The sequence below is a fragment of the Henckelia pumila genome, chromosome 3, assembly GCF_033568475.1.
Source record: "Henckelia pumila isolate YLH828 chromosome 3, ASM3356847v2, whole genome shotgun sequence".
Classification (NCBI taxonomy): domain Eukaryota; kingdom Viridiplantae; phylum Streptophyta; class Magnoliopsida; order Lamiales; family Gesneriaceae; genus Henckelia; species Henckelia pumila.
This window is the reverse complement of record NC_133122.1, coordinates 2,234,774-2,306,862: the sequence shown is the minus strand read 5'-3', so window position 1 is coordinate 2,306,862 and position 72,089 is coordinate 2,234,774. Positions and strand designations below refer to the sequence as shown.

The following is a 72,089-nucleotide window of genomic DNA, read 5'->3' as shown; positions in this document are numbered from 1 at the left end:
GCTCATCTAGCTAATGAGGGTAGCTCGTCTGGATTTCATTATCAGTCAGATGGCTTTCTGTGTTTGTCTGGTAGGCTTGTGATTCCGCAGGATAAAGAGTTGCGAGAGGAGATTTTGTCTCAGGCGCATCGCACGAAGCTGAGTATTCATCCTGGGAGCAACAAGATGTACAAGGATCTCCGTACTCGTTTCTGGTGGAAGGGAATGAAACGCTGTGTTTATCAGTTTGTTTCGAGATGTTTTGTGTGTCAATAGGTCAAGGAAGAGCACCGACGACCTGGAGGATTGCTTCACAGTCTGCCTATTCCTGAATGGAAATGGGAGTTTATCATTATGGACTTTGTGACCCATTTGCCGGTATCCCCGAGGAACTGTGATGCTATCTGGTTTGTGGTGGACCGACTCACCAAGTCAGCGCATTTCATTGCCTATAGCCGAGAGTACTCTGTGGATCGCATGGCACGGTTGTACATTCAGGAGATCGTCCGACTTCATGGAGTGCCTGTGAGCATTGTCAGCGATCGGGACCCCAGGTTTACTTCTAGATTCTGGGGGAGTGTTCAGCGTGCGATGGGTACTACTCTCAGTTTGAGTACAGCCTATCATCCGGAGACTGATGGTCAGTCAGAGCGCACTATCCGTATGTTAGAGGATATGTTTAGAGCGTGTGTCATGGATTTTGGTTCAGCTTGGCAGGATCATTTGTCGTTGATCGAGTTCTCTTACAACAACAGCTATCACACTAGTACTGGGATGGCCCCTTTTGAGGCGTTGTATGGGCGACGTTGTCGTACTCCACTCTTCTGGGAAGAAGTGGGGGAGAGACAGGCTGAGGGACCGGAGTTTATCCAGCAGGCGATAAACATTGTTGATCAAATCAAGAAATGGATTAAGACTAAACAAGGTCATCAGGCCAGCTATGCTAATATCAAGCGTAGGCCTTTGCAGTTCGAGGTCGGGGAGAAAGTGTTTCTGAGAGTGTCACCTTTCCGCAAGATTCTCAGATTTGGCCTTAAGGGCAAGTTGTCTCCCAGATTTATCGGTCCGTTTGAGATCTTGGAGAGCATTGGCGATTTGGCTTATCGGCTAGCTTTGCCACCGCATCTATCCAGTATTCACGACGTGTTCCATGTATCTCTGTTGCGACGGTATGTGGCGGATGAATCTCATATTCTGCAACGATCTGAGATTCAGGTAGACAAGGATTTGACTTATGTTGAGAAACCTCTTCGTATCCTGGATTATAAGGATAAAGTTTTACGGAAAAAATTCATTCCTTTGGTTTTAGTTCAGTGGCAACGCCGAGGTACCGAGGAAGCTACTTGGGAGCTTGAGGACAGGATGCGTAAAGACCATCTTGAGTTGTTTTGATTTCATTCTTTGAGTTGTATTCAGTTGCAAACTTTGTAACGTTTGATTTGAATAAAGAATGTTTCTGATTTCTGTATTTGCATTCGGTACTTAAGATCTGATTTCGAGGACGAAATATCTTAAGTGGGGGAGAATGTAGTAGCCCGTACCCTAATTGAGTAATTAAAGGATTAATACTAATTAATTGAATTGGGTATCGGACGGATCGGAAGCTTCGAAGGCATGATCGGAAGCTCCGAACAGGATCGGAAGCTCCGATGAGCGATCGGAGGCACCGATGTTATTACGTCAGGCATGACGTGTGGTTGGATCGGAAGCTCCGATCAGGATCGAAAGCTCCGATCACCCCTATCCGGAGTCAACTAGTGATATTTTGACACGTGGCAGATCAGGATCTTCGGAAGCTCCGATGGCAGGATCGGACGTTCCGATCGAGGTTCGGACGTTCCGATCAAGAATCGGAAGTTCCGATCGATGTCTATAAATAGAAGGCCGAGGATTCACTTTCATTTGCCAATTCCGAGTTCTCCTTTCCATTCTAGTCCTTTTGGAGCTGTTCTAGTCTTCTTAGGCTTGGTTCGGAGGTCGGCGAGGCATTCGGTAGTCGTAGCGGAGTTGTGCCCAAGTTCTGGAGGTATCGACATCAAAGGGCTAACGACGGATGAAGGTATAGCTTTTGCTTCCTATAAATATTTGGGAGTATGCAATAGCTTAGTTAAGGCTTTTAGAGCACCTTAATGATAATAGTATCATTTGGCAGTGTAGAGCAGACTATAGGCGTGGACCTAGAGTTGGTAGAGCTTGCACCGTTTTGAGGTACGAAAGTACTGTTCGAGATATCCTGACTGAGTATGCATGTATTATGTGACTGCATGATTTATATGCCATGATATTATGCTGCATTCATTTGCATCTTGCTGTATCTCTTTCGAGATGTCTGTTAGTAGGGTTGTACCCTATCCTGTTAGTGGATGGACTTCCATCGATTTGGATCCGGCGTATCCACGGTTATCTCGGTATGGGAGCCACCTCCTGAAGTGACGGCACAGCGTGCTACATACCAGGGCCCGGTCTGTCTCTGTTATCTGATCCTTGACCTCGAGTCTATAGGGAGTTCACTTTGCATGCATGTATACTCATACTCTCGCACTGAGCGTTTTATGCTCACGTCTCGTACTCTGTATTTTTTGGACACCCTATTCCATGGGGCAGGTTTGCGATTGGACGAGGAGGGTGGATCTAGGAGGGGCTAGTCAGTGGTTGGCCAGCTGGAGCTTCGTCTAGGTTTTATTACTGTTGTTTGGGTTTATACAACTATTCGATTTGTTTGTATATTATTGGATTAATTACAGATTCCTTTACTTGGGATTGTATAATGTTTATGGTTTCCGCAGTTTTATTCTGATATCTGTTTAGTAGGTGATCCAGGTAAGGGTCACTACAGCATCTCTGGTACAGACGTCGGTCTAGGCCAACTAATCACTGCTTCAACCTTACTCGGATCAACAGAAATACCGTCTCCGAATATAATATAAACGAGAAATATACTACCTTTTGCAACCAAAACTCACATTCAGATAGCTTGGCATACAGTATTTCGGCTCTTAAAGTCTTCAGAACTGTTCTCAAATGGCCAGCATGATCACATTGGTTCTTGGAATAGATAAAAATATCGTCAATAAATATGATAACGAAATCATCAAGATAAAAACTCGATGCATAAGACACATAAAGACCGATGGAGCATTCGTTAAACCAAACGGCATTACAATGAATTCAAAATGATCATACCTCGTTCGAAATGCAGTTTTCGATACATCTTCATCTCTTACTCTCAATTGATGTTAGCCGGATCTCAAATCAATTTTAGAATATACCGACGAACACTGCAACTGATCAAACAAATCATCAATTCGAGGTAAAGGATAACGATTCTTTACCGTTGCTTTGTTCAGTTGTCGGTAGTCAATACACAATCTCATTGTTCCGTCCTTCTTTTGTACAAAAAGTACCGGTGCACCCCAAGGAGAAACACTCGTTCTAATGTACCCTTTGGCTAATAGATCTTCCAACTGTTCTTTCAACTCTTTCAATTCAACTGGTGCCATTTGGTAAGGTGCTTTTGAAATAGGTTGTGTACCTAGAATCAGTTCAATGCTGAAATCTATATCTTGAAATGGAGGCAATCCTGGAATCTCATCAGGAAAGACATCAGCAAATTCACTAACCACTGGAAAATCAGCCAATTTTGGGCTAGTTCGTCACATCTACTATACAAGAAATACCTCTTCTCCTTTCTGCAATAAACGTGCCATGGATAGAACAGATATCAAAGGAATACAAGAATTTGAACCTTTACCATAAAATCTCCATTCATCATCCATCTCAGGTCTAAAACGTACAACCTTCTAAACTCAATCAACCGTATCCCTGTACTTGGTTAACATGTCTATGCCAACAATACAATCAAAGTCGGGCAAGCCAAGAACAATACATTCAATTTCAGTCTCATTACCGTCATACTGCAATGTACAATGTCTAACTGATTTCATAGACACAATACCTTTTCCTAAAGGTGATGAAATGGTTACAATAGCAGATAATGGTTCAACAGGTAATGAATGCAATAACGCAAATTGCTCAAAAATAAATGTATGAGAAGCTCCTGTATCAACTAGCACATAAGCAGGATAACCGCAAAGAGAACAAGTACCTGTTATCACATCATCAGGTGATGCCTGTGCCTGCTCCTCAGTCAAAGCAAACACTCGAGCTTGATGCCTTAGAGGTTGACTCACAGTCTGACTTCCTCCTTGTCTACCTTGTTGCTAAGTCTGTGGTTGGACCGAATGAACAGAGATGCTTGTCTCTCAGATTGAGCCATTGATCTCGATGATCCTGCACCTTGTGAACTTCCAACACCACGCTGTGGGCATACTCTCGCAAAATGTCTTGTTTGATTGCAAATATGACAGCTACCAAACATTGTGAAACACTGGTTGTTGGCATGACGACCTCCACACTTGGTACAGTACATCTCAGAACCACTATACTTCTGTCTAGCTCTAAACTGTTTGGATCCACTTGAGCTTGAAGAACTACCTCCAGACCGCTTTAAAGAAATTCTTCTTACCACTACTACTACCTCCTCCTTCAAATCAAGGTGGTGGTGGAATCTGTGGCTGTTCTTGGGGTTGTCTCACTGGTGATGGCACAAACGGTTCTCCTCGTTGTCTCAATAATCCAGATTCAGCCCCCTATGCACGATTAAGAGCATCGGCAAAGTTGTTTGGTCGTCCCGAATTCACTAGAGTAAAAATATCTGGATTCAACCCATTAATGAACTGGTCAGCTTGAGCTTCATCAATGTCTACTACATGGGGATCAAATTTCAGCAGACTCGTAAATTTGGCACCATACTGTTCAATGTTAAATTGACCTTGCTGCACGCTAGAAAATTCTGCTCCTTTTTCCTTTCTATAAGACACTGGGAAGAATCGTTGATAGAAAATAGTTTTTAAAAAAGACCATGTAATGACCGTACCTCGATGCTCCAGTGCTCTTCGTGTTGCTATCCACCAACCTTTTGCAACTTCATGTAGTTGGTGTATCACAAGTTTGACTCGAAGAACGTCGGCATAGTCAAGGGATTCAAATAACTCTTCAATATCCTCGAGCCAACTCTCAAATTCCACATAATTTTCAGTTCCTTTCAGTGTTGGCGGTTTAAACGACTTAAAACATTTCAACAGAGTTTCCATCGGAGTAGCAGTCATATCCCCCGTATCTCTTGAAGTACTACCTTGTTCAGTTCTAGGAATTTCGGTTTCCTATGGCACTGTTGGTTCTACTCTCTGTGCTTCTGTTGCTTGTGGCATTGTCAGTGCTATCACTTCCTGTTCTGGCAACGGAACTGTGCCAGTCTGTCTAGTCTATGGTCTTCGAGACATATCTGATTATCAAAAAGATTAGTACACAATTCAATATCAGATCTAACAAATCTGTTTCAGTCCTCCTCTGATTAGCACTATAATGCCTTCTCAAGAGATCGAGTTCTGATTCAGTCTCTGTCAAGACATGCTTAAAATCAAATCAGATAAGCAGGTAGCATGCAATTCTCAAAGCTTTAATAAATCAGTTCAGATAGTAAACATGCTTCAAGAATACATAAACAACCAAATAGACTCGATCTACCCTGCTCATTCTAGTTCAGTCCAAGAACTAACCTCGCTCTGATACCACCTGTTGTGGGGCCTCGGGTTGCTAATCTCATTCTTAGTGCAATTAGTAATTAAACATCATTAATTAAACAACAATCTAATAGTTTGGAATCCAACAAAAGCATGAAACTACACAAGTGTTCATCAACTTCTCAAGATAAATATTCATAAGTGTTTTCTAACATGCTTGCTAGGACTATACACATCGATTCAGCTATAAACAACCCGAGTCCACGTCTAATCTTCTCTCATGAGCAACCCTCGTCGACTTTGGCCAGCTCCTGCCCCATCTGTCGTCATGCACACATACAAAATAATACAACAGCCGGATAAACTCCGGTGAGAATACAATTCTCAGTATAATCAACATATACATGCGTTAAATAAATTTACATCGACTCTAAACATTTCGAATCAAGAATAAAGTAAACGCATATATATAAAGAATTGATTCCTATCACACTCTTTTCCATCAAGATTCGTATATGATCTTGACATGGATATCATGAAAGAGTGGGTGCCCAGTGAGCCAACTTGTGGCTATGGGCTTTGATGACTCTTTGTACAAACGATCTTTTGTTTAATATAATTTACACTTTTATTAATGGCAATGACTTTATCTTTCTTCATATTGTTATATTGTGATATACTATTGTTGTTTTGATAAAGACCTTGAATATACTATAGTGTATGTAAGATGTGGTAGAACATGGGGATGTCTATCATGAAATACATCTTATAGTCACTGTATATTCTAAACTGTTCCTAGTCGATTGAGCCGTCCGATAATAAGGATAAGGATCGCTCGAGTTTGAGACTAGCATTTGCGATGCGGAGTACCACGTTTCATTGGTAGGGAACATGGAGATGTTCGAAGCATGCAAATGGATATTCATAGGATGAATAATCGAACTACCCTATCCGGACTTTCCAAGTGGTTATCACTTATCGAGTGGATAAAGTCCGCGGTTTTGGTTGTACACCATTAGTCCTTACTACTTGAAACATCATGGAGACTCTATATGCTAGTACTGTGCTTTGACTCGTTTACCGACTCTATGGGGGTCATCAGGTATCGGGATTGGGTACAGTTACAACACATATAGGAGTCGATGCATTGTTGTCAAGGATTCACCACATACTTGCGAATGTGGATATCCTATGCGATCTGAGGAGATATTAGTGTGACGAATCTCTGGCCAGAGTACTTGATGTGATTTAAGAAATGGTTTCTTAGTAGCACATGCGATGTCACTAATTTGATCTTCAAGATGTATTGCATAGTTATCGAATCTTGAGCGACTCTCGATATACCAATGGTTGTTGATTCGATCGGGATATATGGATGAAGGGACCGTACTGTACACTAACCAAAATCTACTGGTTCTTGTAGGCACTATCAGTGATACCTAGGGAATCATGGGGCGATGTTGCTAGGCGCTTTACCATGATTCGTTGGGCAAGTCGGAAAGTGTTGTTCTGAGTCACAAGGAGTTGTGAGCCCACGGCTAGCTGTATCCCTGAACCATTGAGGGTCACACAGTGTAATGGAGTTTTAATCCCCGTTGAGATAGTTAAATTTAAAGAGTTAAATTTAATGAATAAAGAAGTTGGACTTCTTAAATAAGAGTAAGGGAGTAGGATTTCCTAAAATGACATAGGGATGTACATTTTTGGAAACCACTGAATTCGGATTCAGGAAAATTTATCTTGACTTTAAAATGTGCAGAAATGGTTTCTGTGCACATTGGTAAAATCGGTTTATCAATCGGAGTCACGATGAATTTTATATTAATTTCTGAACATGCGGGCTTTGCTTGTCGGGCCTCAACTTATGACTAATGGGCCCTAAGGTGTTAGTGGCCTGCATTATAAATAAGTTATTGCAGTACAGAAATTACACACAATTGGTCATAATTTGAGAGACAGAAAATCGAAAACCCTAGCTCTCTCTCAAAAGAAATTCGGCCGCCCCCCTCCCTTCTCTGCGTGAGAAATTCCGGTCTGTGATTTTGAATTGCAGTCTGGAATAGCGAATCAAATTCGTTTATTCTCTTCGTAGAAAACTTCTGATAGATTTTCTAGTGCAATCTATCAGAGGGATTAAACCTCCATTCGTGGACCTGATTGAAGGACAGAATATTCATCAGTTCCAGGGAGAGACAACAAGAGCAGATTAAATCCGTTGGTGTCCAATAATCTCGCTTCGAGATTAAAGGTAAAATTTAATAATTGTTATTTAATTTTACACACACTTATAATTTAATCGTTAAACGGTTGATACCCACACTATGGAATTGTTCCATAATAAAATTTTTAAACTTCCGCTGCACCGGGTATCAATCGTGATTGATCTGAACGCGAGTTTTCCAACAGTGGTATCAGAGCCAGGTTGCTCAGATCAAACGATTAAATTAATCGATTGTACAAAAATTTTTGAGTCTTGGTTTTTTAAAACAAAATAAATATTTTAAATAAAAAAATTTTTTTTTCGGGCAAAACCCGGGCAGCGATTGGATCGCTGCCCGGTGGGGCAGCGACGGTCGCTGCCCCGGGCGGCGCACGGCGCCGCCCAAAGGGGGCGCACAGCGCCGCCCACGGCGGCACACGTCGCCGCCCAGGGGCGGCGCTCAACGCCGCCAGGGTAGCGCAGCGCAGCGCAGAGCGCTGCGCAGGGCAGCGCTCGGCGCTGCCCAGGGCGGTGCACGGCGCCGCCCAGGGCAGCACTCGGCGCTGCCCTAAAGGGGCAGCCGGGCTGCCCCGGCCCACGCCCACGGGTGCGGGCCGGCCCGGGAGTGTCCCGGGCGGCCCGCGGGAAAAAAATTATTTTTTTTAATTTAAATTAATTTTAATGTGTTAAAATTTTATTTTTGGTCCGGTCAAAAATTGTTTTTGATTGGTTCACGAGGCATCGGATCGAATTGTTCGAGTCCGAAAATTTTAAAATTGATTTTTGGATAAATTTGAATTTTTGGAAAATTTTAATATTTTATCCTTAAATTGAATTTTGAAATCAATTATTTTTGGTACAATTGATGATAAGATTTGATCTTATGTATATATTAAGTAAAATATGATTTTATCTATAAAATTAGATTCTGTAGATAAAATATGATTTTATTTAATAAAAGGTAAAATATGATTTTATATGTAAAATATGATTTTATATATAAAATATGATTTTATCCTGTTTAAATTTAAATTGCCATATGCATGATATCCAATAAATTAATTTTGAATTAAATGTTATTGGATAAGGATGATCGATTGCCATGACCAATTTTGTAGGTGTATGTTAGGAATTTACATTTGTTTTATTGTTGTTGGTTTTATTAATGGGCCTGGTTTATGGCCCAATATGAATGTCATATGTAATAAAAGTGGGCTTGGTTTATGGCCCGTTCCCACCCTAAAATGTATCCCCTACTTGTCATTGCTATTTATTGTAAATACATTAGATTTAGTGGGAGATCAAGATTTGAAGATGGTGGGCCCAGCAGACAATAAAGACGAAGAAATGTAAATTGGAAGCTAATGTAATAGAATTGCATTGCATACTGCATATTACCTAGGATTGGACTAAGACTCGTGATTGGCAACCACGAGTCAATTAGAAATGGAATCGATCATCCTATATATAATATATGATATTATGATTGTATGCATGTTTTAGACATAATTGTATGAATCCGGCAAGCATACAATAAATTGAAAAATGATGAGACAAATTTTCATAATTAAAAATCCCTCATTTTAAATATGATTTAAAATTGATATCAAGATAAATAAAGGAAATTTAAATTTGTTTAAATGTTCCTACCTTCCATCAACGGTCAATGTATGTGATGCTACCCGCGGATACGGTCCGGCTCATATTATTGGGGGGGCCCGTCCGTCGTAAAGCTGTATATTGGATCGACACATGTTGTAAGTTGGGTGGAACTCCCATGGGATCGGCTCATATTATTGGGGGATCCACATGGCGATCGTCCATCACAACTTAATATTGATGGGTCATCTTGACATGTCACTATAAACGGCGTCATATTATTGGGCCCTTATTGGACATGAGGTAAATACATGGGGGTTGCTTTGGAAGCAATTGGGCTCTACCTTTTGAGAATTATGGTTGGCTGATATTATTCGGGACCATAAGTTTGTCAATTGGACTCCATGTTCTCACTAAGGAAAAAGTTTCCCGTTTTCACTATAGGGTAGTGAAATCGTTAAAATAGTGGGAGTGAGATTCATAAAATTAAATTCGCCTATTTTATGTCTTAGTAAATTGCTTAAACAATCATCGATAATTGTCTGTTTCATCTCAGTAATCCACATGTTTCTATTCTCCAACAAAACAAACTTATTGGCGCAAACAATACAGAATGATTCCATAAGTTAAGATTGTCCTAAGTTCGGAAAAGATTTTCTAAAGTGTTAGAAAAGGCTTCTCCGAAAACAGCCCCGGCTGATGTAACTGCCGAAAGGTTGGCCGAACTAGAGAAATGGTTGGACCATGATCTCAAGGCCAAATGTTACATGCAAAATTGGACAAGTCTAAACAAGTTTGCCATCACTGCAAGAAACCCGGTCATTGGAAACGTAACTGCAAGGAATACCTCAAGCAGTTGCGAACTGCAAAGGGTATGTTTTACATTAAAATGTTTTTCTTAATACTACTTCTTGGGTATTGGATACCAGATGTAGATCTCATATTTGCAATGATTTGCAGGTGATGACAAGAAGTCGCAGGCTTAGAATGGGTGAGACCCAGCTGAGGCTCAGAAATGGTTCCAGAGTTGAAGCTACAGCCATTGGAGATGTTTGTTTAATTTTGCAGAACGGTTTTAAGTTATTTTTAAGAGATGTTTTATTTGTTCCGGATTTAATTAAAAACATTATTTCTGTTTCTATGCTAGATAGATATGGTTATTCTTGCAATTTTGTGAATGGGATTTGCAATATTTACAAGAATGAATGTTTAATTGGAAATGGACAACTTGAAAACGATCTATACAACTTAAAACTAAAAGACGTTCCAATAAATTATGTTGATAAACCGGCGACAACAAACAAAAGGAAAATCGATAGTCAAAACCCGGCAAACCTTTGGCACGCTAGACTAGGTCATATTTCCTCAAGGAGGATGAACAAGCTAGTGGGAGAGGGCATGTTTGATATGTCTGATATTAACTCTCTACCTACTTGTGAATCCTGCCTAAAAGGGAAAATGACTAAATCTCCTTTTAAGGGGAAACCTGAGCGTAGTCAAAATCTATTGGATTTGATCCATACAGATGTTTGTGGTCCATTTAGAGTTGGAACTCAACATGGCCACACCTACTTCATTACCTTTACTGATGATTATTCAAGGTATGGGTATTTATATTTAATGAAATATAAGTATGAAGCATTTGAAAAGTTCAAAGAATTCAAGGCTGAAGTAGAAAATAAGCTAGGTAAAAGTATTAAAGCACTTCGATCGGATCGAGGTGGAGAATACTTAAGTACCGATTTTTTGGACTATCTAAAAGAGAATGGGATTCTCTCTCAGTGGACTCCTCCTATGACACCACAGCTTAATGGTGTATCGGAGCGTCGTAATCGAACTTTGTTGGACATGGTTCGATCCATGATGAGCTTCACTGAGCTTCCACCTTCGTTTTGGGGCTATGCGCTTGAAACGGCGGTATTGTTGTTGAACAACGTCCATACTAAAGCAGTGGACAAAACACCATACGAGTTATGGAATGGCAAAGCTCCTAAGTATTCGTACTTAAGGATTTGGGGATGTCCTGCTTACGTGAAGCAGACAGTGGGAGATAAGTTGGATAGTCGATCCAGCTTATGTTATTTTGTAGGGTATCCGAAGAATTCAATCGGATATTATTTCTATTATCCTGCTGAAACAAAGGTGTTTGTTTCTAGGAATGCCACCTTCTTGGAGAAGGAGTTCTTATTGGATAAGAAAGGCGAGATGATGGAACTCGAAGAAGTTCGAGAAGAACCCGAAATACAAAATAACGATCCTACGCCTCAGGAACCATTACTGGACACGCCTGAACCTAGAAGATCCGAGAGGACTTCTAGACCTCCTGTTCGATATGGTCTTCTTCTTGAAGGGGATCAAGATGAACCCGACATTGGATGTGATCCAAGAAACTTCAAGGAAGCAATTTCTGATGCGGATTCAAATTTATGGCTTGTGAAGCTATGCAGTCTGAATTGGATTCAATGCATACAAACCAAGTTTGGTCTTTAGTAGATCCTCCTGATGGAATTGTTCCAATAGGGTGTAAATGGATCTACAAGAGAAAGCTTGGGCCTGATGGTAAGGTATTGACCTACAAGGCGCGATTGGTGGCGAAAGGTTACAATCAAAGACAAGGAGTTGACTATGATGAAACCTTTTCACCAGTTGCAATGTTCAAGTCCATAAGAATCCTTATTGCCATAGCTGCATGGTATGACTATGAGATATGGCAAATGGATGTGAAGACTGCTTTTCTTAATGGAGACATTAAGGAAGAAATCTATATGAAGCAGCCAGAGGGGTTCACATCCATGGGAAGCGAGCATAAGGTATGCAAGCTTCAGAGATCAATTTATGGTCTAAAACAAGCATCAAGAAGTTGGAACCAGAAATTTGATGAAACAATAAAAGATTTTGGTTTCATCAAGAACCCGGAGGAACCATGCGTGTACAAGAAAGTAGTTAAGGATGCTGTGACATTCTTAGTACTTTATGTTGATGACATCCTACTCATTGGGAATGATGTAGGGATGTTGCAGTCAACAAAGATATGATTATCAGGTAGATTCTCGATGAAGGATTTGGGTGAGGCATCCTACATTCTTGGGATACAGATCTATAGAGATAGATCTAAGAGAATGATAGGACTCACTCAATCAACCTACATCGACACCATATTGAAACGGTTTTCAATGGATGGGTCCAAGAGAGGACATCTACCCATGTGTCATGGAGTTTCTTTATCCAAGTCTATGTGTCCCAAGACTGATGCAGATATAGAGAATATGACACATGTACCATATGCGTCAGCTATAGGTAGTATCATGTATGGGATGATATCTACCAGACCGGATGTAGCATTTGCTCTGAGTGTCACGAGCAGATATCAGGCTAATCCTGGTCAAATGCATTGGAAAGCCGTGAACGACATTCTTAAGTACTTACGAAGGACTAAGAATATGTTCATGGTATATGGAGGACGAGATCTGAAATTGGAAGGCTATACCGACTCTAGCTTCCAAAGTGACGTGGATGACTCGAAGTCAACCTCTGGATTTGTGTTCATGCTCAATGGCGGTGCTGTCTCTTGGAAGAGTTCCAAGCAGGACACCACAGCGGATTCCACCACTGAGGCTGAATACATTGCAGCATCAGCTGCTGCTAAAGAGGCCGTTTGGATGAGGAAGTTCGTCCAAGAGTTGGGCGTCATTCCTGAATTTGTTGGTCCAGTCCCGGTGTACTGTGACAACACGGGTGCCGTTGCTCAAGCAAAGGAACCAAGGTCTCATCAAAGATCCAAACACGTACTGAGGAAATACCACATCATCCGGGAGATTGTGGAAAGAGGAGACATCACTGTCGAACGAGTGGCCTCTGCAGACAATATCGCTGATCCGCTTACTAAACCCTTGTCAGGACCATTGTTTGACAAACATCGCGAAGCAATGGGTCTACGTAGTATGACTAGTTGGCTATAGGGCAAGTGGGAGATTGAAAGAGTGGGTGCCCAGTGAGCCAACTTGTGGCTATGGGCTTTGATGACTCTTTGTACAAACGATCTTTTGTTTAATATAATTTACACTTTTATTAATGGCAATGACTTTATCTTTCTTCATATTGTTATATTGTGATATACTATTGTTGTTTTGATAAAGACCTTGAATATACTATAGTGTATGTAAGATGTGGTAGAACATGGGGATGTCTATCATGAAATACATCTTATAGTCACTGTATATTCTAAACTGTTCCTAGTCGATTGAGCCGTCCGATAATAAGGATAAGGATCGCTCGAGTATGAGACTAGCATTTGCGATGCGGAGTACCACGTTTCATTGGTAGGGAACATGGAGATGTTCGAAGCATGCAAATGGATATTCATAGGATGAATAATCGAACTACCCTATCCGGACTTTCCAAGTGGTTATCACTTATCGAGTGGATAAAGTCCGCGGTTTTGGTTGTACACCATTAGTCCTTACTACTTGAAACATCATGGAGACTCTATATGCTAGTACTGTGCTTTGACTCGTTTACCGACTCTATGGGGGTCATCAGGTGTCGGGATTGGGTACAGTTACAACACATATAGGAGTCGATGCATTGTTGTCAAGGATTCACCACATACTTGCGAGTGTGGATATCCTATGCGATCTGAGGAGATATTAGTGTGACGAATCTCTGGCCAGAGTACTTGATGTGATTTAAGAAATGGTTTCTTAGTAGCACATGCGATGTCACTAATTTGATCTTCAAGATGTATTGCATAGTTATCGAATCTTGAGCGACTCTCGATATACCAATGGTTGTTGATTCGATCGGGATATATGGATGAAGGGACCGTACTGTACACTAACCAAAATCTACTGGTTCTTGTAGGCACTATCAGTGATACCTAGGGAATCATGGGGCGATGTTGCTAGGCGCTTTACCATGATTCGTTGGGCAAGTCGGAAAGTGTTGTTCTGAGTCACAAGGAGTTGTGAGCCCACGGCTAGCTGTATCCCTGAACCATTGAGGGTCACACAGTGTAATGGAGTTTTAATCCCCGTTGAGATAGTTAAATTTAAAGAGTTAAATTTAATGAATAAAGAAGTTGGACTTCTTAAATAAGAGTAAGGGAGTAGGATTTCCTAAAATGACATAGGGATGTACATTTTTGGAAACCACTGAATTCGGATTCAGGAAAATTTATCTTGACTTTAAAATGTGCAGAAATGGTTTCTGTGCACATTGGTAAAATCGGTTTATCAATCGGAGTCACGATGAATTTTATATTAATTTCTAAACATGCGGGCTTTGCTTGTCGGGCCTCAACTTATGACTAATGGGCCCTAAGGTGTTAGTGGCCTGCATTATAAATAAGTTATTGCAGTACAGAAATTACACACAATTGGTCATAATTTGAGAGACAGAAAATCGAAAACCCTAGCTCTCTCTCAAAAGAAATTCGGCCGCCCCCCTCCCTTCTCTGCGTGAGAAATTCCGGTCTGTTATTTTGAATTGCAGTCTGGAATAGCGAATCAAATTCGTTTATTCTCTTCGTAGAAAACTTCTGATAGATTTTCTAGTGCAATCTATCATAGGGATTAAACCTCCATTCGTGGACCTGATTGAAGGACAGAATATTCATCTGTTCCAGGGAGAGACAACAAGAGCAGATTAAATTTGTTGGTGTCCAATAATCTCGCTTTGAGATTAAAGGTAAAATTTAATAATTGTTATTTAATTTTACACACACTTATAATTTAATCGTTAAACGGTTGATACCCACACTATGGAATTGTTCCATAATAAAATTTTTAAACTTCCGCTGCGCCGGGTATCAATCGTGATTGATCTGAACGCCAGTTTTCCAACATATCAATCTATCGTCATCTCATCAGACTCAAAAATAAGGTCCATCTGACCTTGGCATAAGAATCAATTCATATCTCATATCATATCATATCATATCATATCAAATAAAGATCCACTACCTGAAATGGATCGACAACATCAATAATATAAACACAAATGATAAATAATCATGTGGTTTTTGCGGAATAACTCAAGAAGCGTCATTCTTGAGTATTGAATTCCTGACTCTCGATGTTGTCTTATACCTTCTTGTTTCGTCTCGGTTCTTGAGGCTTTAAATCTGAAACATAACAACAAGAACACATATATCAACTCTATTCAAACATCATCATTCAATCTTCAAAGAACACTTCAAACCTTGCTCAACTTCTTCTTCGGTTCGAAATAAAACTTCTCAAGTTCGTAAATCTCTTAGCAAGATGAAACAAGGTGATCATAAGCTCAATATATCACAAAGAACTCATATCATATTCAGTTCAATCATAAAGATATCAAAACGGCTTTAAGTTCTATCAGAATTTTTACTTTCGAACCGAATCCAAGTTGATTGAGAAGATTAAGAATGTACAGAGATTTGATTTGATTTATCAGTATTCAATGAAGAAAATTCAAAACTAAACCAGTTTGAGATTCAGGTTGGTGTTGATTCATTAATTGTGATTAAGAATATTGTTGCGCTAGATGATTCTGATGGAAACCACATATCTTGAGATTGGCACATTGCAGTCTATTCAGTATTCTTTCAGATGATTAAAAGGTATACGATGATTGAAGAGTCAGTTCTGGTAGAAGAAGATGAAGAACGATGTTGAGGTATGTATCCCGATATTTTGAATTGTCAATAGTTGAAAGAAGAGAGAGAACGATCCGATGGTATGTCGTACAGATTATTCTGGTTCAGAATAAATAGAGATCATGTTTCGATGGATTCATCATGAAACTTCTTTGATCAGTCTGAGATTGAGATAATATTTAATTATGATTGACCGATTGATGAGATCTGCTACTGTTTTCCATACAAAATGATTCTCAATATTGATCAGATGATAGATATTCTGTAAAAAAATATTTTTTCAGATTGTTTGATTGTCTAATTTGGTCATTTCAGACGGAGATCTTTGATATACCCTTTCTTTTGGGCATATATTTTGAAGAGGCTTTCGTTATTGAATACTTCTGAGTACAGTTTATTATCCTCAGAACGACGGACAGCCAGAACATACGATTGGGATTTAGAGGCTTTGCCGACCTATGGTGCTGGGCCGGCCCAATATCTGAATAACCTGATTGGGCTAGGTGAGGGTGAGCGGTCCATGCCTTTTCATAAACTCAATTGGTACCAGATTTGGTAAATCATGGTACTTATCCTGGAAGTCCATGGTTCAAGTTAGAAGATGCTATGAAACTCCCCGATCCAGGAAGGATAAGATCATGAGTGTGGTTCTTGATTATTGCACTAACTGAAGAGTTTTGTTAACTATTATGAATTTCTTGTACAACAATTGTAAGGCCCGGGATTATTTGATTTATTCCGAGATTATTTAATTTTAATCTGGGAATATTTAATTTGAGAATTTTTAGAGTTTTGATTTAAATTCTAATATTCTTAAATTATTTAGGATTGAAATTGAATTAAAATAAGGGCTGAGGAACGAATTGCAAATATTGAAGAGTTGAGGGACTAAATTGCAATATGGCTTGATTAGTCAGCTTATGAAACGTGTATTATGGATATTGCATTCATAATTTCAGAACAAAAACAAGACTTCATCTTTTTCATTTGATTTTGACTTTCAAATCTTGATATCTTTTGATACAGCCAACCGAATTTAATTCCGAGAATAGTTCCGGAATCCTTGCGATGAGGGATTCAATTTGATGCAAGTATTTTGATGTTTCAAGTATGTTTGAAAGTTCAGATATGAAGGGAATTAGAATTTGATTTTATCTTCATGTTCTTGAGCTTCATATCTTGTATGTGCAAAACCGAATCGTAGAACGGATATCGGTTGTATTTGATATGATTTCCAACATGTGTTTCGAAATATATAGCCTCTGATATGGGTTTATGCAGATTTTTATGTTGATATGTTGGTTATAAGTGATACATGAAGTTAGTTATGAGTTCGATATCGTTTCGGTTACCAATTTTCAGTCGTTACGCCGTCAGTTGATGACCCCTATCTGTTTCGCATTCTAATTCAGAAATTCAGCAATCATCGATCAAAGAAAAATACCGATAGTAGATAAAATAAGAAAATTTCTTTCGGCTCAAAACATCAGCTGTTGCATTCAAATTTTCATAAAGAATAGATTCCCAATCAGAAATTCCTCAGTATATCTAATCATCTTCTCTTTTTCATATTCAGTTTGGACGGCGAAACAATTTCTCCAACTTCCAAGATCAGGAAATATTACGGAAATCTCCTCATAAGAAAATAGATACATGATATTCTAATCAATAAGATCGCTGCGAGCTCAAATCCAGAATCAAACATTGAGTCTCGAGCGTCTTCAGCTGCCTCGGTGCTCAAAAAATAAGTGATTCTTCTAAACATGAGTATACCTCAAATCTCAATAAAAAATGCAATGCACTAAACATCATTGGTACATAAGGAATAAAGAATACTAAAGCGATGTACAATCTCTTCTTCAATCAATAACACTGATCTCATAAGATTCGGTTAAGACGGAAGACGTTTTCTTCAAAGTTAGCTGACTAATCGGCTTCACAAAAGATAAGAATTCCTCGATGAATCAACTATAGAAACTTGATAGACTCATAAATCTTCAAGATCTCGGTTATAGATATATGTCTAGATCAATTAATATAAGCTTTGGTCTTGCAATGATCAACAAAAATCTCATTTCCAGAGATAAAATAATCACCATGATACCTCTATCCCATCAAGATTTGTACTTCAATAGAATATCATATAACTGCTCGGCAAAATCTCATTTTGAATTTGGTCTCTGGACATATATCTTCTCAATTTCTCAGCTGATGGTATCCTGACCTCTAATCGGAGCTGAATTCAAAGGCATTCCAAGAATATTATCTGGAACAACATCAGCAAACTTCACAATCTGTGGTATATCAACCAATTCGGGCAGAATTTTCAGAACTTCAATTTCCATTATCGATAATTCATCCGCAATTTCTATAAAAAACTGTCATCAACAAAACAAATATCAAAGGAAACTTTGAATCGAGAATCCTTACTGAAAGATTTCCATTCGTCTATCAGTTCGAATCGAAATTTGACTACTATCTGAAATCAATTCCTCGGTTGCCATGTACTCAGTTAAAGTAGCTAAAAGATAATATAATCAAAATCTGATAACCGTAGTACAATACTACTCAGTTCAATAAATTTCTCATCAAATCAAAGTTCAGAATTTTGAACTAATCTCTCTGCAAACTATTCATCTTCTCAAAACGAAGAATAGAAACAACAGTAATCAAAAGCTCAACAGGCAGAGAATGCATCAATATCTATCAGTACACTAGTAGAAAAGTCGCAAAAGACTTCGGTTATTAACCAAAGTCGTAGGTAGATAATTACCGAATTAGTTTCACGTGAAGTAATATGATACTATTTTACTTAGAGTTATAACCGAAGTCGTAGCCCTAAAATTACCGAAGTCTTTGGTCGGTTCATGGAGCCAAAACTGGTTCAGGATTGGGCCGTTGCCGAAGTAAAAGCATACCTTTTACTTCGGCAATTTTACTAATTAACGAAGTAAAAGAAAGTCGTTTACTTCATTAATTTCATAAATTTCCGAAGTAAAAGATATGATTGTACTTCGTCGATTAGTGAAATTGCCGAAGTAATAGAACATATGACTTCAACATTTACATTGACTGATGAAGTAAATACTTCGAACGACTTCGTTGCTACGGATTTATGGTGAAGTAAATTATTTATTTAACTTCACCATTTAATATTAGTGAAGTAAAAACATATGTTTCACTACATTAAAATTTAATGCCACAATATAAATATATTTTTGAAACTTAAAATAGAATAATAAGATTTATAAATTATTCATCCCAAAACGACAAACATCCATTGAGTATAGCAGACGAAAATAAAGTATTAGTAGAAGCTTATATCTTGTGAGAGTTCACATCATTGAGTAGGAAAAAAGACAAGCCAGAAAAAAAAAATCACTACAAACTTATTGATTTCTTAAATCCAACATGTAATAGAGTGAAAATTAATATACAATCAAGAACTTATTAAAACTGTAGAACATATAATGGAATTAAATTCATTTTCATTTCCTTTACACACTTCATTCAATAGGTGTGCTTTATTATATAAAGTCCGCATCAATCATCCCAAATCATCAGCCATTCTGAAACCTCACAACCCCTTTTAACTCCAAAAATAAAAACCAGCTCCATGACCCTAAAAATGATTTTAAAAAAATGAAATAAACAAGCAAAAAAACTATAGAAACATTATGTTCTTAATTTAAAGATCTTAAATAATATATTTTAAAATAAACAAACCAAACAAGATCATTCTAAATTGATTTGGAATTGTTTTGAACGAATAATATGTGAAGAAAGCTGTGTCCTAGGAGTCAGGTCCCCCCACTTGGTATCTCGTTGGGAAAATTTAAGCTTGAAGAATTTATTAGGCCTGAAACTTGTTATTGAATATTACATAGAAAATGAACACAAAATATATATGGAGAGATGAGGCTGCAGAAGTTTATATTGTTTCAATCAAAGTTTCCAAAAACACAGCCTAAATAATTCAATTATGACCCTTCTTGATACAGGAAATTATATATATGATTCCAATCCGACGATCAATTGTCCCACATAACATAGAATTCACTTAAATTTTGATACCAAATGTAAATATAAGCATTTACAGCTCTTTATTTTCTTGTTTATAGATTATAGATATAGATTAATTTCAGTTTTTATATGTTTCATCTTTGGCTTATAATAAATTTCAAACTAGGTGATTACGAAGAGGACATGAAACAGGTTTGCTTCTGATGGTTACTGATGATTTTTAAGCTCCAATCAATGGATCTTATTTGGTTAACTCTTTTGAAAATGAAAGACTTTACAAAAGAATAGTTTGTTCACATTCTTCGCCGCCGAAGCAATGGGTTCTGTCGAGGGAGCTCAAAGTACAGAGGTGTAAAGAATCTAAACAAAAACAGAAAAAAAAACAAAACAATATAAGATTCATCAGCTACGCGGCATAGAATAAAGAATCTAAACAAAAACAGAAAACGTTCACGAGCAATACTCATTAACATCAGAAAAATTAGGCAAATAAGGAAAAAACATGAAATTCACACATTGTACGCCCTAGATCCGTCAACATTCAATCTACAAACGTGATAACGAATCACAAAGCAAAAACACAATTCAGACACCAAGATAACACGGATCTAAACAAGAGAGAGAGAGAGAGAGAGAGAGAGAGAGAGAGCAATTAAACCAGAGAAATACCAATACCCGATGAAGCTAATCTACGATTGCATAAACTAAATCGTGAATAGAAATACCAATACCCAAGATTTCATGAACACGTTGATAGAATCTAAATCCCCGGAGTCGATAGGCACTGAATCGTCGACTGGTGCACTAATCGCGCGGGGGAAAAGCAATGATTCAACAAAATCGGACATCAGCGGCCAGCCGCCCATTAACACTGGACTATCTAGCGTCGTCAGCTAAAAATTGGAAGCATCGAGAAAATAGAATCGAGATTGACAGAAAGCCAAGGAGATGGAGAGAAAGAAGGGAGACGAAGTTCATCAGTTAATAGAGAAAATAGACCTATTACTTTAGGACATATAAATAAAAAAATTTATTTTTACCTTTCTACTTCACCAAATTTAATTTGATGAAGTCTAAAGTACGTTTTACTTCGTTAATTTTATAATCTCAGTAAATTACTATGTATTACTTCAAAAATAGTTATTGCCGAAGTAAAAAATAGCGAAGTAATATGCAGAAATTCTACTAGTGTTCAAGAGATTGGAAAACCAAAATTCGACGGTTACCTGATATGTCATCATCAAGTGCAGCCTGAGTCTGTTCTTCGGTAAGGGCAAAGACTAACGCTTGTTGCCTCGGAGGTTGATTCAAATTTTTATTACCTTCAAATTGATTCTGCTAGAGAATTTAAGATTTAAAAAGACTCCAAGAAATGATCGTACCTTCATTTTCTAAGGATTTCTTCTTAAAAAATCCACAAACTTTTCTCATACCTTGGAGTTGAAATTCAACTAATCAAATTCGACGGTCATCGTATAGCCTAGAGAATCAAATAAATGTTCGATTTCTTCTAACAAGGTTTCACACCCATTGAAATTCTCAGTAATCCTCAGATTCGGCGGTTTAAAAATTTGAAACCTCATCAGTAAAGATTCCATCGGTGTTGAAGTAACGTCCATCTAATCAGTATCATCACTACTCTATTCAATCGGGGTTCGCTTGCAGGACGATTCCTGTTCAAAATTCATCAGGGAACTGTATCTCCTACTCAAGAGGATTAGGACTCAATTATCTCAATCTCAATCATTCGGTGTCCAAAAACCTCTGATCTGATTACTCATGTAATTTGATGGAATACGGATTAAAATAGGAATAAATACAATTTGTATCTCAAGTAAGTCATTCTTTACAATTTAATCACATAATCGTGTAATTCAAGTAATTATTCAATTAATAAATCATGCTTGCATGGAATTCAATTAATCAAATCAATAAGTCAATCACATGCAAGAATTCAATTCATGCGGACTCGATCTACCCCGCTCACTCTAATTCAATCCAAGATTTTATCGATTTGATACCACTTAATGTGAGGATCTCGTTTCTAATCATATAATCTCATAGGGCAATAAAAATAATAATATTAATCCAGCACATTTGGCGACACATGATCTTACATTTGACGACGCAAAATTACGTCGCCAAAAGAATTTAAATTTTTTTTAAAAGGCATGCACGGACCTCGTGCACCTTCCGTACCCGGGTCCATGCACTAATCAACACAAAACCCAACTTTTTGAATAAAATGCATGAACTCCGTGCACCCTCCGTGCCTGGGTCCATGCCCAAAGTTACTGTCTTTGAACAAAACCACACTGACCCATGCACGAACCAAGGAACGGGGTCCGTGCATGAACAAATCCGGAACATTTCAAAATACAAAGGTACAAGGACCCTCACCCGGACCTAGGCACGGGATCCGTGTCCTGTGATTTTTTCAAAAAAAAATAAGAACAGACAGCAGTTCATGCATTCCAAATCCAACCTCAAATCTTAAATCTCAACATACAACATGCATAAATCCAAGACATGATAGTTCTAAGGTTGTACAAAAACCGATCAAGAAGAACATGCATCAATTCTAAGTTCTACAATTCAAAATACAACCAAAGGAGTTCGAATACAAAGTTCGACTTCTAAACCAAGCCTTCACTTCTATCGTCACAATCCCAGTCTAGTCATGATGCACCTGACTCGAACCTGCCCAACCTGTTGCCAAGTACACATGCTGTAAGGCCCGAGATTATTTAATTTTAATCCAAGAATATTTAATTTGAGAATTTTTGGAGTTTATATTTAAATTATAATATTCTTAAATTATTTAGGATTAAAATTTAATTAAAAAAGGGCCGAGGACTGAATTGCAATTTATGAAGAAATCAGGGAATAAAATGAAAATTCTTTAATTGAGTGGAAGACACTTGCCATACTTTTACATTTAAACGTGTATCATCACCTTATTATCAAAATTTCAACAAGGAAAATCGGGAGATAAGAATTCCAAAGCCAAACTTCATCTTCAAATCTTGATATCTTTTGATCTGTTCAACCGAATTTAATTCCGAACATAGCGCTGCTATCCACTTGCGACGAGCTTCAATTTGGTGTAAGTTTTCTTATGTTACAACATGTTTTGAAAAGATTAATATTGGGAGAAATCATAATCGAGCATGAATAATTGTTCGTGAGTTTCTATGAGTTACCGTATAGAAGTCGGATTAAAGAACGGAAATTTGTTTGATTGTTATGCATTTTCCAGCCTATTGTTTGAACTTCATGCTTTAGTTTCTGCTATTTTATGATGTACTCTTGCTGATATATGATGGTTTTGAAGTGTATGTAATGGTTAACTTTGATAGAAAGGAAGTTCGGTTACCGGTTTTGTTGTTGTTATGTCGTCGGTTCAAAAATGGCTAGAATAGTGATGTTTTGATTGAGACAGACATTTATTTAGTTCTTTGCTAATGTTATTGGAATATTTATGTGCTATTTCAGATTTGTATCAAGGGACATAGACTTCGTAAATCCAGATTTAATCGAAAAGAAATTGAATAAGATTGGAGCTTAAAGATGCAAGAAGAAATTGAAGGTATAAACGACATCGATAGAAAGGGATATGATACTCGAGACAGAAGATTCTTGAGTTGTACCGATACAACCACATACTTTTTATGTATATGTTCTTGTGTTCGAATTTTAATTGTTGATCCATCACATGTAGTTGATCTTTAAATTATAACTGAAGTTATATTGTTGTCGTATTGGATATGAAGTATCGAATATTGATCCATCCAAGGTTCAGATGTGAATCTTGAGGCCTGGAGATGCTTTAAATCTCTATCCAAGATTTTATCCGAATCTTGAGGCCTGGAGTGGCTTTAAATCTCAAAACCAAGATTGTATACGAATCTTGAGGCCTGAAGCGGCTTTAAATCTCAAGACGAAGTCTGTTTACGAATTATGCAATTTATTTCCAGCAATTGTCTTGTTTGTATGTTTGCATGACAATAGGAGGGGTTGGAACGGGACAAAGACAACCTTAAGAGAAGATGATCGAGAGATTTAGCACGTGGTGACTCGGGTTTGTAGCTGAAATGATGTACTTTGATCTTTTCAAGCATGTTAGAAAACACATGAGTTATTGTAGTTGAAGAACAAGTTGAACACCTTGTATTAGTTCAATTTTTGTTGGATTTAAGATACTAGTTTGATGTAACTAATGCTTGTAAATTATGTTTGGAACTTGAGTTGTATGTCAATTCATGCTTTTGACTTAATATATATGATTTGGAAGAGGTTTTACAGATCAGAGTTGAGCTTCCAATACAGGGCAGTTTTCTTCCCATGATAGGCCCGAGCTGCAGAAAATGCAGCCCGAACGCTGCCCTAAACACCCCAACCCGAGGGTTGGGTTAGTGGGAGCGCTCGAGCGGCCAAAAAGGGCGCCCGAGCGCAACCCTTCTTGAATTAAAAAAAAAATTGTTTGATCTTTCACCTCACTTGATTAATTAATGATGTTTAAATACTAATTGCACCAAGAATGAGATTAGCAACCCGAGGTCCCACAACAGGTGTTATCAGAGTGAAGTTAGTTCTTGGACTAAGTTAGATGAGCGGGGTAGATCGAGTCTGATTTATTTATTTTCTCGCATGAAATTGATGTCTTTATTTGATTATATTATTATCTTTTATGCGAGTATGTTTATTTAGAAAATATATCAGACTTGACTCTTGATCAGAACTCGATCACCTGAGACAACAAGTGTATGCGAATCAGTGGGGGGAACTAAAACAAAATGGTTGAATCTGATATATTGTTGTATTGAGCACTAATCTGTTTGAATATCAAATATGCCTCAACGACCGATTACGAGACAGACAGGCATAGTTCCTTAGCCAAAACAGGAGAATGTGGCACCGAAAGTGCCACCAGCAACAGAAGTTCCTAGAATTGAATAGAGTAGTACGTATAGAGATATGATGGATGTCACAGCTACCTATAGAAACTTTATTGAAATGATTTCAGTATTTTAAACAGCCAACATTGATGGGAACTGAGAATTATATGGAGTGTGAGAGTTGTCTGGAAGATATAGAGCAGTTGTTTTAATCCATCGATTATTCATACGATCGTCGGATCCAACTTGTTGTTCATCAACTACATGACATTGCAAAAGGTTGGTGGATAGCAGGAAAGAAAGCAATGGAAAATCGAGGTACAATCATTACCAAGTCTGTATTTAAAACTGATTTTTATCAACGATTCTTCCCAGTTTCCTACAAAAAAGAGAAAGGAGCAGAGTTTGCTAGCTTGCAAAAAGGGCAGTTGAATATCAAAGAATATGTTGCCAAGTTTACAAGTCTGCTGAAATTCGCTTCCCATATAGCAGACAATGATGAAGCTCAAGCTGATCAATTCATCAATGGTTTGAATCCGGATATCTTTACTTTGGTGAATGTTGGACGACCAAATAACTTTGCCGATGCTCTTAATCGTGCAAAGGGAGCAGAAGCCGGTATACTGAAACAGAGAGGAGCACATTTTGTCCCACCGCCAGCTAGACCACCACAAGATCAGCCACATATATCACCACCACCACCTAGATTTGAGGGAGGAATTGGCAGTAGCAGAAGAGATTTCTTCAAAGCTAAAGAGAAGCAGATTAAGAAATCAGGTAGTAGTTCTTCTAGCTCTAGTGGAAAAAGAAAGTTTAAGTATGGACAGAGTTCAGGTTCCTCTGGAGTATATTGTAACAAATGTGGAGGTCGTCATGCCAGTGACCAATGCAGAGGTGTATTTGGAAGTTGCCACATTTGTAATCAGATGGGTCATTTTGCTAGAGTTTTCCCACAACGTGGTTCTGGAAGTTCACAGGTGCTGGATAATCTATATCAGTGACATAGCCAGAGAGGCAATCATCCTTTGTTCACTCATTCCAACCTCAGCCACCATCGCAGAGTCGAGCAGGAGGAAGCCAGACAGTGAGTCAACCTCCTAGGCAACAAGCTCGATTTTTTTCTTTGGCAGAGGAGCAAGCACAAGCAGCACCTGATGATGTTATTGCAGGTAACTGCTATCTTTTTGGTTATCCTAATTATGTGATAGTAGATACAGGTGCATCACACACATTTATTTCTGATCAATTTGTTGTATCACATGATTTGCCTGTTGGGCCATTAGCTATTGTAGTCTATATCTCTTCACCTTTGGGAAAAGGTACAGTATCTGTAAAATCTGTCAGGAATTTTATTCTACAGTATGAAGGCAATGTGATTGAGATAGATTTTATTGTACTCGGTTTGTCATACTTTGATTGTATTATTGTCATAGACATGTTAACCAAGTACAGGGCTGCAGTTGATTGTTTTCAGAAGGTTGTGAGATTCAGACCAGAGATCGATGACGAATTGAAGTTTTATGGTAAAGGTTCACGAGCTAGAATTCCTTTGATATTTATATTGTCTATGACTCAATTATTGCAGAAATGAGCAGAGGGATTCCTGATTTATGCTGTAGATGTGATGAAAACTAGCCCGAAGTTGGCAGATTTGTCGGTGGTTAGTGAATTCGTTGATGTCTTTCCGGATGAGATTTCAGGATTGCCTCCAGCTCGAGAGGTATACTTCAGTATTGAACTGATGTCAGGTACACAACTGATATCAAAAGCACCTTATAGAATGGCACCAGATGAATTGAAAGAATTGAAAGAACAACTAGAATATATTTTGGCTAAAGGGTACATTCGACCGAGTGTTTCACCTTTGGGCGCTCCGATTCTGTTTGTACGAAAGAAGGACGGGTCGATGAGGCTTTGTATCGATTATCGGCAACTGAATAAAGCAACGGTAAAGAATCGATATCCTTTGCCTAGAATAGATGATTTGTTTGATCAGTTGCAGGGTTCTTCAGTGTATTCCAAGATCGATCTGAGGTCTGGTTATCATCAGTTGCGAGTGCGAGATGAATATATACCCAAGACTGATTTCAGAACGACGTATGGTCATTAAGAGTTCATTGTTATGTCATTTGGTTTAACGAATACCCCGGCAGTTTTTATAGGATTGATGAATAGAATATTTTAGAGACATCTTGATGAATTTGTTATTATTTTCATTGACGATATTCTGATTTATTCAAAGAATTTATGTGAGACCTCGGTTCTAAACGACAATTAAAGGAGTAATTCAATAAGTAAGCAATTAAAAGCCAAGAGTATTTTGAGGCGCGGGCGCGCATGGCGTCCTACCCAAGCCCTCGCGTGGGCGCGCCACCCGATGCGCGGGCGCGCCTGAAGCTCTGCCCAAAACTTCCGAAACGAAGTGTGGGACGCGCGGGCGCGCATGGCCTGCTGAATTGGTTCAAAAAAAGCCTCCAAAAGTGCAGTAACATAACCAAAAGAACTCTAACATGATCCAACAAATATATATCCAACAACGTAGAATTTAAATACATAAAAGTGAAGAACACACATCGATGCTAGCTATTACAAGCCGAATACAGAATACAAGAGTTCTAACCACAAGCAAGACCACTTCCAATCCAAGTCCAAGTTCTTAACATGCTTCAAAACATAAGCTAGATTGTCATGCTAACAAGACTTCTAAACCGAGTCTCACTTCTACATCATTCCCTCAAAGCTAACCATGCCTCTTCTGACTTGATCCTGCCCCACCTGTTGCCAAGTACACATACAAAAACAAAGCAACAGCCGGATAACCGGTGAGAATGATAATCCCAGTAAAAGCAACATACAAGTAATACAACAACAAACATGCTTTCAAAACAACAACGAAATCAATAACAACGTAATGAAATGCATGTCTTTAAACCGGGATATCAAATCTGATAAACGAGGGATTGCTGCCGTGCTTTTGGGATCCCGAGGGTGAGATTACGTAACGACTCACCGACTCACCCAATCGAGGTGGTGCCACGTATCCCACTCCTCTAGACTTTGAGCAAATATAATGAGTATGCTTGCACTAGGCGAAACGACTACGACCTAGGCCACTCAATCATAGTTCCCAAACGTCTAAACAAAAAGGGCGGTTCTGCCCGCTGAAAACAAGATTGGCTCAAGATGAATGCATAACAGAAACATAAAACATGGCCATATAACAAAAGCTCAATCAAAACAACGGAACACAAGTTCCTCATGCTAGAACGAGTGTAGATGCAAGTATGTGCTTTTAAGGGAAACTCGAGAACCAACTGTCCCGAGTATGCTATCCCGCTATCGATGACTGCTTTTACCTTTCAATGTCGTAGATCCAACTCCGGACAAGCTACAACAAAAGATTGTATCAACAACTATACAACCTAAACAACAAACAACGGTTCAAGGAAATCTCTTTACCGATCTTCGTCCAACTCTTGACGAACAATGCTGCTAACATGGGCTTGACAAACTCCAAACGAATCTGTTCAGATACAAATCAAAGATCAATTACCATGTTCGACTTACAAGCCAAGTTCAACAACTCAATCACGGTTCGAAATCCTCAAAACTCAAACCGACGGCGTAACGGCTATAAACTGAACAAACCGACAACGCAGACAGCAGTTCAATAGCGATATCAACTCAATTCAATGCTAATACAACAACAACAAGACAAACCCAACAAATCTCAAAATCATGATTTTCGAAAATAGCTTCCAAAAATCATAACAATTCCGAACGTCGCTCTAATTCAAAACCGACAGATAATAAACGATCAGAACTCCGCCAAGAACAACATACTAGAATCTAGATCGATTCTAAAAACCTCCGAAAAACAAAACATATCTGATCGGAGAAATACTTATGGTATAACGGAGCTCTCACTACAGTGATCACTAATCTGCCTTCAGAAATAATTTTTAACGGCCGGATCGAGCTCGGGAGGAAATCTGGAAGCTTGGAAAAGCTTGAAGGCGTCTTCAATGGAGGAGCTCGATTTAGGGAAGAGGGTGAAATGATTTCCAAGTCAAACAAATATGTAGATAATATATAAAAATCAATATTTGCGTTTTAGTCCCTGAAATTTCCAAAATTTGCAAAAAGGACCCTGATCAAAATCAAACCGGCTCGAGAACTCTGAAATCTCTGATTAACTCAAATAATGTAGCACCAAGAACTTCTAAAATTTGAAAATCATGCCTAAAAATTATTTTCAGTATTTATATTTTAATTTTTTGAAGTTAATTGTTTAAGTTTCAGTTAAATTTAGCCTTGCTTGACTTATTTGAATTAAATGCCTTGAACTGTTTAGTTAGTAATTTTTATCCAGGCAGGCGACGACGGTGGGCTTCGGTGGTTTATTTTCAAGATTTTTAATTTTAAGATTTTAAGTTAGAGGTAAAAGAGAGGTTTTGGCCAAAAATGCAAATTTTGAATTTTTAGGGGTCAAAAAGCAATTTTATCATTTTCTTGGGTTATTTCCTAAATTTTCCATAAAATAGGATTTTATTAAATCCGGGTTAGTGGAATTTCAATTAAAATGTTGAGAGTTAAAATTTTAAATTTAGAAATTTGAAAATAGCAAAACGTTTGAGGTAAAAAGTTTTAATAGTACAAGTAGTACTTTTGCTAGTACAAGTGAAATTTTAAAACATTACACACAATACACTACACTTTTAATTTACACTATCATTAAAACATTTCAATTAAAATCAAGACACAAACCCTAACTCCCAAACCCTAGCCCTAGCCGCCCACTTCTCCCCTCTCCCTTGAAGAAGCCGTCCAACCCCTCCAGCCGCCGCCCAGCCGCCGTCCGCCGCCGCCTGCCGCCATCCCAGCCACCGAAGAAGCTCCCCTAGGTGCTTAGCTTGGTGTTTGGTTGAAGTTCCACTCTCATCTCCTCTTCTTGTTCGAAATTTGTTGGTAGATTGGTGAAGGCAAGTGTAACTATTTCTTTGGGCTAACATTCAAGCAATATCTACCCCCACCCTTAAAACTTCTTGCAATAATTTCGAAAATGCATGATGTTGTGATGTTAGGGTTTCGAATTTGGGCATTTAAGGGGCTGATTTTGCTAAATGTGTTATGGGGTTGAGTTTATGTGATTTAATGTTGAGTATATGTGCAATGACATGGATTTATATGGATGTTCTTGCCAAAATTCGAATTTTCAGAATGTATAATGTTGGAAAAACTGGCGGTCAGATCAATCACGATTGATACCCGGTGCAGCGGAAGTTTAAAATTTTTGTTATGGAACAATTCCATAGTGTGGGTATCAACCGTTCAACGATTAAATTATTGTGTGTGTAAAATTTAAATAACAGTTATTAAATTTTACCTCCAATCTCGCAACGAGATTAATGGACACCAACAGATTTGATCTGCTCTTGTTGTCTCTCCCTGGAACCGATGAACTCCTTCAATCAGGTCCACGAACAGAGGTTTAAATCCCTCTGATAGATTGCACTAGAAAATCTATCAGAAGTTTTCTGCGAAGAGATTAAACGAATCTGATTCGTTGTTCCTGACTGCAATTAAAAATCACAGACCGGAATTTCTCGGGCAGAGCAGGAAGGGGACGGCCGAAAATTCTTTGAGAGAGAAGGGTTTCGATTTTTGCTCTGTCTCAAAAATTATGACCTGTTGTGTGTAATTTCTGTACTGAAATAACTTATTTATAATGCAGGCCACTAACACCTTAGGGCCCATTAATCATAAGCTGGGGCCCGACAAGCAAAGCCCGCTCGTTCAGAAATTAATATAAAATTCATCGTGACTCCGATTGATGAACTGATTTCACCAATGTGCACAGAAACCATTTCTGCACATTTTAAAGTCAAAATAAATTTTCCTGAATCCGAATTCAGTGGTTTCCAAAAATGTCCATCCCTATGTCATTTTAGGAAATCCTACTCCCTTACTCTTATTTAAGAAGTCCAACTCCTTAGTTCATTAAATTTAACTCTTTAAATTTAACTATCTCAACGGGGATTAAAACTCCATTACACTGTGTGACCCTCAATGGTTCAGGGATACAGCTAGCCGTGGGCTCACAACTCCTTGTGACTCGAAACAACACTTTCCGACTTGCCCAACGAATCATGGTAAAGCGCCTAGCAACATCGCCCCATGATTCCCTAGGTATCACTGATAGTGCCTACAAGAACCAGTAGATTTTGGTTAGCGTACAGTACGGTCCCTTCATCCATATATCCCGATCGAATCAACAACCATTGGTATATCGAGAGTCGCTCAAGATTCGATGACTATGCAATGCATCTTGAAGATCAAATTAGTGACATCGCATGTGCTACTAAGAAACCATTTCTTAAATCACATCAAGTACTCTGGCCAGAGATTTGTCACACTAATATCTCCTCAGATCGCATAGGATATCCACACTCGCAAGTATGTGGTGAATCCTTGACAACAATGCATTGACTCCTATATGTGTCGTAACTGTACCCAATCTCGACACCTGATGACCCCCTCAGAGTCGGTAAACGAGTCAAAGCACAGTACTAGCATATAGAGTCTCCATGATGTTTCAAGTCGTAAGGACTAATGGTGTACAACCAAAACCGCGGACTTTATCCACTCGATAAGTGATAACCACTTGGAAAGTCCGGATAGGGTAGTTCGACTATTCATCCTATGAATATCCATTTGCATGCTTCGAACATCTCCATGTTCCCTACCAATGAAACGTGGTACTCCGCATCGCAAATGCTAGTCTCAAACTCGAGCGATCCTTATCCTTATTATCGGACGGCTCAATCGACTAGGAACGGTTTTAGAACATACAGTGACTATAAGATGTATTTCATGATAGACATCTCCATGTTCTACCACATCTTACATACACTATAGTATATTCAAGGTCTTTATCAAAACAACAATAGTATATCACAATATAACAATATGAAGTAATATAAAGTCATTGCCATAAAAGTGTAAATAATATTAAACAAAAGATTGTTTATACAAAGAGTCAACAAAGCCCATAGCCACACAGTTGGCTCACTGGGCACCCACTCTTACAATCTCCCACTTGCCCTATAGCCAACTAGTCATACTACGTAGACCCATTGCTTCGCGATGTTTGTCAAACAATGGTCCTGGCAAAGGCTTAGTAAGTGGATCAGCGATATTGTCTGCAGAGGCCACTCGTTCGACACTGATGTCTCCTCTTTCCACAATCTCCCGGATTATGTGGTATTTCCTCAGTACGTGTTTGGATCTTTGATGAGACCTTGGTTCCTTTGCTTGAGCAACGGCACCCGTGTTGTCGCAGTACACCGGGACTGGACCAACAAATTCAGGAATGACGCCCAACTCTTGGACTAAATTCCTCATCCAAACGGCCTCTTTAGCAGCAGCTGATGCTGCAATGTATTCAGCCTCAGTGGTGGAATCCGCTGTGGTGTCCTGCTTGGAACTCTTCCAAGAGACAGCACCGCCATTGAGCATGAACACAAATCCAGAGGTTGACTTCGAGTCATCCACATCACTTTGGAAGCTAGAGTCGGTATAGCCTTCTAGTTTGAGTTCTCGTCCTCCATAAACCATGAACATATTCTTAGTCCTTCGCAAGTACTTAAGAATGTCCTTCACGGCTTTCCAATGCATCTGACCAGGATTAGACTGATATCTGCTCGTGACACTCAGAGCAAATGCTACATCCGGTCTGGTAGATATCATCCCATACATGATACTACCTATAGCTGACGCATATGGTACATGTGTCATATTCTCTATCTCTGCATCAGTCTTGGGACACATAGACTTGGATAGAGAAACTCCATGACACATGGGTAGATGTCCTCTCTTGGACCCATCCATTGAAAACCGTTTCAATATGGTATCGATGTAGGTTGATTTAGTGAGTCCTATCATTCTCTTAGATCTATCCCTATAGATTTGTATCCCAAGAATGTAGGATGCCTCACCCAAATCCTTCATCGAAAATCTACCTGATAACCATATCTTTGTTGACTGCAACATCCCTACATCATTCCCAATGAGTAGGATGTCATCAACATAAAGTACTAAGAATGTCACCGCATCCTTAACTACTTTCTTGTACACGCACGGTTCCTCCGGGTTCTTGATGAAACCAAAATCTTTTATTGTTTCATCAAATTTCTGGTTCCAACTTCTTGATGCTTGTTTTAGACCATAAATTGATCTCTGAAGCTTGCATACCTTATGCTCGCTTCCCATGGATGTGAACCCCTCAGGCTGCTTCATATAGATTTCTTCCTTAATGTCTCCATTAAGAAAAGCAGTCTTCACATCCATTTGCCATATCTCATAGTCATACCATGCAGCTATGGCAATCAGGATTCTTATGGACTTGAACATTGCAACTGGTGAAAAGGTTTCATCATAGTCAAACTCCTTGCCTTTGAGTATAACCTTTAGCCACCAATCGCGCCTTGTAGGTCAATACCTTACCATCAGGCCCAAGCTTTCTTTTGTAGATCCATTTACACCCTATCGGAACAATTCCATCGGGAGGATCTACTAAAGACCAAACTTGGTTTGTATGCATCGAATCCAATTCTGACTGCATAGCTTCAAGCCATAAATTCGAATCCGCATCAGAAATTGCTTCCTTGAAGTTTCTTGGATCACATCCAATGTCGGGTTCATCTTGATCCCCTTCAAGAAGAAGACCATATCGAACTGGAGGTCTAGTAGTCCTTTCGGATCTTCTAGGTGCAGGCGTGTCCAGCAATGGTTCCTGAGGTGTAGGATCGTTATTTTGTATTTCGGGTTCTTCTCGAACTTCTTCGAGTTCCATCATCTCGCCTTTCTTATCCAATAAGAATTCCTTCTCCAAGAAGGTGGCATTCCTAGAAACAAACACCTTTGTTTCAGCAGGATAATAGAAATAATATCCGATAGAATTTTTCGGATACCCTACAAAATAACATAAGCTGGATCGACTATCCAACTTATCTCCCACTGTCCGCTTCACGTAAGCAGGACATCCCCAAATCCTCAAGTACGAATACTTAGGAGCTTTGCCATTCCATAACTCGTATGGTGTTTTGTCCACTGCTTTAGTGTGGACGTTGTTCAACAACAATACCGCCGTTTCAAGCGCATAGCCCCAAAACGAAGGTGGAAGCTCAGTGAAGCTCATCATAGATCGAACCATGTCCAACAAAGTTCGATTACGACGCTCCGATACACCATTAAGCTGTGGTGTCATAGGAGGAGTCCACTGAGAGAGAATCCCATTCTCTTTCAGATAGTCCAAAAACTCGGTACTCAAGTATTCTCCACCTCGATCCGATCGAAGTGCTTTAATACTTTTACCTAGCTTGTTTTCTACTTCAGCCCTGAATTCTTTGAACTTTTCAAATGCTTCAGACTTATATTTCATTAAATATAAATACCCATACCTTGAATAATCATCAGTAAAGGTAATGAAGTAGGTGTGGCCATGTTGAGTCCCTACTCTAAATGGACCACAAACATCTGTATGGATCAAATCCAACAGATTTTGACTACGCTCAGGTTTCCCCTTAAAAGGAGATTTAGTCATTTTTCCTTTTAGGCAGGATTCACAAGTAGGTAGAGAGTTAATATCAGACATATCAAACATGCCCTCTCCCACTAGCTTGTTCATCCTCCTTGAGGAAATATGACCTAGTCTAGCGTGCCAAAGGTTTGCCGGGTTTTGACTATCGATTTTCCTTTTGTTTGTTGTCGCCGGTTTGTCAATACAATTCACTGGAACGTCTTTTAGTTTTAAATTGTATAGATCGTTTTCAAGTTGTCCATTTCCAATTAAACATTCATTCTTGTAAATATTGCAAATCCCATTCACAAAATTACAAGAATAACCATCTCTATCAAGCATAGAAATAGAAATAATGTTTTTAATTAAATCTGGCACAAATAAAACATCTCTCAACAATAATTTAAAACCATTCTGCAAAATCAAACAAACATCTCCAATGGCCGTAGCTTCAACTCTGGAACCATTCCCGAGCCTCAGCTGGGTCTCACCCATTCTAAGCCTGCGACTTCTTGTCATCACCTGCAAATCATTGCAAATGTGAGATCCACATCCGGTATCCAATACCCAAGAAGTTGTATTAAGTGACATGTTTATTTCGATATAGAACATACCCTTTGCAGTTCCTAACTGCTCAAGATACTCCTTGCAGTTGCGCTTCCAATGACCCGGCTTCTTGCAGTAATGGCAAACATCCTTGGATTTTCCATTGTTTGAAGCCTTTGTCTTTTGCTTCTTCTCGGGTTCCACTTTCTTGGGTGGGGCAGAACGTTTCTTGCCCTTCATACTTGGCCCCTTCTTAGCAGAAGATGAGGAGCCCACCAAGAAAGCTGGCTTATCCTTCTTAAGTGTGGATTCATATGTAACGAGCATATTGACCATCTCTTCAAGGGTGGCCTCTATCTTGTTCATATTAAAATTTATCACGAATCCATCAAATGAAGAAGGAAGAGATAGAAGCAGCAAGTCCACATTGAGTTCATGCTCCAACACCAAATCAAGGGTCGCTAACTGTAAGAGTGGGTGCCCAGTGAGCCAACTGTGTGGCTATGGGCTTTGTTGACTCTTTGTATAAACAGTCTTTTGTTTAATATTATTTACACTTTTATGGCAATGACTTTATATTACTTCATATTGTTATATTGTGATATACTATTGTTGTTTTGATAAAGACCTTGAATATACTATAGTGTATGTAAGATGTGGTAGAACATGGAGATGTCTATCATGAAATACATCTTATAGTCACTGTATATTCTAAAACCGTTCCTAGTCGATTGAGCCGTCCGATAATAAGGATAAGGATCGCTCGAGTTTGAGACTAGCATTTGCGATGCGGAGTACCACGTTTCATTGGTAGGGAACATGGAGATGTTCGAAGCATGCAAATGGATATTCATAGGATGAATAGTCGAACTACCCTATCCGGACTTTCCAAGTGGTTATCACTTATCGAGTGGATAAAGTCCGCGGTTTTGGTTGTACACCATTAGTCCTTACGACTTGAAACATCATGGAGACTCTATATGCTAGTACTGTGCTTTGACTCGTTTACCGACTCTGAGGGGGTCATCAGGTGTCGAGATTGGGTACAGTTACGACACATATAGGAGTCAATGCATTGTTGTCAAGGATTCACCACATACTTGCGAGTGTGGATATCCTATGCGATCTGAGGAGATATTAGTGTGACAAATCTCTGGCCAGAGTACTTGATGTGATTTAAGAAATGGTTTCTTAGTAGCACATGCGATGTCACTAATTTGATCTTCAAGATGTATTGCATAGTTATCGAATCTTGAGCGACTCTCGATATACCAATGGTTGTTGATTCGATCGGGATATGGATGAAGGGACCGTACTGTACGTTAACCAAAATCTACTGGTTCTTGTAGGCACTATCAGTGATACCTAGGGAATCATGGGGCGATGTTGCTAGGCGCTTTACCATGATTCGTTGGGCAAGTTGGAAAGTGTTGTTCCGAGTCACAAGGAGTTGTGAGCCCACGGCTAGCTGTATCCCTGAACCATTGAGGGTCACACAGTGGAATGGAGTTTTAATCCCCGTTGAGATAGTTAAATTTAAAGAGTTAAATTTAATGAACTAAGGAGTTGGACTTCTTAAATAAGAGTAAGGGAGTAGGATTTCCTAAAATGACATAGGGATGGACATTTTTGGAAACCACTGAATTCGGATTCAGGAAAATTTATTTTGACTTTAAAACGTGCAGAAATGGTTTCTGTGCACGTTGGTGAAATCGTTTCATCAATAGGAGTCACGATGAATTTTATATTAATTTCTGAACGAGCGGGCTTTGCTTGTCGGGCCCCAGCTTATGACTAATGGGCCCTAAGGTGTTAGTGGCCTGCATTATAAATAAGTTATTTCAGTACAGAAATTAAACACAACAGGTCATTATTTTGAGAGACAAAAATTCGAAAAACCCTAGCCCCTATTCTCTCACAATTCGGCCGAACCCTCCCCATACTCTGCCCGAGAAATTCCGGTCTGTGATTTAGAATTGCAGTCAGGAATAACGAATCAAATTCGTGTATTCTCTTCGCAGAAAACTTCTGATAGATTTTCTAGTGCAATCTATCAGAGGGATTAAACCTCTGTTCGTGGACCTGATTGAAGGCGTTCATCGGTTCCAGGGAGAGACAACAAGAGCAGAATTGTTCTGTTGGTGTCCATTAATCTCGTTGCGAGATTTGAGGTAAAATTTATTTAATTGTTATTTAAATTTTACACACACGTAATTCAATCGATGAACGGTTGATACCCATACCATGGAAACGTTCCATGAAAATTTTTAAACTTCCGCTGCACCGGGTATCAATCGTAATTGGTCTGGGAACTCGCCAGTTTTTCCAACAGTGGTATCAGAGCCAGGTTGCTCAGATCAATCGATTGAATAATCAATTGTACAAAATTTTTGAGTCTCGGTTTTTGAAACAAAATAAATATTTTTAATAAAAAAATTTTTTTTTCCGGGGGGCGAAACCCGGGCAGCGATTGGATCGCTGCCCGGAGGGGGCAGCGATGGTCGCTGCCCCCAGGGGCGGCGCACGGCGCCGCCCAAAGGGGGCGCACGGCGCCGCCCAGGGCGGCGACCGTCGCCGCCCAGGGCGGCGCACGGCGCTGCCCAGCGCAGCGCTGTGCGCTGCCCAGCGCAGCGCTGGGCGCTGCGCAGGGCAGCGCTCGGCGCTGCCCAGGGCGGCGCACAGCGCCGCCCAGGGCGACGCACGGCGCCGCCCAGCGGCGGCGCCAGGCGCCGCCAGGGCAGCAAACGTTGCTGCCCTAAGGGGGCAGCCGGGCTGCCCCGGCCCGCCGCGCCCGGGTGCGGGCCGGCCCGGGAGTGTCCCGGGCGGCCCGCGGGAAAAAAAATTATATTTTAATTTTAATATTTAAAATTTTATTTTTGGTCCGGTCAAAAATTGTTTTTGATTGGTTCACGAGATTTCGGATCGAATTGTTCGAGTCCGTAAATTTTAAAATTGATTTTGGATAAATTTGAATTTTTGGAAAATTTTAATATTTTATCCGTAAATTGAATTTTGAAATCAATTATTTTGGTACAATTGATGATAAGATATGATCTTATGATATATTAGATAAAATATGATTTTATTTGTAAAATTGGATTTTATAGATAAAATATGATTTTATTTGATATGGAGATAAAATATGATTTTATATGTGAAATGTGATTTTATATATAAAATATGATTTTATCTTGTTTAAATTTGAATTGCCACAGCATGTTATCCAATAAATTAATTTTGAATTAAATGTTATTGGATAAGGATGATCGATTGCCATGACCAATTTTGTAGGTGTATGTTAGGAATTTACATTTTGTCTTTATTGTTGTTGGTTTTATTAATGGGCCTGGTTTATGGCCCGATATGAATGTCATATGTAATAAAAGTGGGCTTGGTTTATAGCCCGTTCCCACCCCCTAAAAATGTATCCCCTACTTGTCATTGTTATTTAATTGTAAATACATTAGATTTAGTGGGAGATCAAGATTTGAAGATGGTGGGCCAGCAGACAATGAAGACTGAAGAAATGTAAATTGGAAGCATATGTAATAGGATTGCATTTGCATACTGCATATTACCTAGGATTGGACTAAGACCCGTGATTGGCAACCACGGGTCAATTAGAAATGGAATCGATCATCCTATATAATATGTGATATTATGATTGTATGCATGTTTAGACATAAATTGCGTGAATCCGGCAATGCATGCAATAAATTAAATATGATGAGACAAATATTTTTATAAATAAAATCCCTCATTTTAAATATGATTTAAAATTTATATCAAGATAAATAAAGGAAATTTAAATATTGTTTAAATGTTCCTACCTTCCATCAACGGTCAATGTATGTGATGCTACCCGCGGATACGGTCCGGCTCATATTATTGGGGGGGCCCGTCCGTCGGAAAGCTGTACATTGGATCGACAAATGTTGTAAGTTGGGTGGAACTCCCATGGGATCGGCTCATATTATTGGGGGATCCACATGGCGGACCGTCCATCACAACTTAATATTGATGGGTCATCTTGACATGTCACTTTAAACGGCGTCATATTATTGGGCCCTTATTGGACATGAGGTAAACACATGGGGGTTGCTTTGGAAGCAATTGGGCTCTACCTTTTGAGAATTATGGTTGGCTGATATTATTCGGGACCATAAGTTTGTCAATTGGACTCCATGTTCTCACTAAGGAAAAAGTTTCCCGTTTTCACTAGAGGGTGGTGAAATCGTTAAAATAGTGGGAGTGAGATTCATAAAATTAAATTCGCCTATTTTATGTCTTAGTAAATTGTTAAACAATCATTGATATATGTCTGTTTTTCCTTTTCAGTATTTCATACAATGAATTCGCGAAATCCTTTATTCTCGATCCTCGAACAAAACAAGCTGACTGGCGCCAACTATACGGAATGGTTCCGGAAGTTGAAGATTGTCTTAACTTCGGAGAAAATGCTCTACGTGTTAGAGAAAGCACCTCCGAAGGAAGCACCAGCTGACATAAGTCCGGAGGAATTGGCCAAACTTGATGCATGGTGTGACCATGACATCAAGACCAAATGCTATATGCAAGCCTCGATGTCTGATGAACTCCAGAGGCGATTTGAGGACACGGTGAATGCTGCTGACATTCACACGCAACTCAAGGAACTTTTTGGGGCTCAGTCGAGGGCTGAAAGGTTCTCTACTGTTAAGGAGTTGATGACGTGCCGCATGCGTGAAGGGACTTCGGTCCGTGATCATGGGGTACGAGTGATTTGGCTCATACAGAAGTTAGCGACCCTAGATTTGGTGTTGGAGCATGAACTCAATGTGGACTTGCTGCTTCTATCTCTTCCTTCTTCATTTGATGGATTCGTGATAAATTTTAATATGAACAAGATAGAGGCCACCCTTGAAGAGATGGTCAATATGCTCGTTACATATGAATCCACACTTAAGAAGGATAAGCCAGCTTTCTTGGTGGGCTCCTCATCTTCTGCAAAGAAGGGGCCAAGTATGAAGGGCAAGAAACGTTCTGCCCCACCCAAGAAAGTGGAACCCGAGAAGAAGCAAAAGACAAAGGCTTCAAACGATGGAAAATCCAAGGATGTTTGCCATTACTGCAAGAAGCCGGGTCATTGGAAGCGCAACTGCAAGGAGTATCTTGAGCAGTTGGGAACTGCAAAGGGTATGTTCTATATCGAAATAAACATGTCACTTAATACAACTTCTTGGGTATTGGATACCGGATGTGGATCTCACATTTGCAATGATTTGCAGGTGATGACAAGAAGTCGCAGGCTTAGAATGGGTGAGACCCAGCTGAGGCTCGGGAATGGTTCCAGAGTTGAAGCTACGGCCATTGGAGATGTTTGTTTGATTTTGCAGAACGGTTTTAAATTATTGTTGAGAGATGTTTTATTTGTGCCAGATTTAATTAAAAACATTATTTCTATTTCTATGCTTGATAGAGATGGTTATTCTTGTAATTTTGTGAATGGGATTTGCAGTATTTACAAGAATGAATGTTTAATTGGAAATGGACAACTTGAAAACGATCTATACAATTTAAAACTAAAAGACGTTCCAGTAAATTGTATTGACAAACCGGCGACAACAAACAAAAGGAAAATCGATAGTCAAAACCCGGCAAACCTATGGCACGCTAGGCTAGGTCATATTTCCTCAAGGAGGATGAACAAGCTAGTGGGAGAGGGCATGTTTGATATGTCTGATATTAACTCTCTACCTACTTGTGAATCCTGCCTAAAAGGGAAAATGACTAAATCTCCTTTTAAGGGGAAACCTGAGCGTAGTCAGAATCTGTTGGATTTGATCCATACAGATGTTTGTGGTCCATTTAGAGTAGGGACTCAACATGGCCACACCTACTTCATTACCTTTACTGATGATTATTCAAGGTATGGGTATTTATATTTAATGAAATATAAGTCTGAAGCATTTGAAAAGTTCAAAGAATTCAAGGCTGAAGTAGAAAACAAGCTAGGTAAAAGTATTAAAGCACTTCGATCGGATCGAGGTGGAGAATACTTGAGTACCGAGTTTTTGGACTATCTGAAAGAGAATGGGATTCTCTCTCAGTGGACTCCTCCTATGACACCACAGCTTAATGGTGTATCGGAGCGTCGTAATCGAACTTTGTTGGACATGGTTCGATCCATGATGAGCTTCACTGAGCTTCCACCTTCGTTTTGGGGCTATGCGCTTGAAACGGCGGTATTGTTGTTGAATAACGTCCACACTAAAGCAGTGGACAAAACACCATACGAGTTATGGAATGGCAAAGCTCCTAAGTATTCATACTTGAGGATTTGGGGATGTCCTGCTTACGTAAAGCGGACAGTGGGAGATAAGTTGGATAGTCGATCCAGCTTGTGTTATTTTGTGGGGTATCCGAAGAATTCAATCGGATATTATTTCTATTATCCTGCTGAAACAAAGGTGTTTGTTTCTAGGAATGCCACCTTCTTGGAGAAGGAATTCTTATTGGATAAGAAAGGCGAGATGATGGAACTCGAAGAAGTTCGAGAAGAACCCGAAATACAAAATAACGATCCCACACCTCAGGAACCATTGCTGGACACGCCTGCACCTAGAAGATCCGAGAGGACTTCTAGACCTCCAGTTCGATATGGTCTTCTTCTTGAAGAGGGTCAAGATGAACCCCACATTGGATGTGATCCAAGAAGCTTCAAGGAAGCAATTTCTGATGCGGATTCGAATTTATGGCTTGAAGCTATGCAGTCAGAATTGGATTCGATGCATACTAACCAAGTCTGGTCTTTAGTGGATCCTCCCGATGGAATTGTTCCAATAGGGTGTAAATGGATCTACAAAAGAAATCTTGGGCCTGATGGTAAGGTATTGACCTACAAGGCGCGATTGGTGGCGAAAGGTTACACTCAAAGGCAAGGAGTTGACTATGATGAAACCTTTTCACCAGTCGCAATGTTCAAGTCCATAAGAATCCTAATTGCCATAGCTGCATGGTATGACTATGAGATATGGCAGATGGATGTGAAGACTGCTTTTCTTAATGGAGACATTAAGGAAGAAATCTATATGAAGCAGCCTGAGGGGTACACATCCATGGGAAGCGAGCATAAGGTATGCAAGCTTCAGAGATCAATTTATGGTCTAAAACAAGCATCAAGAAGTTGGAACCAGAAATTTGATGAAACAATTAAAGACTTTGGTTTCATCAAGAACCCGGAGGAACCTTGCGTGTACAAGAAAGTAGTTAAGGATGCGGTGACATTCTTAGTACTTTATGTTGATGACATCCTACTCATTGGGAATGATGTAGGGATGTTGCAGTCAACAAAGATATGGTTATCAGGTAGATTTTCGATGAAGGATTTGGGTGAGGCATCCTACATTCTTGGGATACAGATCTATAGGGATAGATCTAAGAGAATGATAGGACTCACTCAATCAACCTACATCGATACCATATTGAAACGGTTTTCAATGGATGGGTCCAAGAGAGGACATCTACCCATGTGTCATGGAGTTTCTCTATCCAAGTCTATGTGTCCCAAGACTGATGCAGAGATAGAGAATATGACACATGTACCATATGCGTCAGCTATAGGTAGTATCATGTATGGGATGATATCTACCAGACCGGATGTAGCATTTGCTCTGAGTGTCACGAGCAGATATCAGTCTAATCCTGGTCAGATGCATTGGAAAGCCGTGAAGGACATTCTTAAGTACTTGCGAAGGACTAAGAATATGTTCATGGTTTATGGAGGACGAGAACTCAAACTGGAAGGCTATACCGACTCTAGCTTCCAAAGTGATGTGGATGACTCGAAGTCAACCTCTGGATTTGTGTTCATGCTCAATGGTGGTGCTGTCTCTTGGAAGAGTTCCAAGCAGGACACCACAGCGGATTCCACCACTGAGGCTGAATACATTGCAGCATCAGCTGCTGCTAAAGAGGCCGTTTGGATGAGGAATTTCGTCCAAGAGTTGGGCGTCATTCCTGAATTTGTTGGTCCAGTCCCGGTGTACTGCGACAACACGGGTGCCGTTGCTCAAGCAAAGGAACCAAGGTCTCATCAAAGATCCAAACACGTACTGAGGAAATACCACATAATCCGGGAGATTGTGGAAAGAGGAGACATCAGTGTCGAACGAGTGGCCTCTGCAGACAATATCGCTGATCCACTTACTAAGCCTTTGCCAGGACCATTGTTTGACAAACATCGCGAAGCAATGGGTCTACGTAGTATGACTAGTTGGCTATAGGGCAAGTGGGAGATTGTAAGAGTGGGTGCCCAGTGAGCCAACTGTGTGGCTATGGGCTTTGTTGACTCTTTGTATAAACAGTCTTTTGTTTAATATTATTTACACTTTTATGGCAATGACTTTATATTACTTCATATTGTTATATTGTGATATACTATTGTTGTTTTGATAAAGACCTTGAATATACTATAGTGTATGTAAGATGTGGTAGAACATGGAGATGTCTATCATGAAATACATCTTATAGTCACTGTATATTCTAAAACCGTTCCTAGTCGATTGAGCCGTCCGATAATAAGGATAAGGATCGCTCGAGTTTGAGACTAGCATTTGCGATGCGGAGTACCACGTTTCATTGGTAGGGAACATGGAGATGTTCGAAGCATGCAAATGGATATTCATAGGATGAATAGTCGAACTACCCTATCCGGACTTTCCAAGTGGTTATCACTTATCGAGTGGATAAAGTCCGCGGTTTTGGTTGTACACCATTAGTCCTTACGACTTGAAACATCATGGAGACTCTATATGCTAGTACTGTGCTTTGACTCGTTTACCGACTCTGAGGGGGTCATCAGGTGTCGAGATTGGGTACAGTTACGACACATATAGGAGTCAATGCATTGTTGTCAAGGATTCACCACATACTTGCGAGTGTGGATATCCTATGCGATCTGAGGAGATATTAGTGTGACAAATCTCTGGCCAGAGTACTTGATGTGATTTAAGAAATGGTTTCTTAGTAGCACATGCGATGTCACTAATTTGATCTTCAAGATGTATTGCATAGTTATCGAATCTTGAGCGACTCTCGATATACCAATGGTTGTTGATTCGATCGGGATATATGGATGAAGGGACCGTACTGTACGTTAACCAAAATCTACTGGTTCTTGTAGGCACTATCAGTGATACCTAGGGAATCATGGGGCGATGTTGCTAGGCGCTTTACCATGATTCGTTGGGCAAGTTGGAAAGTGTTGTTCCGAGTCACAAGGAGTTGTGAGCCCACGGCTAGCTGTATCCCTGAACCATTGAGGGTCACACAGTGTAATGGAGTTTTAATCCCCGTTGAGATAGTTAAATTTAAAGAGTTAAATTTAATGAACTAAGGAGTTGGACTTCTTAAATAAGAGTAAGGGAGTAGGATTTCCTAAAATGACATAGGGATGGACATTTTTGGAAACCACTGAATTCGGATTCAGGAAAATTTATTTTGACTTTAAAACGTGCAGAAATGGTTTCTGTGCACGTTGGTGAAATCGTTTCATCAATAGGAGTCACGATGAATTTTATATTAATTTCTGAACGAGCGGGCTTTGCTTGTCGGGCCCCAGCTTATGACTAATGGGCCCTAAGGTGTTAGTGGCCTGCATTATAAATAAGTTATTTCAGTACAGAAATTAAACACAACAGGTCATTATTTTGAGAGACAAAAATTCGAAAAACCCTAGCCCCTATTCTCTCACAATTCGGCCGAACCCTCCCCATACTCTGCCCGAGAAATTCCGGTCTGTGATTTAGAATTGCAGTCAGGAATAACGAATCAAATTCGTGTATTCTCTTCGCAGAAAACTTCTGATAGATTTTCTAGTGCAATCTATCAGAGGGATTAAACCTCTGTTCGTGGACCTGATTGAAGGCGTTCATCGGTTCCAGGGAGAGACAACAAGAGCAGAATTGTTCTGTTGGTGTCCATTAATCTCGTTGCGAGATTTGAGGTAAAATTTATTTAATTGTTATTTAAATTTTACACACACGTAATTCAATCGATGAACGGTTGATACCCATACCATGGAAACGTTCCATGAAAATTTTTAAACTTCCGCTGCACCGGGTATCAATCGTAATTGGTCTGGGAACTCGCCAGTTTTCCAACACTAACTTCTGTATGAGCCAAATCACTCGTACCCCATGATCACGGACCGAAGTCCCTTCACGCATGCGGCACGTCATCAACTCCTTAACAGTAGAGAACCTTTCAGCCCTCGACTGAGCCCCAAAAAGTTCCTTGAGTTGCGCGTGAATGTCAGCAGCATTCACCGTGTCCTCAAATCGCCTCTGGAGTTCATCAGACATCGAGGCTTGCATATAGCATTTGGTCTTGATGTCATGGTCACACCATGCATCAAGTTTGGCCAATTCCTCCGGACTTATGTCAGCTGGTGCTTCCTTCGGAGGTGCTTTCTCTAACACGTAGAGCATTTTCTCCGAAGTTAAGACAATCTTCAACTTCCGGAACCATTCCGTATAGTTGGCGCCAGTCAGCTTGTTTTGTTCGAGGATCGAGAATAAAGGATTTCGCGAATTCATTGTATGAAATACTGAAAAGGAAAACAGACATATATCAATGATTGTTTAACAATTTACTAAGACATAAAATAGGCGAATTTAATTTTATGAATCTCACTCCCACTATTTTAACGATTTCACCACCCTCTAGTGAAAACGGGAAACTTTTTCCTTAGTGAGAACATGGAGTCCAATTGACAAACTTATGGTCCCGAATAATATCAGCCAACCATAATTCTCAAAAGGTAGAGCCCAATTGCTTCCAAAGCAACCCCCATGTGTTTACCTCATGTCTAATAAGGGCCCAATAATATGACGCCGTTTAAAGTGACATGTCAAGATGACCCATCAATATTAAGTTGTGATGGACGGTCGCCATGTGGATCCCCCAATAATATGAGCCGATCCCATGGGAGTTCCACCCAACTTACAACATTTGTCGATCCAATGTACAGCTTTCCGACGGACGGGCCCCCCCAATAATATGAGCCGGACCGTATCCGCGGGTAGCATCACATACATTGACCGTTGATGGAAGGTAGGAACATTTAAACAATATTTAAATTTCCTTTATTTATCTTGATATAAATTTTAAATCATATTTAAAATGAGGGATTTTTAATTATAAAAATATTTGTCTCATCATATTTAATTTATTGCATGCATTGCCGGATTCACGCAATTTATGTCTAAACATGCATACAATTATAATATCACATATTATATAGGATGATCGATTCCATTTCTAATTGACCCGTGGTTGCCAATCACGGGTCTTAGTCCAATCCTAGGTAATATGCAGTATGCAAATGCAATCCTATTACATATGCTTCCAATTTACATTTCTTCAGTCTTCATTGTCTGCTGGGCCCACCATCTTCAAATCTTGATCTCCCACTAAATCTAATGTATTTACAATAAATAACAATGACAAGTAGGGGATACATTTTTAGGGGGTGGGAACGGGCTATAAACCAAGCCCACTTTTATTACATATGACATTCATATCGGGCCATAAACCAGGCCCATTAATAAAACCAACAATAATAAAGACAAAATGTAAATTCCTAACATACACCTACAAAATTGGTCATGGCAATCGATCATCCTTATCCAATAACATTTAATTCAAAATTAATTTATTGGATAACATGCTGTGGCAATTCAAATTTAAACAAGATAAAATCATATTTTATATATAAAATCTCATTTCACATATAAAATCATATTTTATCTCTATATCAAATAAAATCATATTTTATCTATAAAATCCAATTTTACAAATAAAATCATATTTTACTTAATATATCATAAGATCATATCTTATCATCAATTGTACCAAAATAATTGATTTCAAAATTCAATTTACGGATAAAATATTAAAATTTTCCAAAAATTCAAATTTATCCAAAATCAATTTTAAAATTTACGGATTCGAACAATTCGATCCGAAATCTCGTGAACCAATCAAAAACAATTTTTGACCGGACCAAAAATAAAATTTTAAATATTAAAATTAATAAAAATATAATTTTTCCCGCGGGCCGCCCGGGACACTCCCGGGCCGGCCCGCACCCGGGGCGCGGGCCGGGGGCAGCCCGGCTGCCCCCTTAGGGCAGTGCCGTGCGCTGCCCTGGGCGGCGCCGAGCGCCGCCCCTGGGCAGCGCCGAGCGCTGCCCTGCGCAGCGCCCAGCGCTGCGCTGGGCAGCGCACAGCGCTGCCCTGGGCGGCGACGGTCGCCGCCTTGGGCGGCGCCGTGCGCCCCCTTTGGGCGGCGCCGTGCGCCGCCCGGGGCAGCAACAATTGCTGCCCCACCGGGCAGCGATCCAATCGCTGCCCGGGTTTTGCCCCGAAAAAAATTTTTATTTATTTAAAAATATTTATTTTGTTTCAAAAACCGAGACTCAAAAATTTTGTACAATTGATTAATTTAATCGTTTGATCTGAGCAACCTGGCTTTGATACCACTGTTGGAAAAACTGGCGGTCAGATCAATCACGATTGATACCCGGTGCAGCGGAAGTTTAAAATTTTTGTTATGGAACAATTCCATAGTGTGGGTATCAACCGTTCAACGATTAAATTATTGTGTGTGTAAAATTTAAATAACAGTTATTAAATTTTACCTCCAATCTCGCAACGAGATTAATGGACACCAACAGATTTGATCTGCTCTTGTTGTCTCTCCTGGAACCGATGAACTCCTTCAATCAGGTCCACGAACAGAGGTTTAAATCCCTCTGATAGATTGCACTAGAAAATCTATCAGAAGTTTTCTGCGAAGAGATTAAACGAATCTGATTCGTTGTTCCTGACTGCAATTAAAAATCACAGACCGGAATTTCTCGGGCAGAGCAGGAAGGGGACGGCCGAAAATTCTTTGAGAGAGAAGGGTTTCGATTTTTGCTCTGTCTCAAAAATTATGACCTGTTGTGTGTAATTTCTGTACTGAAATAACTTATTTATAATGCAGGCCACTAACACCTTAGGGCCCATTAATCATAAGCTGGGGCCCGACAAGCAAAGCCCGCTCGTTCAGAAATTAATATAAAATTCATCGTGACTCCGATTGATGAACTGATTTCACCAATGTGCACAGAAACCATTTCTGCACATTTTAAAGTCAAAATAAATTTTCCTGAATCCGAATTCAGTGGTTTCCAAAAATGTCCATCCCTATGTCATTTTAGGAAATCCTACTCCCTTACTCTTATTTAAGAAGTCCAACTCCTTAGTTCATTAAATTTAACTCTTTAAATTTAACTATCTCAACGGGGATTAAAACTCCATTACACTGTGTGACCCTCAATGGTTCAGGGATACAGCTAGCCGTGGGCTCACAACTCCTTGTGACTCGGAACAACACTTTCCGACTTGCCCAACGAATCATGGTAAAGCGCCTAGCAACATCGCCCCATGATTCCCTAGGTATCACTGATAGTGCCTACAAGAACCAGTAGATTTTGGTTAGCGTACAGTACGGTCCCTTCATCCATATATCCCGATCGAATCAACAACCATTGGTATATCGAGAGTCGCTCAAGATTCGATGACTATGCAATGCATCTTGAAGATCAAATTAGTGACATCGCATGTGCTACTAAGAAACCATTTCTTAAATCACATCAAGTACTCTGGCCAGAGATTTGTCACACTAATATCTCCTCAGATCGCATAGGATATCCACACTCGCAAGTATGTGGTGAATCCTTGACAACAATGCATTGACTCCTATATGTGTCGTAACTGTACCCAATCTCGACACCTGATGACCCCCTCAGAGTCGGTAAACGAGTCAAAGCACAGTACTAGCATATAGAGTCTCCATGATGTTTCAAGTCGTAAGGACTAATGGTGTACAACCAAAACCGCGGACTTTATCCACTCGATAAGTGATAACCACTTGGAAAGTCCGGATAGGGTAGTTCGACTATTCATCCTATGAATATCCATTTGCATGCTTCGAACATCTCCATGTTCCCTACCAATGAAACGTGGTACTCCGCATCGCAAATGCTAGTCTCAAACTCGAGCGATCCTTATCCTTATTATCGGACGGCTCAATCGACTAGGAACGGTTTTAGAACATACAGTGACTATAAGATGTATTTCATGATAGACATCTCCATGTTCTACCACATCTTACATACACTATAGTATATTCAAGGTCTTTATCAAAACAACAATAGTATATCACAATATAACAATATGAAGTAATATAAAGTCATTGCCATAAAAGTGTAAATAATATTAAACAAAAGATTGTTTATACAAAGAGTCAACAAAGCCCATAGCCACACAGTTGGCTCACTGGGCACCCACTCTTACATATAAGGACCTAAATTTCGAAATTTTGCATGTGTAGGGGCTGAAATTTAATTGATGTTTAAGTATTTAATGGTCTTGCATTGGTCTTGATTGATTGTTCAACATTTTGGAGTTTTGATGGTTAATTCTTGATGTTCTTGATATGTGTTGTGAAAGTGTGGACTGAGTGTAGCCCAAGTGTTTGGGAAAAGTCCTAAGAGAGGTTATTTGAGGTGTTTGGGTGTTTGGTGTGGAGATAAGTTGAGGAAAGTGGGCTAAGTGTTTGAATTGTTGGAATTGGAGGTGTGTGGGGTGCAGGGCAGTACTGTTCACGGGGCAGGGCAGGGCTGGTCTGAGGTCTGGGCAGTGTTTGGTCTGAACCATAGTAAAGTTCGTGTCGTTGTGGTCGCGTCGATATAAAATGGGCTCGATTCGGATAAGAATTGAGTGAGTTATGGATTTTTCAAAATTGGGTGTAAGTGCAGATTTTTCCTTTGAATAGGGGCTGTCCGATTTTTGTGTTTTGTAAATTTGCTCTTTTGATCTTTTGATGATACCACCTATTCCTTGGGATGATTTGGAGTGTTTGTTGAGTGTCGGTTCAAGCGGGACGGGTTTTGGATAAGGCATGACAAAGTTAAGGGCTTTTCGGTTTACTTGCTCGAGTTAAGTCAAGTTTGAGGATTTTGTTGGGTAAGTTGTCTTCTTTGGACTTAGGGGCAGCCACTCATCCACCTTAAACTCACATTTTCGAGTCGAGTCTCATGTCTTAAAGATTGCTTATTCGTGTGCATTTGACGTGTTCTTGAGTTTAATAAAGAAAAAGGAAGTTTACTTGTTTGCATGCCATTTAATGTATGAGTTGAGTCTTTATAAATGAAAAGGGAAAAGAAAGCAAATATTTTTGAATAAAGTGATCTGTTTGTGACAAGAGGGGTGTTGCTAGGCCGGGGGATGCCTCGGTCTACTCACCAAGAGGTTATAGAGGTTAGGCAAGGAGCAAGAGACATCTTGTTTACCCTTGCCACAGAGGGGCAATGTGGGATCGGGAGGCATCTCGGTCTCCTTGCCATAGAGGGGTCAAGTTCGTCGGGAGAAATCTCGTCGTCTTGCCGGCATAGTGCACTGCAGCCATGATCATGATCGAAACAGAGGGTCACAAATCAGGGATCGATTTCTAAGAGGAAAAAGTAAAGAAAAGTTTAAAAGTTAAAGTTTCACAATTTTAGTTGACTCGTTTTGCATTGATGTCAGTCTTTCAGTTATGCATGAGTCCAAGTTGAATGTTATGAAAGTTAAAGTTTACCATAGTGTGAGTTCATTAATGCATGATTTCTATATCTTTCTAGTTTCATGCATATTACAGTTTAAGTTGAGTTTTTGCATCACGTATTTTAAACCCTTGTTATTATCCTAGTTATGCTTGTTGAGTCTTTAGACTCACTATGCTTGAATGTTTGCAGGTGAGGATTTTGTGGAGGAGACGGAGGGGCGTGGTCTACTGGGATGAGGCCATCGGTAGTGCGAGGCCCAGTGACCGTTGCTTCCTTTTAGTTTATGTTTTTCCGCACAGTTATCGAATTTGTAATAATGAAGTATTATTTGAGATCTTTTAGTATTTATAGCCAGGATGTGCATTCCCTGTGCTACAGCTTATGTTTTAAAGTACGTTTTCCGCTTTTGCAAGTTTATGATTATCGTTGGAATTAATTTTAAATGCTTTAGTTTAATTTATGCTGTAACCGGGAGGTGGTTACTAGGATTGCATGTTTATGTTTAACGCACTTAAGTTTTGAAGTCAATTTTCTTTCCTTATTTAAATTGCTGTTTGAGTCTTGATGGCTTATTTGTTTTACAAATAGGTCATGGCAAAATTTTTAAAAATCCGTAATTTTCCTTTATTTTAATTATAGTCTAGTAGCGAGTAGTTAGGGTCGTTTCAGTTGGTATCAGAGCACGGTCTTGGTTTGGGCTGAGCCTACTGCCGGTTGCTGAAACTCAGAGGATCTCGCCTCAAAGTCTGTATGATTTAAGTTTAATGTCTCTATCTGTTTAAGTTTTGATGTATTAGTTTCTTGAGTTATTGAGAAGTTTAAATTTGAAGTAAAAATATTTTCTAAGGCATGAAATTTGAATGTTGGATTTTCTCAATGCGTTTAGATGGCTCGTCATCGTGATCCGCGTGCAGTTACGCCTCCACCGCCTCCACCGGCGCCGCAGGTGGATATAGGAGGGCAGGTGCTAGCAGGATTGGCCCGTATCCTCGAGCGTCATGTGGATGCTCCTGTTGCTAGATCGGAGACTACTTATGAGCAGTTTCGGAAGATGAATCCGAAGGACTTCACTGGCACCACTGATCCGTTGATAGAGGAGGGTTGGATCTGCTCCCTTGAGGTGATCTTTCACTATATGCAGATGGGAGATCCAGATAGAGTGAGATGTGCTGTGTTTCTCCTCCAGGATGATGCCGCCCTCTGGTGGGAGGGTATGGAGAAGATTGTGAACCCAGCTACTATACCTTGGGCTGAGTTCAAGAAGTTGTTCTTTGAGAAGTACTTTACTGCTGATGTGAGAGCCCGTTTGAAGACGGAGTTTATGAGCTTGAGGCAGGGTGATCTGTCGGTAGCCCAGTTCGTGGTGAAGTTTGAGAGAGGCTGCCATTTCGTGCCGTTGATTGGAGATGATGAGAAAGAGAAGCTGGAGAACTTTCTTGTAGGGCTTCGACCTACCATCCGTAGGGATGTGCTGATGGCTGAGCCATCTGATTATGCTTCAGCACTGAGGCGTGCCTTGAGGTCCGAGCAGACGCTGAGAGATATTAGCGCGGAGGCGCATGGCAAGAGGCCCTTCCCTCATCAGGGACACTCTCAGTAGCAGCAGCACGGCAAGAAGCCGTATCATGGACCCCCGAGACAGCAGGGACATGAAAGAGTAGGTTCCCGGTGAGCCAACTTGTGGCTAAGGGCTTTGATGACTCTTTGTATAAACAATCTTTTGTTTAATATAATTTACACTTTTATTAATGGCAATGACTTTATCTTTCTTCATATTGTTATATTGTGATATACTATTGTTGTTTTGATAAAGACCTTGAATATACCATAGTGTATGTAAGATGTGGTAGAACATGGAGATGTCTATCATGAAACACATCTTATAGTCACTGTATATTCTAAACTGTTCCTAGTCGATTGAGCCGTCCGATAATAAGGATAAGGATCGCTCGAGTTTGAGACTAGCATTTGCGATGCAGAGTACCACGTTTCATTGGTAAGGAACATAGAGATGTTCGAAGCATGCAAATGGATATTCATACGATGAATGATCAAACTACCCTATCCGGACTTTCCAAGTGGTTATCACTTATCGAGTGGATAAAGTCCGCGGTTTTGGTTGTACACCATTAGTCCTTACTACTTGAAACATCATTGAGACTCTATATGCTAGTACTGTGCTTTGACTCGTTTACCGACTCTATTGGGGTCATCAGGTGTCGGGATTGGGTACAGTTACAACACATATAGGAGTCGATGCTTTGTTGTCAAGGATTCACCACATACTTGCGAGTGTGGATATCCTATGCGATCTGAGGAGATATTAGTGTGACGAATCTCTGGCCAGAGTACATGATGTGTTTTAAGAAATGGTTTCTTAGTAACACATGCGATGTCACTATTTGATCTTCAAGATGTATTGCATAGTTATCGAATCTCGAACGACTCTCGATATACCAATGGTTGTTGATTCGATTGGGATATATGGATGAAGGGACCGTACTGTACGCTAACCAAAATCTATTGGTTCTTGCAGGCACTATCAGTGATACCTAGGGAATCATGGGGCGATGTTGCTAGGCGCTCTTACCATGATTCGATGGCCAAGTCGGAAATTGTTGTTCCGAGTCACAAGGAGTTGTGAGCCCACGGCTAGCTGTATCCCTGAACCATTGAGGGTCACACAGTGTAATGGATTTTTAATCCCCGTTGAGATAGTTAAATTTAAAAGTTAAATTTAATGAACAAAGAAGTTGGACTTCTTAATTAAGAGTAGAGGAGTAAGATTTTCTAAAATGACATAGGGATGGGCATTTTTGGAAATCACTGAATTCGGATTCAGAAAAATTTATCTTGACTTTAAAAGGTGCAGAAATGGTTTCTGTGCACATTGGTGAAATCGGTTTATCAATCGGAGTCACGATGAATTTTATACTAATTTCTGAACATGCGGGTTTTGCTTGTCGGGCTTGAACTTATGACTAATGGGCCCTAAGCTGTTAGTGGCCTACATTATAAATAAGTTATTGCAGTACAGAAATTATACACAACAGGTCACAATTTTCGAAAAAACCCTATTTTTCTCTCAGTAGTGGCCGCCCCCCTTCTCCCCTCTGCTCGGAAAATCCAGTCTGTGAATTTTGAATTGCAGTCTGGTTTAACGGATCAAATTCGTTAATCTCTTCGTAGAAACTTCTGATAGATTTTCTAGTGCAATCTATTAGAGGGATTAAATATCCGTTCGTGGACCTGATTTAAGAACAGTTTGTAACGCCCCGTTTTTATCTTAAATGAGTTTATTTGAGTTAATCAGAGATTACAGAGTTCTCGAGCCGGTTTGATTTTGATCAGGGTCCTTTTTGCAAAAATTGGATTTTTCAGGGACTAAAATGCAAATATGGAATTTTATATATTATCTACAACTTGATTGGATTGAGATTGGTCTTCTTCTCCTCCTCCTTTCCTTCTCCACGCCTCCAACCTCCATTAGAGAGCCAAACGTGAGTTTGGAGCTTTCAAAATCCAGTCCGAGCTCGATCCGTCCGTTAGAAATTAATTCTGAAGGCAGATTATCGATCACTGCAGTGAGAGCTCTGTTATATTGTAAGTTCTTCTACGATCGGATACATTCTAGTTTTTGGATGTTGTTAGAATCATTCTAGATTCGAGTATGTTGTTCTCTACAGAGTTCTGATCGTTTATTATCTGTCGGTTTCGAATTAGAGCGACGTTCGGAATTGTTATGATTTTTGGAAGTATTATTCGAAAATGTGGGTTTTGAGATTTGTTGGGTTTGTCTTGTTGTTGTGGTTTTAGCATTGAATTGAGTTGATATCAGTATTGAACTGCTGTCTGCGTTGCCGGTTTGTTCAGTTTATAGCCGTTATGCCGTCGGTTTGAGTTTTGAGGGTTTCGAACCGTTTTTGAGTTGTTGAACTTGGATTGTAAGTTGGTCTTTGTTGTTGATCAATCTCTTGTATCTGAACAGATTCGTTTGGAGTTGTCAAGCCCTGAGTTAGCAGCTGATTGATCGTTTCAGAGTTGGACGAAGATCGGTAATGAGATTTACCTTGATCCGTAGTTGTTGTTTAGATTGTATAGTTGTTAATACAATCTTTTGTTGTAGCTTTCCTGGAGTTGGAACTACTGCATTGAAAGGTAAAAGCAGTCATCGTAGCGGGATAGCATACTCGGGACTGTTGGTTCTCGAGTTTCCCTTTTTAAATCACATATTGCATTGATACTTGTTCTAGCACGTGGAACTTGTAATTGTTGATTGATTGAGTTTTGTTATGTGGCTTATGTTTATGTTTCTGTTATGCATTCATCTTGAGCCTACTTTGATTTCAGCGGGCTGAACCGCCCTTTTTGTTAGACGTTTGGGAACTATGATTGAGTGGCCTAGGTTGTAGTATTTCGCCTAGTGCTAGCATACTCATTATGGTTGCTCAAAGTCTAGAGGAGTGGGATACGTGGCACCACCTCGATTGGGAGAGTCGGTGAGTTGTTACGTGATCTCATCCTCGGGATCCCAAAAGCAGAGCAATACTCCCGTGTTTATCAGAATCGATATCCTGGTTTTAAAGACATGCATATCATTAACTTCGACTTGAATATGTGGTTTGATAGCATGTTGTATATTCATTACTTGATATGTTGCTTTTACTGGGATTATCATTCTCACCGGTTATCCGGCTGTTGCTTTGTTTTGTATGTGTACTTGGCAACAGGTGGGGCAGGAGCAAGTCAGAAAAGGCATGGTTAGCTTCGAGGGCAAGTAGTAGAAGTGAGACTCGGTTTAGAAGTCGAATTAGCATGTTTATCTAGTTTAAGATTGAAGCATGTTAGAACTCGAACTTGATATGTTTTGTTATTCGAATTAGTTTGTATTCGGATTGTAATCTGAAATCGAAGTATGTTGTTGTTGTATCGATTTAGACTTCGGGTTGTTTTTAGGCCTTCTGAAAGCATGACTTGTTATGGCATGTTTCCCTACACCCTGTTATTGTAATTTTATTTGAAGGCATGTCGGACCAAGCGCGGAAATCCCTTTCCTTTTTCTGCAGCCTGAGCATTTCTGCCCAGGCCTTCCGCGCGCGGGCGAGGCGTTCCTCGCGCGCGCGCGAGGCCTCCGTTGGGCCTCTGAATGGTTTGCCCGCGCGCGCGCGAGCTTGGTTCCTCGCGCGGGCGCGGGCGTTTTAAAAAAAAAAAAAAAAAAAAACTTTTGATTGGTTTTACTCTTGGATTCTTGTTCGCTTACTTGTTGTTTAATCCGAGATTAGTGGTTTAGAATCGAGGTCTCACATTAAGTGGTATCAGAGCGTTAAGATTCTTAGTCGAACTAGAGTGAGCGGGGTAGATCGAGTCTGTGTGTAATGACTCCTCGCATGTGTTTGAATTATTTAATTGTGTACTTAATTCCATGCGAGCATGCTTTATTGTTTGAGCATTATTTGAATTACATGGTTGTGTGATTTAAATTAATAAAGCATGATCTACTTGAGATATAACTGTTTCTGTTCTCGACTGGTATTCGGTATTCCAAGCGGTTGTAAGGGCACTGATGGTAGCGATTGAGATATCTCGTGTGCTAACCTTTGATTATCAGATGGGTCCTCGTCGAGTGATAAACAGAAACACACCACCAGTTATCCCTGCGACTGAACAAGCTAGCACTGAGGTTGATCAGTTGGATGCTTCAGCAACTCCTATGGAAACCTTGCTGAAGAGGTTTCAGTCGTTCAATCCGCCATTGTTGATGGGTTCAGAAAATCCAGTTGACTGTGAGAGTTGGTTGGATGATATGGATCAGTTGTTTGATTCCATTGACTACACAGATGACCGCCGAATCAGGTTAGTAATTCATCAGCTGCGTGGTGGTGCTAAGAACTGGTGGATCATGACAAAGAAAGCATTTGAGAGTAGAGGTACAGAGGTTACTTGGACTCTTTTTAAATCTGAGTTTTATAAGCGGTTTTTCCCTATCTCGTATCGTAAAGATAAGGGAGCAGAGTTTGCAAATCTGAGACAAGGGAATCTGAACATTGAAGAGTACGTGGCTAAGTTCGATAGTCTGTTGCGTTTTGCACCGCTAATTGCCGGAGATGAAGAAGCTAAGGCAGATCAGTTCATCAACGGGTTGAACCCCGATGTCTTCACGTTGGTTAACACCAACAGGCCTAGCAACTTTGCGGATGCCATGAATTACGCAAAGGGAGCAGAAGCAGGCTTGTGGAGGCAAAGAGGTAATCAGGGGGCACCTCAGCAGCAGAGGCAGTATCAGAACCAACCATCTCAGTACCAGAATCAGCCACCTCAACATCAGAACCAGCAGCAGAGGTATGAAGGTGGAAACAGTGGGGGAAACAGAAAGGATCAGTACAAGGCAAGAGGTAAACAGTTCAAGAGACAGGGGAACAGTTCGTCCAGTTCCAGTGGTTCGAAGCAATTCGGTTCAGGACCGAGTTCTGGGTCATCATCCTTGTACTGCAGCAAGTGTGGAGGAAGACACTCACCGGATCAGTGTGTGGGAGTCTTCGGAAATTGCAACACATGTCAGCAACCGGGACACTTCTCTAAAGTGTGCCCTCAACGTAATAGAGATAGAGCTCAGAGTGGGAGTTCGTCTAGACCTGCAGCTCAGCCGGAGAGGCAGTCGTCTGCAGTGCACTCTTTCCAACCCCAGCAACAGCAGAACAGACAGGGAGGTAGCTCTAGTGCAAATCAGCCTCCGAGACAGCAAGCACGAGTCTTTGCATTGACAGAGGATCAGGCTCAGGCAGCACCTGACGATGTCATAGCAGGTAACTGTTCGATTTTCGGTCATTCTGCTCATGTCTTGATAGATACCGGTGCTTCCCATTCCTTTATCTCTAAGAAATATGTGTTATTGCATGCTTTGCCAACTGAATTGTTTCCTACAGTAGTAGCTGTTACTTCACCTTTGGGTGGAGGAATTGTTTCTGTCCGACTAGTCCGGAACTGTGAATTTTGTTTCGAGGGGAATTTTTTGGAATTCGACTGTATTGTGCTTGGGTTGTCAGATTTTGATTGTATTTTCGGGATAGATGCTTTAACCAAGTACAGGGCGACAGTTGATTGTTTTCTGAAGGTTGTCAGGTTCAGACCTGAAATGGCAGACGAGTGGAAATTCTTTGGTAAGGGTTCTCGATCTAGAATTCCTTTGATTTCAGTGTTATCTATGACTCGTTTGTTACAGAGAGGTGCAGAAGGATTTTTGGTTTATGCGGTTGATGTACTGAAATCTAGCCCAGCTTTGGTTGACTTACCAGTGGTTAGAGATTTTGCTAATGTGTTTCCGAAAGATGTTCCTGGATTGCCACCCATTCGAGAGGTTGAATTCAGCATTGACTTAGTGCCAGGTACTCAACCTATTTCAAAAGCTCCTTATCGTATGGCACTTGTTGAATTGAGAGAGTTGAAGGAGCAGCTTGAGGATTTGATTGCCAAGGGATACATCAGACCTAGTGTATCGCCTTGGGGTGCTCCTGTTCTATTCGTTCGGAAGAAGGATGGTTCTATGCGGCTCTGTATCGACTATCGCCAATTGAATCAGGCTACAGTTAAGAACAGATATCCTTTACCCCGAATAGATGACTTGTTCGATCAACTGCAGGGTTCTTCTGTCTACTCTAAGATTGATCTGAGGTCAGGCTACCATCAGCTGAGAGTGCGAGAGGAAGATGTTCCTAAGACCGCATTCAGAACGAGGTATGGTCACTTTGAGTTTATAGTCATGCCATTCGGTTTGACTAACGCTCCAGCTGTTTTTATGGGTTTGATGAACCGTATCTTTCAGCGTTATTTAGATGAGTTCGTCATTATTTTCATCGATGATATTCTTATCTACTCGAAGAACCGTACTGACCATGCAGAGCACTTGAGAATCGTCTTGCAGATTTTACGAGTTGAGCAGTTGTTTGCCAAGCTATCGAAATGCGAATTCTGGTTAGATCGAGTTGTCTTTCTCGGTCATATTATTTCTGAAGCTGGGATTTCAGTCGATCCCAGCAAAATCGAAGCGGTTATGAATTGGCCTAGACCGACATCAGTACCTGAGATCCGAAGCTTCATGGGTTTAGCTGGTTATTACCGTCGTTTCATCGAGGGTTTCTTGTCTATTGCCAAGCCTATTACCCAGCTGACTCAGAAGAATGCGCCTTTTGTCTGGACTTCAGATTTTGAGGCTAGCTTTGTTGATCTGAAGAGGAGACTGACCAGTGCTCCAATTCTTTCTATTCCGAAGGGTACTGGAGGTTTCACAGTGTATTGTGATGCTTCTAACCGAGGTTTGGGTTGTGTTCTTATGCAGCATAAGCATGTGGTGGCGTATGCATCAAGGCAGCTGAAACCGCATGAGACTCGTTATCCTGTTCATGATCTTGAACTTGCAGCGATTGTATTTGCTTTGAAGATCTGGCGTCACTATCTTTATGGTGAGTCTTTCGAGATCTTTTCTGATCATAAGAGTCTTAAGTACTTGTTTTCACAGGCAGAGCTGAATATGAGACAGAGAAGATGGTTAGATCTGTTGAAGGATTTCGACTGTGAGATCAAGTATTATCCAGGGAAGTCGAATGCAGTTGCAGATGCCTTGAGCCGAAAGCTTTGTTCGTTATCTCTTTCAACTATCGGTGTTTCTCAGTTGGTCGATGATTGTTTCTCTTCTGGTTTAGAGTTTGAAACAGATAGGGAGACTATCAGAGTGTTTGCTATTCAAGCCGAGCCGGAGTTGTTTGTTGCAATCAGAGAAGCACAGAAGTCTGAGCCGAGCATTCAGGTTTCGATAGAGAAAGTCAGAACTGGGCATCAGTCAGAATTCCAAATTAGAGATGACGTTTTGTTTGTGAATAACCGTATTGTTGTGCCTGATATTTCGGAGTTGAGACAGCGTATTCTCCGAGAGGCTCATTGCAGTCGGTTTAGCGTTCATCCTGGAGGTCGTAAAATGTACAACGATCTGAAGAGTCAGTTCTGGTGGAAGAGAATGAAGGACGATGTTGCGAGATTTGTATCTCGGTGTTTGAATTGTCAGCAAGTGAAAGCAGAGCGGAAGCGACCAGGTGGTCTTTTTCACAGCCTATCTGTTCCTGAATGGAAATGGGATCACATTTCTATGGATTTTGTCACGAAGCTACCATGATCCGTTCGAGGATGCGATGCTATTTGGGTAGTGATCGACCGATTGACGAAGTCTGCGTGTTTTATTCCTTACAGGATGACGTATCGTCATGATCAAATGACTGAGTTGTATGTTAGCAATGTTGTGAGATTGCATGGTGTGCCGAAGTCGATCGTTTCAGACAGAGATCCTAGATTCACTTCTCACTTCTGGCACAGTCTTCAGGGGGCACTTGGTACTCGATTGCATCTGAGTACAGCTTATCATCCTCAGACAGATGGACAGTCAGAACGGACCATCCAGACGTTGGAGGATATGCTGCGAGCGGTAGTGCTAGACTTTGGCACTAGTTGGCAGGATTCTTTGCCTCTTGTCGAGTTTTCTTACAACAACAGCTTCCAAGCGAGTATCGGTATGGCGCCTTTTGAGGCTTTGTATGGTAGAAAGTGCCGATCTCCGTTGTTTTGGGATGAATTGTCCGAGTCACCAGATTTGGGACCGGAGATGCTTAGAGATATGGCAGAGCAGGTTAAGATCATTCAGACCAGAATGAAGTCAGCTCAAGATAGACAGGCGAAGTATGCGAATGTCAGACGTCGACCTCTGAGTTTTGAGCAGGGAGACCGTGTATTCCTTAAGATTTCTCCGTTCAGAGGCACCGTCAGATTCGGTAAGAGAGGAAAGTTATCTCCGAGATTCATCGGTCCGTATGAGATTCTCGAGAAGATAGGCGATCTTGCCTACAGACTTGCACTTCCTCCGTCTTTATCTGGTATTCACGACGTTTTTCACGTCTCTATGCTGCGAAAGTATCAACCAGATATTTCTCATATCCTTCAGCCTGACGAAGCCGAGTTAGACGAGACCCTGAGCTATTTTGAGCGACCGATTCAGATCCTTGGTCGGAAAGAAAAGCAACTCAGAACCAAGTTGATTCCATTGGTGAAAGTGCAGTGGAGCCGTCACGGAGTCGAGGAAGCGACTTGGGAGACAGAATCAGACATGAGACAACGTTTTCCAGAGTTGTTCGGATGACGTGAGTTCTTCTTACTGTCTTTTGATTCTTTATTCTATCTTTGAGTTGTGGTTCTCGTTGATTTCGAGGACGAAATCTCTTCTTAGTGGGAGAGAATTGTAACGCCCCGTTTTTATCTTAAATGAGTTTATTTGAGTTAATCAGAGATTACAGAGTTCTCGAGCCGGTTTGATTTTGATCAGGGTCCTTTTTGCAAAAATTGGATTTTTCAGGGACTAAAATGCAAATATGGAATTTTATATATTATCTACAACTTGATTGGATTGAGATTGGTCTTCTTCTCCTCCTCCTTTCCTTCTCCACGCCTCCAACCTCCATTAGAGAGCCAAACGTGAGTTTGGAGCTTTCAAAATCCAGTCCGAGCTCGATCCGTCCGTTAGAAATTAATTCTGAAGGCAGATTATCGATCACTGCAGTGAGAGCTCTGTTATATTGTAAGTTCTTCTACGATCGGATACATTCTAGTTTTTGGATGTTGTTAGAATCGTTCTAGATTCGAGTATGTTGTTCTCTACAGAGTTCTAATCGTTTATTATCTGTCGGTTTCGAATTAGAGCGACGTTCGGAATTGTTATGATTTTTGGAAGTATTATTCGAAAATGTGGGTTTTGAGATTTGTTGGGTTTGTCTTGTTGTTGTGGTTTTAGCATTGAATTGAGTTGATATCAGTATTGAACTGCTGTCTGCGTTGCCGGTTTGTTCAGTTTATAGCCGTTATGCCGTCGGTTTGAGTTTTGAGGGTTTCGAACCGTTTTTGAGTTGTTGAACTTGGCTTGTAAGTTGGTCTTTGTTGTTGATCAATCTCTTGTATCTGAACAGATTCGTTTGGAGTTGTCAAGCCCTGAGTTAGCAGCTGATTCATCGTTTCAGAGTTGGACGAAGATCGGTAATGAGATTTACCTTGATCCGTAGTTGTTGTTTAGATTGTATAGTTGTTAATACAATCTTTTGTTGTAGCTTTCCTGGAGTTGGAACTACTGCATTGAAAGGTAAAAGCAGTCATCGTAGCGGGATAGCATACTCGGGACTGTTGGTTCTCGAGTTTCCCTTTTTAAATCACATATTGCATTGATACTTGTTCTAGCACGTGGAACTTGTAATTGTTGATTGATTGAGTTTTGTTATGTGGCTTATGTTTATGTTTCTGTTATGCATTCATCTTGAGCCTACTTTGATTTCAGCGGGCAGAACCGCCCTTTTTGTTAGACGTTTGGGAACTATGATTGAGTGGCCTAGGTTGTAGTATTTCGCCTAGTGCTAGCATACTCATTATGGTTGCTCAAAGTCTAGAGGAGTGGGATACGTGGCACCACCTCGATTGGGAGAGTCGGTGAGTTGTTACGTGGTCTCATCCTCGGGATCCCAAAAGCAGAGCAATACTCCTGTGTTTATCAGAATCGATATCCTGGTTTTAAAGACATGCATATCATTAACTTCGACTTGAATATGTGGTTTGATAGCATGTTGTATATTCATTACTTGATATGTTGCTTTTACTGGGATTATCATTCTCACCGGTTATCCGGCTGTTGCTTTGTTTTGTATGTGTACTTGGCAACAGGTGGGGCAGGAGCAAGTCAGAAGAGGCATGGTTAGCTTCAAGGGCAAGTAGTAGAAGTGAGACTCGGTTTAGAAGTCGAATTAGCATGTTTATCTAGTTTAAGATTGAAGCATGTTAGAACTCGAACTTGATATGTTTTGTTATTCGAATTAGTTTGTATTTGGATTGTAATCTGAAATCGAAGTATGTTGTTGTTGTATCGATTTAGACTTCGGGTTGTTTTTAGGCCTTCTGAAAGCATGACTTGTTATGGCATGTTTCCCTACACCCTGTTATTGTAATTGTATTTGAAGGCATGTCGGACCAAGCGCGGAAATCCCTTTCCTTTTTCTGCAGCCTGAGCATTTCTGCCCAGGCCTTCCGCGCGCGGGCGAGGCTTTCCTCGCGCGCGCGCGTGGCCTTCGTTGGGCCTCTGAATGGTTTGCCCGCGCGCGCGCGAGCTTGGTTCCTCGCGCGGGCGCGGGCGTTTTTTAAAAAAAAAAAAAAAAACTTTTGATTGGTTTTACTCTTGGATTCTTGTTCGCTTACTTGTTGTTTAATCCGAGATTAGTGGTTTAGAATCGAGGTCTCACACAGTTCGTCCATCAGTTCCAGGGATATACAACAAGAGCAGAGCAATCTGTTGGTGTCCAAAATCTCGATTCGAGATTGAAGGTAAAAATTTATAATTGTTATTTAATTTTTACACACACAATTTAATCGTAAGGTTTTGATACCCACTATGGAATCGTTCCATATAAAATTTTTAAACTTCCGCTGCACTGGGTATCAATCCTGATTGATCTGATCGCCGCGTTCTCCAACAGTGGTATCAGAGCCAGGTTGCTCAGATCAAGCGATTAAATTTATCGATTGTACAAAAATTTTTTAAGCCTCGGTTTTTGAAACAAAATAAATATTTAAAAATAAAAAATAAATAAATTTCGGGCAAAAACCCGGGCAGCGATTGGTTCGCTGCCCGGGGGGGGCAGCGATGGTCGCTGCCCAGGGCAGCGCACGGCGCTACCCGGCCCGAGCCCTAGGGGGCGCGGGAAGCCCGCGGAAAAATTAATTTTTTAATTTTTAAATTAAATTTTAATATGTTAAAATTCTATTTTTGGTCCGATCGAAAATTTTTTTTGATTGGTCCACGAGGCGTCGGATCGAATTGTTCGAGTCCGAAAATTTTAAAATTGATTTTTGGATAAATTTGAATTTTTGGAAAATTTAAATATTTTATCCGTTAAATTGAATTTTAAAATTAATTATTTTTGGTACAATTGATGATAAGATATGATCTTATGGATATATTGAGTAAAATATGATTTTATGTATAAAATTGGATTTTATAGATAAAATATGATTTTATTTGATAAAAAGATAAAATATGATTTTGTATGTAAAATAAGATTTTATATATGAAATATTATTTTATCCTTTTAAATTTAAATTGCCATTGCATGTTATCCAATAAATTAATTTTGAATTAAATGTTATTGGATAAGGATGATCGATTGCCATGACCAATTTTGTAGGTGTATGTTAGGAATTTACATTTGTTTTTATTGTTGTTGGTTTTATTAATGGGTCTGGTTTATGGCCCAATATGAATTGTCATATGTAATAAAAGTGGGCTTGGTTTATGGCCCGTTCCCGCCCCTTAAAAATGTATCCCCTACTTGTCATTGTTATTTATTGTAAATACATTAGATTTAGTGGGAGATGAAGATTTGAAGAAGGTGGTGGGCCCAGCAGACAATAAAGACAGAAGAAATGTAAATTGGAAGCTCAATATAATAGGATTGCATTGCATACTGCATATTATCTAGGATTGGACTAAGACTCGTGATTGGCAACCACGGGTCGATTAGAAATGGAATCGATCATCCTATATAATATATGATATTATAGTTGTATGCATGTTTTAGACAAAATTGTGTGAATCCGACAAGCATACAAAAATTTTAAAGATGATGAGACAAATTTTCAAAAATAAAATCCCTCATTTTAAATATGATTTAAAATTGATATCAAGATAAATAAAGGAAATTTAAATTTGTTTAAATGTTCCTACCTTCCATCAACGATCAATGTATGAGATGCTACCCGCGGATACGGTCCGGCTCATATTATTGGGGGGGCCCGTTCGTCGGAAAGCTGTACATTGGATCGACACATGTTGTAAGTTGGGTGGAACTCCCATGGGATCGGCTCATATTATTGGGGGATCCACATGGCGACCGTCCATGGCGACCGTCCATCACAACCATAACTTAATATCCTTATTGGACATGAGGTAAAAACGTGGAGGTTGCTTTGGAAGCAATTGGGCTCTACCTTTTGAAAATTATGGTTGGCTGATATTATTCGGGACCATAGTTTGTCAATTGGACTCCATGTTCTCACTAAGGAAAACAGTTTCCCGTTTTCACTAGAGGGTAGTGAAATCGTTAAAATAGTGGGAGTGAGATTCATAAAATAAATTTCGCCTATTTTATGTCTTAGTAAATTAATTAAACAATCATCGATAATTGTCTGTTTCATCTCAGTAATCCACATGTTTCTATTCTCCAACAAAACAAACTTATTGGGGCAAACAATACAGAATGATTTCATAAGTTAAGATTGTCCTAAGTTCGGAAAAGATTTTCTAAGTGTTAGAAAAGGCTTCTCCGAAAAACAGCCCCGGCTGATGTAACTGCCGAAAGGTTGGCCGAACTAGAGAAATGGTTGGACCATGATCTCAAGGCCAAATGTTACATGCAAAATTGGACAAGTCTAAACAAGTTTGCCATCACTTCAAGAAACCCGGTCATTGGAAACGTAACTGCAAGGAATACCTCGAGCAGTTGCGAACTGCAAAGGGTATGTTTTACATTGAAATAAATGTTTTTCTTAATACTACTTCTTGGGTATTGGATACCAGATGTAGATCTCATATTTGCAATGAGTTGCAAATGATGACAAGAAGTCGCAGGCTTAGAATGGGTGAGACCCAGCTGAGGCTCGGAAATGGTTCCATAGTTGAAGCTAAAGCTGTGGGAGATATTTATTTAATTTTGCAGAACGGTTTTAAGTTACTTTTGAGAGATGTTTTATTTGTTCCGGATTTGATTAAAAACATTATTTCTGTTTCTATGCTTGATAGAGATGGTTATTCTTGCAATTTTGTGAATGGGATTTGCAATATTTACAAGAATGAATGTTTGATTGGACATGGACAACTTGAAAACGATCTATATAACTTAAAACTAAAAGATGTTCCAATAAATTATGTTGATAAACCGGCAAAAACAAACAAAATGAAAATAGTTATTCAAAACCTGGCAAATATAGTAGCCCGTGCCCTAATTGAGTAATTAAAGGATTAATGCTAATTAATTGAATTAGGCATCGGATGGATCGGAAGCTCCGAAGGCACGATCGGAAGCTCCGAACAGGATTGGAAGCTCCGATGAGCGATCGGAGGCACCGATGTTATTACGTCAGGCATGACGTGTGGTTGGATCGGAAGCTCCGATCAGGACCGGAGGCTCCGATCACCCCTATCCGGAGTCGTCAAGTGATATTTTGACACGTGGCAGATCAGGATCTTCGGAAGCTCCGATGGCAGGATCGGACGTTCCGATCGAGGTTCGGACATTCCGATCAAGGATCGGAAGTTCCGATCGTTGTCTATAAATAGAAGGCCGAGACTTCACTTTCATTTGCCAATTCCGAGTTCTCCTTTCCTTTCTAGTCCTTTTGGAGCTGTTCTAGTCTTCTTAGGCTTGGTCCGGAGGTCGGCGAGGCGTTCGGTAGTCGTAGCGGAGTTGTGCCCAAGTTCTGGAGGCATCGACATCAAAGGGCTAACGACGGACGAAGGTATAGCTTTTGCTCCCTATAAATATTTAGGAGTATGCAATAGCTTAGTTAAGGCTTTTAGAGCACTTTAATGATAGTAGTATCATTTGGCAGTGTAGAGCAGACTATAGGCGTGGACCTAGAGTTGGTAGAGCTTGCACTGTATTGAGGTACGAAAGTACTGTTCGAGATATCCTGACTGAGTATGCATGTATTATGTGACCGCATGATTTATATTTCATGATATTATGCTGCATTCATTTGCATCTTGCTGTATCTCCTTCGAGATGTCTGTTAGTAGGGTTGTACCCTATCCTGTTAGTGGATGGACTTCCATCGATTTGGGTCCGGCGTTTCCACGGTTATCTCGGTATGGGAGCCACCTCCTAAAGCGACGGCACAGCGTGCTACATACCAGGGCCCGGTCTGTCTTTGTTATCTGATCCTTGACCTCGAGTCTATAGGGAGTTCACTTTGCATGCATATATACTCATACTCTCGCAATGAGCGTTGTATGCTCACGTCTCGTACTCTGTATTTTCTAGACACCCTATTCCATGGGGCAGGTTTGCGATTGGACGAGGAGGGTGGATCCAGGAGGGGCTAATCAGTGGTTGGCCAGCTGGAGCTTCGCTTAGGTTTTATTACTGTTGTTTGGGTTTATACAGCTATTCGATTTGGTTGTATATTATTGGATAATTACAGATTCCTTTACTTGGGATTGTATAATGTTATTGGATTCCGCAGTTTTATTCTGATATCTGTTTTATTAAGTTAATTGCATGCATAAGTTCTGTTTAGTAGGTGATCCGGGTAAGGGTCACTACATTTATGGTATCAGAGCATGCAAAAGATTTCTTGGGATTTAGTCTCATCTTGAGGTATTTTTGTAGATGTCAAATCGTGACGACCAGAGTTCTCATGGCAGTGTTGGTGGGCGTTGGGGAGATGCCGACCGGGAGCCTCGTCGAGAACGGCGTCATCGTCACCATGACGACGAGCGTTTCACTGTGCGTTGATTCTTAGCTATGGGTCCTAAGCCCTTAGTTGGAGGTGAGTCTCCGGAGGATGCGGAGAACTGGTTAGACCGCATGGAGACGACTTTTCAGACTTTCCAATGCACCGATGAGCAGAAGGTGGAGACCCTTGGCTATCTTCTGGATGGGCGTGCGCGCAGGTGGTGGAGGTTTACTTCTACACCTTTTGTTGCGGCGAGAGGAGTGGCCACCTGGGCCGAGTTTCGCACAGCTTTCCAAAAGCGGTATTTTCCTCCGGCACTCCGTCAGTCAAAGGCAGGCGAGCTACTGAGTCTGCGACAGGGAGCCATGTCTATCGATGAGTATCAGCAGAGGTTCTTTGATCTGCTATCCTATTGCCCCGAGATTGCTGATAGCTCAGAGATGAAGTATAATCTGTTCCTTCAGGGCCTTAACCCTGAGATCCATGACCGTGTGGCGGTTGGTGACGACATGTCCTACGAGGGTTTGGTGAGCCGTTGTCACCAGGCGGAGGACAGCATTCGGCGGAACAGGTCTTTCTCTCAGTCGAGACCTGCTAGTTCTTTGGGTCCCCGTGCCCAAACTTTCAAGAAGTCTGGATCTTCTTCTTCCTCTGGTTCTGGAGGTATTGTCCGTTTCGGTAAGAAGGACAAGTGTGATCACTGTGGGAAGAACCATCCATCCGACAAGTGCCGTAGAGCTTCTGGAGCTTGTTTCCGTTGTGGAGAGACTGGTCATATCCGGAGGGATTGTCCACAGTCTGGGGGAGGTGGTTCTGGTTCTGGTTCAGGATCGGGTTCTCAGGCTATCGTACAGCAGAGGTCACAGGGACAGTCTGCTAGGAGTTCTCATTTGAGGCCACGAGCTTCTGGCCAGGTGTTTGCCCTGAGACATGATCAGGCTGTGGAGGAGAATGAGAAAGTCATCGCAGGTACATTTATGCTTTATGGTATACCTGCTCTTGTACTTATTGACACTGGTGCATCTCATTCCTTCATTTCTGCACGTTTTGTTAAGAGGCATAAGTTACCATGCATTGCACTAGACGTAGTGATGTCTGTTTCTACTCCGACGGGCCCATCTGCTTTGGCTAAGCGTCTAGTGATGGGTTGCCCTTTAGAGTTCGAAGGGAACATTCTGTTAGCGAATCTCATGGTCCTGGAGATGGACGACTTTGATTGCATTCTGGGAATAGATATGTTGACTACCTATCGAGCTTCAGTGGACTGCTATCAGAGATTAGTACGCTTTCATCCGGAGGGGAGTGAGAGCTGGTTTTTCTATGGTGAGGGAGCGCGACCCCCGATGCCTTTGGTATCAACTTTAAGAGCCTGTCGAGCTCTAGAGTCTGGCGGGGAAGGCTACCTTATCTATGCAGTTGATTTGTCCGTTGAGAGTATTGGGATAGAGAGCATTCCTGTTGTGGATGAATTTCCAGATGTGTTTCCTGATGAGATTCCGGGTTTTTCTCCTACTAGGGAAGTCGAGTTTGGCATAGAGTTGATGCCGGGTACTTCGCCTATTTCTAGAGCACCATATCGTCTGGCTCCGTCAGAGATGCGTGAGTTAAAGAATCAGCTACAGGATCTTTTAGACAAGGGGTACATTCGTCCTAGTGTATCTCCTTGGGGAGCTCCTGTTCTCTTCGTAAAGAAGAAGGATGGGTCGATGCGGCTGTGCATTGACTATCGGCAGCTGAATCGAGTGACTGTGAAGAACAAGTATCCGTTGCCTCGTGTTGATGACTTGTTTGACCAGCTGCAGGGCACATCAATTTACTCCAAGATTGACTTGAGATCTGGGTATCATCAGTTGAGAGTCCGTGATCAGGACGTAGCCAAGACTGCATTCCGTACTCGCTATGGGCATTACGAGTTCCTAGTGATGCCATTTGGTTTGACTAATGCGCCGGCTATATTCATGGATCTGATGAACCGTGTCTTCAGGGAGTATTTGGACAAGTTTGTCGTGGTCTTCATTGACGACATCCTGGTGTATTCGCGTAATACGGAAGAGCATGTTTCTCACTTGCGCTTGGTACTGCAGACACTTCGAGATGAGCAATTGTACGCCAAGCTGAGAAAGTGTGAGTTCTGGATGGATAGAGTGGTTTTTCTTGGCCATATCATATCTAGGGAGGGGATTTCTGTTGATCCAAGCAAGATTGAAGCAGTACTTAATTGGTCGCGTCCGACGACAATTGCTGAGATCCGTAGTTTTCTGGGTCTAGCAGGGTATTATCATCGCTTCATTCTGAACTTCTCTCAGTTAGCTCGACCGTTGACGCAGCTTACCCGCAAAGGTGTGGATTTTGAGTGGTCCTCCAAGTGTGAAGAGAATTTCCGTGAGCTTCGACGGCGGTTGACTTCTGCGCCGGTGTTAGCATTACCGTCAGGATCTGGAGGGTATGTAGTTTACACGGATGCTTCTCTTCAGGGGTTAGGTTGTGTCCTGACTCAGAATGGGCATGTGATTGCATCGCTTCTAGACAGCTGAAGCTTCACGAGGACAACTACCCAGTCCATGATTTGGAGTTAGCAGCCATTGTGTTCGCTTTAAAGATCTGGCGTCATTATTTGTATGGCGAGAAATTTGAGATCTTCACCGACCATAAGAGTCTCAAGTATTTGTTCACTCAGGCAGAATTGAACATGAGACAGAGACGTTGGATGGACTTGCTTAAGGACTATGATTGCGAGATTAAGTACCATCCGGGAGCTGCTAATCTCACCGCTGATGCCTTGAGTCGCAAGGTGCGACTATCCGCACTTCAGACTTGTTCGATGTCTAGTGCGATCAGTGACTGTTGTACTTCAAGTTATACCTTCAAGCATAAGAAAGGTATGCAGAGTATCCAGATGTTTGCGATATTATCTGAGCCAGCCTTGTACTCGCGGATCCGAGATGCTCAGATGTCTGATTCGAAGACCCAGCATTTTGCTCGTCTAGCTAACGAGGGTAGCTCGTCTGGATTTCATTATCAGTCAGATGGCTTTCTGTGTTTGTCTGGTAGGCTTGTGATTCCACAGGATGAAGAGTTTCGAGAGGAGATTTTATCTCAGGCACATCGCACTAAGTTGAGTATTCATCCTGGGAGCAACAAGATGTACAAGGATCTACGTACTCGTTTCTGGTGGAAGGGAATGAAACGCAGTGTTTATCAGTTTGTTTCGAGATGTTTGGTGTGTCAACAGGTCAAGGCAGAGCACCGACGACCTGGAGGATTGCTTCACAGTCTGCCTATTCCTGAATGGAAATGGGAGTTTATCACTATGGACTTTGTGACCCATTTGCCGGTATCCCCGAGGAACTGTGATGCTATCTGGGTTGTGGTGGACCGACTCACCAAGTCATCGCATTTTATTGCCTATAGCCGGGAGTACAATGTGGATCGTATGGCTCGGTTGTACATTCAGGAGATCGTTCGACTTCATGGAGTGCCTGTGAGCATTGTCAGCGATCGGGACCCCAGGTTTACTTCTAGGTTCTGGGGGAGTGTTCAGCGTGCGATGGGTACTACTCTCAGTTTGAGTACAGCCTATCATCCGGAGACTGATGGTCAGTCAGAGCGCACTATCCGTACGTTAGAGGATATGCTTAGAGCGTGCGTCATGGATTTTGGTTCAGCCTGGCAGGATCATTTGTCGTTGATCGAGTTCGATTACAACAACAGCTATCACACTAGTATTGGGATGGCACCTTTTGAGGCGTTGTATGGGCGACGTTGTCGTACTACACTCTTCTGGGAAGAAGTGGGGGAGAGACAGGCTGAAGGACCGGAGTTTATCCAGCAGGCGATAGACATTTTTGATCAGATCAAGAAACGGATTAAGACTGCACAGGATCGTCAGGCCAGCTATGCTAATATTAAGCGTAGGCCTTTGCAGTTCGAGGTCGGGGAGAAAGTGTTTCCGAGAGTGTCACCTTTCCGCAAGATTCTCAGATTTGGCCTTAAGGGCAAGTTGTCTCCCAGATTTATCGGTCCGTTTGAGATCTTAGAGAGAATTGGCGATTTGGCTTATCGACTAGCTTTGCCACCGCATCTATCCAGTATTCACGACGTGTTCCACGTATCTCTGTTGCGACGGTATGTGGCGGATGAATCTCATATTCTGCAGCGGTCTGAGGTTCAGGTAGACAAGGATTTGACTTATGTTGAGAAACCTCTTCGTATCCTGGATTATAAGGATAAGGTTTTACGAAACAAAGTCATTCCTTTGGTTTTAATTCAGTGGCAGCGCCGAGGCACTGAGGAAGCCACTTGGGAGCTTGAGGACAGGATGCGTAAAGACCATCCTGAGTTGTTTTGATTTCATTCTTTAAGTTGTATTCAGTTGCAAACTCTGTAAACGTTTGATTTGAATAAAGAATGTTTCTGATTTCTGTATTTGCATTCGGTACTTAAGATCTGATTTCGAGGACGAAATATCTTATGTGGGGGAGAATGTAGTAGCCCGTGCCCTAATTGAGTAATTAAAGGATTAATGCTAATTAATTGAATTAGGCATCGGACGGATCGGAAGCTCCGAAGGCACGATCGGAAGCTCCGAACAGGATCGGAAGCTCCGATGAGCGATCGGAGGCACCGATGTTATTACGTCAGGCATGACGTGTGGTTGGATCGGAAGCTCCGATCAGGACCGGAGGCTCCGATCACCCCTATCCGGAGTCGTCAAGTGATATTTTGACACGTGGCAGATCAAGATCTTCGGAATCTCCGATGGCAGGATCGGACGTTCCGATCGAGGTTCGGACGTTCCGATCAAGGATCGGAAGTTCCGATCGTTGTCTATAAATAGAAGGCCGAGACTTCACTTTCATTTGCCAATTCCGAGTTCTCCTTTCCTTTCTA

General features: G+C 40.6%; 2 protein-coding genes across 2 annotated transcripts; one reads left to right on the top strand and one right to left on the bottom strand.

Annotated features, from left to right (window-relative positions):
• Positions 1–4,628: 4,628 nt before the first annotated feature.
• On the bottom strand, positions 4,629–5,147 carry LOC140886530 (uncharacterized). Its single transcript, XM_073293131.1, has 2 exons — positions 4,916–5,147; positions 4,629–4,858 (listed from the first exon to the last, which is right to left on the bottom strand). The coding sequence occupies exons 1-2, from the start codon at positions 5,145–5,147 to the stop codon at positions 4,629–4,631; spliced, it is 462 nt and encodes a 153-aa protein (XP_073149232.1).
• A 20,073-nt stretch (positions 5,148–25,220) lies between these two features.
• Positions 25,221–51,841, top strand: LOC140886528 (uncharacterized). The gene is made up of 6 exons (XM_073293129.1): positions 25,221–25,892; positions 25,976–26,084; positions 26,127–26,315; positions 26,511–26,863; positions 51,565–51,764; positions 51,820–51,841. The coding sequence occupies exons 1-6, from the start codon at positions 25,221–25,223 to the stop codon at positions 51,839–51,841; spliced, it is 1,545 nt and encodes a 514-aa protein (XP_073149230.1).
• The last annotated feature ends 20,248 nt before the right edge of the window (positions 51,842–72,089 follow it).

Coding starts and splice junctions, on each gene's coding strand:
- LOC140886530 (XM_073293131.1), bottom strand. CDS start 5,147: ATGACTGCTACTCCGATGGAAACTCTGTTGAAATGTTTTAAGTCGTTT. Junction 4,859..4,915: donor AAGAGCACTGGAGCATCGAG/GTACGGTCATTA, acceptor GATTCTTCCCAG/TGTCTTATAGAAAGGAAAAA.
- LOC140886528 (XM_073293129.1), top strand. CDS start 25,221: ATGGAAAATCGAGGTACAATCATTACCAAGTCTGTATTTAAAACTGAT. Junction 25,893..25,975: donor GTGGTTCTGGAAGTTCACAG/GTGCTGGATAAT, acceptor CCACCATCGCAG/AGTCGAGCAGGAGGAAGCCA. Junction 26,316..26,510: donor GATAGATTTTATTGTACTCG/GTTTGTCATACT, acceptor AGAAATGAGCAG/AGGGATTCCTGATTTATGCT.